Raw genomic sequence first — 70,622 nt, 5'->3', positions numbered from 1 at the left:
ATGCAGTCCTTGTTTTCCACCTTTATGTGGCATGAAGGACTCACCATCCTTGGCTCTGCAATTGATCAGGCGAAGGTGCTGTGGCCTGATGACTATAAACAATTTTGGTATGTACCATTTCACTGGCTCGTAAATAAAAAAAAAGTGCGATTTGTTACACTTCTCCTTTGCGTAGTCTTTTTTTTTGGTTTGAGATACAATGGTACTTTCCTTAGTCAAATCCATTTTCTACTTTCCTCATATAACCATCTTACTCGATCAGTAGTGCTCATCTGATTAATTAGTTGCTGACGAAAGAAGTTACGCTCATTATCCATGGTTAATATTATTTTCTGGTTGACCGGTTGGACGATTTCATGGCTTTCATTTGGTAAAAAAGAATTATAAGCATTTAACGAATTTAATTAGCGTATTAGAACATGTGACAGTGTGAACTAAGACCTTCTAAGATGGAGAAAAAGGCTGTAAAAAAAATTAATCTGGGCTGGTGGCGGTGTTGTGCTCAATGCTAATTTCATTTATTTATTTTAAATATATCACACTTATAATAATTTTTTAATTTGAAGGATAAAAATGGAAATTTTTGGTTATAATATGATTTGTAAGGTGAACAAAGAAAACTGTGAAGTGACAATAGTCGCATTCAAAGATAAATTAGACTCGAGTTCAAATAGATTAACATATATATGTTGTCATATCGAAAGTTAGTCGAAATAATTATCAAACAATTAAATTAGAATAATTATGTCCAAATTATGAAACATTCATCGTTAATACATTTGCTTTCACTTATTGAATTGCTGTAGTGAATTAATGAATTCACAAATTATTAACCTTTGACGTCGTGTTTGTAGTGACACAATAGATGATTACAAGAGTCAAATGACGGCATTAGCCGAGAAACTAATGCGCATCCTCTTCAAAGCCTTGAGCATTCCTGCGGAAGAATTCAACTGGTTTGACGATCCGAACAACAGCAGTGGCTGCAACTTGGCTTTACAGTTGAACTCTTACCCTCCATGCCCGGAACCGACCAGGACCTTGGGTCTAGCCCCGCACACAGACACCTCCATTGTAACCATACTCCGAGCTAAAACCAGCGGTCTGCAAGTCTTCAAAGACAGAGTTGGGTGGATTCAGGTGAAACCAGAACCCGATGCGCTCATCGTGAACCTTGGCGATTTCGTTCGTATTCTCTCCAATGATCGATTCATCAGTGTTCTTCATCGTGTGGTAGTGAAACCGATCCAACGTTACTCAATAGGATACTTCTTTAGGCCTCCGATGGACTTTGTTATGTCACCACTTATGTCTAAGGATTTGGGTCCAGGAAAAGCTCCTCGCTATCGTTCAATCATAGTAAAGGAGTATCTTGCTCTGAAGGCCAAGCATCTTGAGAAAACATTTTCTCTCATCGAAAACTAGATGACCCCGACTTATAGTATTATCTAAAATAAAGGCAATAAGTATATTGCATGCATGAACAAGAAGAAACCTTTTCATTTGTATTTCTCTCTCCATCTTTGACTGATGGAAAGAGTTTTAAATTTCGACATTTCGTAAACTTTATATTGTATTTCAATAAATCATCCCTTCTGTTAAGTTATTTGAAATCAGTTTTGTCAATCCGACTAGGGTTTCGTAGATAAAAGTTTTAATTTTATCCAACAAACTCTGTAAGGCATCGAATGCAATGTACCTGAATGGCTGAATGAAAACTAATATCTTTGGTCGATTGTCTGTATCAGACTATCAGAGTCGAATCAGTTGATGCATGTAAGTTGTCAATCCTCTTTGGACGAATAATTTATTTATTTTCCATAATATCCAAATTCTGCCCTGGACGACTCTCCGATCCATTCTCTTGTAAGTTGTCAATTGACTCAATTCTGGCCTAGCTATTTAATAAAATTTACTATGCCAATCTAAATCCAAAAAATCAAGCGTCTTATAATCAGGCTGAAGGTGCCAACAGATCAAGGTGTGTCTTAAGGACGCGTGCAAGACATGCGCAAGTAGGAACAACTGGGTCTTAAGTACGTCTTAACGACGACGCTGTTTCTAGGTCTTAATTTTCAAGGAAACTGATTCTCCCTTTATCTTTTTAATGTTTTTTCTCGTGCTGGGGAGCCTGCAGAATTCTACAAGCTAGTTAAAGGACATTTGCCAGTCATGCAAAGCCAGTATACAAAACTTACATTATCTGTGTAACATTTTCATCAAAATGCATATTTACATACATGCATGAAATCTGATTGAATGAGTTTCCTATGTGGGATAAGATTCCATATATATAAGAATCGTCTCCTCTCTGTCTATAGCTAGCCATTCTTTTGAGCAAGTGAAACCATTCGTTACTCTTTTTCATATTAAGACTTGGTTATGGCTACACGGCCTACACCACCAGATCAAGAAGCCTACATGCATGTTATCCCCCTCGACTTTGCCTCAGTCAAGACATTGCCAGACTCATTCGTGTGGCCTGAATCGTATGAGGTCTACTCCGGTATACACCAGCCGTCTATTCCGGTAATCGACCTCATGGATCCGAATGCCACAGAACTCATTATCCAGGCATGTGAGACATGGGGAGTTTTCCAGTTGACAGGTCATCGGATTCCTAAACAGCTCGTAGAGAATGTGGAGTCTGAGGCTTATATGTTGTTTGCTCTCCCAGCTGGGCAAAAGTTAAAGACATTGCGGACTCCCGGCGGGCCCAGTACTGGTTACGGTAACCCGCCGTCTCAGGCCTTGCTTCCCCGGAAACTTTGGCATGAAGGGTTTACCATCATGGGGTCTCCAGTTGAACGGGCTAAGGTGCTTTGGCCTCATGACTATCAAGGGTTTTGGTAAGTTACAAAAGATCAAGGGCTTCAACATCGTAAATTAGTAATAGTTAATTACTCTGAAGTTTTTGTGTTGCTACAAGAACTGACGTACATTACACGGAAATGTTGAAATATGTTTTTGTCGTTTCGGTTCAGACGTTTTGATGGATTTAGTGAATCTTATCATCTAATTTCTTCGTTATGCAAATTGGGTTGTTATGTTTTAGACGCCCGATCGATTATATTTGTCATTAGCAAACTCATAAATTAATTAAGAGTTCTCCTCGTCAGATAAATTTTAAGGTTATGTATTTTTGCAGTGATACAATGGATGATTACCAGAAGGAAGTAAAGACCTTAGTAGATCAACTAATCCGCATCATCTTCAAATTCTTGAGCATTTCAGAAGAAGAAGTGAATTGGTTTGATGATCCAACTACTATGTGCAATGCTGCTTTACAATTAAATTCTTATCCTCCTTGCCCTGACCCGACTCGAGCTGTAGGTCTAGCACCACACTCTGACAGTTCCTTATTTACCATACTCCACTCCCGGACCGAGGGTCTTCAGATCTTTAAAGAAGGAGTTGGGTGGATTATTGTGCAGCCAAATCCTGATGCCCTCATTGTGAATCTTGGTGATTTCCTCCACATTCTCTCCAACGGTAGATTCGTTAGTGTTCTTCATAGAGCGGCGGTGAACCAAAAGTACCATCGGATCTCTGTCGCCTACCTCTGTTGGCCTCCAATGGACTTCACAGTCACCCCAATCCTCTCTAAGGCCTTGGCTGACTCCGGACAAGCTCCTAAGTATCGTCCGGTCACATTGAAGGAGTACCGTGGTTTAAAGGCTAAGCATTTTCAAGAGGCTATTTCAATTGTTAAAACTTAGAACTTTACAATTCTAACAAATTTCATCGTTGTTGGGTTTCAACTTTCAAGGAGTGTCAGTTCTTTCTTTCGGAAATGTAAGGGTCCTGTGCCATTTCAAAAGGCAATAAACTGAATAAAGAGCTAATTTAGACTCTCGTATTTTCTAATTTGCTTAAGAAAAATGTAATGGTCATCTGTTCTTTGTTATCAATGATTCAACATCACTAGTTTGTTCTATCGTACTTATCCAGTATTGACTCTGTTTAATTATATACATCAGCACCTTGTTTCCATCCTAAAAGTTTCGTTCATCGATTTAATTTGTTTTAGTTTTAGCTAGGTCGAATACTTTGAACCAGATCTGCGTAGGTTGGTTTAGTTTAATAGTTGCGTACTAATACTTTGAACAAAAGCAGTCGCATGCGCATACATATGCATCACATAATTGACTAAATGTATAGTACAAACTAGCTCGATTGGCATTTGGGTAAGAGTTGAATTACTTTTGTCCATCCCTTATTTGAATAAGAAGAAATATCGATCTCGTCTATGACAATTACGGATTCATATTGCATAGATTATGTCCAGGCATTTTACTATGTTTATTCCATGACTAGTATTACTTGTCCTCTTCAAAATTTTATGGCCGTCAACTGGTGATCCAAAAAGAGGGTACAAGGTTTGATTAAGATAGCTGGAAACTTCGATCTGGACATGCTGTGTGAGAGAATAATATAAATTTTGTCGATCAGTTGTAGCATGATGAAAACATGACCGACAGATGATCGATAGAAACGAAAAATGTCATTGTTGCTACGTCGTCCTTGTGTTAATAAAAGAGATTAGTACAACTGACAATCAATCTTATTTGATCGATATTTGATTGAAAACATGGTTTCACTCTAACTTTTAGTGGAAGATATTGCAACGAATGAGACACAATCGGTCACGTCAATGTAGAACAATCGAAGAAGTTAAAAATGGGAGATCAAAGCTCGTTTTGCTACTTCATTGTTTCTTTGTATCTCAACCAGCAATAAATAATCGTTTACAGTTTACTACATTGACAAAAGTGACTCCACAAACAACAACGATATAGCATGCAACGATATCTAATGATCTAAAGAATAAGACAACAGTAATCAAGCAGTGGAATTACAGTCGGTTGGCCCTTGCTATCGCTAGTCAGAATGATGAAACAAAGAAGATAAGAAAATTACTTTTTATTCTAGTGGGCTATAAGAGAACTTTATAAATTATAAAAATTTACTTTTTATACTAGCTATACAATTCAATCTCAAGTTTACGAATACAGTTTTACCAGTCTGGTTATTTCCAAATTGCGTTACTCATGTAGGAAATACCAACAGCACCTGGAAATTGCACATCACTTTACTAATTTCATAGACGCACACAATGATTTCTGATCTACATAAATGATATCAGAATGCGAGAACTCAACAGGGAAAATTTTGGACACTAAGACTTGAATTCTGATCAACAACAATTTCTAGTTGCCGTACCAGTTTCATGAGTAACCAGTCTGCTGATGACAGTGATGAATGATGGCAAGGGCGGATTAGACACCTCCACTTCACATGCTCCAGAGATGTTCTAAATGGAACTTTTTCGGAGTAGTTCATTCTTTCCACATTCCTCCTGGATATTGAAAGATCTAATTTCAGAAGTCTATAATCAAACAATAAACTAGAGTTGCTTATAGATGATTTGGTGAAAATCAGGACAATCACAAGTTCACAACCAATTTCTGCAAAACTGCAAACCAACACTCAAACATTTTTGTTGTTGTAGTAGAGTGATGAAGAAACCATGCCACACAAGTATGAATATCAGATACTGCAATATTTGAACCACCCAGTAGAAAGACAGTCGGTTTAGTTATCTAACATGTAAGGAGTTTGCCAACAGGGAATTCTATTAAACTAGAAGCACCCATAAAATTGTTGTAATTAGTACCAAAAAATAACATGTATGAGATAGAAAATGACTTATTTACTGAGTAATGTTTGGTATTTTAATATACCTATTATTCCCAATGTCATGATTAAAGTGTTTACCTGAAAAGCTTTTAAGAGGGAATAACAGCGTCTTTGCTCTGCAGTTGCTGCAACATGCCTCTCTTTGAGAGCATCACCAACTTTTTGCTCTTCTTGAAGCCCTTGTTCTACTTTTTTTAACTTCTGTAAAATGGATTCCGCAATACAAACAGATTGAGCTAACTACAAGCACCCATCAAGGGAAGCACGTTGAAGCATGTAATGACAGGTATATGGATAGTTACTCTTTCCAAAACATGATCATATAAACAGAAAACCTTAATAGAACCAATGATGCTTGGTCGAGTAAACTTTGAGAAAAAGAGTATCACTCCTTTTGAATTTAAATCCTTTTATGACTGTTTGGGTGAATTTGTGCATGTATGTGAAGTAGACTTGGAAATGGATGTATAAGCACATTTAAGTTCCATTTGATCCTATATCGCCACACACATACTGGATTATGTTAGCTTTACCTTGTTTGTCTCTCTAATAGCTAATCATGGAGATGTCCTGATATAAGTCCTATAGCACTTGAGTTTTATCTTGGCTTTTCTTACTGTGATAGGTGCATCTGTTCGGTTCTAAGCTTCTTAAATGCTAGAAATGCACACGTGCGTGCACACACACACCCACACATCTCAAACAAACTAAGTTTTATCTCTACAAGAACTCCAGAATTCTTTTAAGACACATATTGGGTGGTCTTTGAATCTTCAAAAGAAAACATGCCACGAGCTGAGTATTGTGACATTACCTGTTGACTGCCCTTCAGTATTCCCTCCATCGAATTAATGAGTTTCATGCGACCATCCGTGCTAGTGATTGCATCTTGAAACTATACCAAAGTTTAAGGAACATCAATAAGTAACATTGAGGATAGAATTAACACTCAGGACTTAAAATAACCCTGCATAAGAGCAAAATATACAGAAGGAAACTTGAGGGAAAAAAACAACGTTCAAGGAATAAACTAACGAGGTTCTGACATCTACATCTACAGTGTAGCCAAGTTCTTTGATGTATACCTGTGAACTTATTGAATTCAGCAAAGATGCTTCCTTTAACATCATTTCTTTTATCTCCAAAAGTGCATTGTATGTGGCATAGTATTTACGAGTCTGTCCAAGTTTTCCTTGAATTTGACCATTCAATTCTGTCAGTTGGTGATCGTACCTTCAGAACACAGGTTAATTCAGTATATACTTTGAAACCAACGCTTTTCAACCTCACTCAATTCATCTAAATTCTTCGAGTTTCTAAATAGTCCGGAAACACCAATAACATAAATGCAAGATCCAATTCTGACAGGAGAAAAGTAAGACATACTGGATGAGTTCTGATTGGCATGGAACATCATCAATCTTGCGCTGTACTGCCAGAACTGCTCTCAACCTAGCTCCAAATTCCTATGCACATTCCCATTTACATCACTAAATTGATTAAAATGAATAAAGGAAAAACCATGTTCTAGCAACCAAATAGTCATTGTTATGTGAATTGTGAAGAAAAACAAACTACCTTTTTAGCTGAATCAATTTTCTCCTCTGATTCACTCATCAGCCGATTCAATCTATCAGAGAGTGATTGGCTATTACACCCATTTTCTATTTGCTCCTCTAATTCACGAACCCCATATTCCAGTTCAGAATAACTTACAGATTCAACTTCACCTTCTTCCCTCTTGAGCTCCTGTAAACAACCAGAAATTCAAAACCCAGTACCCAAAAAAGACCAAACTCAAAATGTAATCACATACATAAGGAAAAAACCAAACCTTCAATGACTTCTTAAGCGAAACCAACTTGTCCACCACAGCTTTAGCCCCTTCATCACCGACTCTCTCTCTTAAGCTTTGCAATTCATTCATAACAATAACCTTTCTCTCAATCTGGCATGTAATCACATCATTAGTAACAAAAGACTCTTAACCTTGCCAAAAAGAAAAATATACGAAACATCTTCTTTGCTACAAATTGTGATGCATCATGCATAGTTGGGGAGTAGTTTAACTAACCAGGTCATTCGGGTTGTCTTGTAGCATTGTTGATCTCACAACAGGTTCGGTTTCACTGTACGAATAGAAGAGATGCTGGAAACTACTAGGACGATTTGGTGTCGAACTGTGTTCCGATGATTCGGTCGTCGCCGCGGTTCTGTTTTACTTTTTGTCGAGTGTGGGTTGAGAATACAAGAAACAACGAGAACTGCTCTCTGGGCTCAGAAACTTGGGCTTTTTGTTTTTCTTCTTGTTCCGTTGTTTGGAAAGTAAATGACATTCAAGTGATTAAACACATCGGAAAATTCTTTTGTACATCCGCGGGGGCAAGTAATCCAGCACTCCTGAACTCCGGTAGTCCAACCTCTCTCAAACTGCCACACATGTACAGTACTGTGTGTTACCGGTATTATTAAATTATTATATCTATAAGGAAAATGAATTAAAATTCTTTGCTGCACTACAGTTTAGGTTCTTTCGAGTAATATAGCTAGTGCCATCAATGTGTGTATTTATCCTGAAATCCTGATTTTTATGTGCAGTAGTTTGCTGAGATGATCGATGTGAGTATGCTTTTATCATATATTTTGTTCTCTTTGTAAAACTAAGATGAATTGGCATATAATGATCCTCCCATCTAGCACATGAATCTTGTAAGAGAGGATATATGGGGAGGTAAGACGAGTTACAATATTTTTGGTCCATGTATAGGCCCTCCATGAGTCCTTAAAGCTGAAGTTAATATATGTACCATGAACGTACGTACACACTGTCTACTACATATGTTTCGGAATATGCAAGTTGCAAGGTGGACTACTAGTCTACTGCAATGATATGTAATCGATCAACTCATCATAATCTGTGGTAAATTTCAAACTAATATCATCATTGAATTTAGACTAAAGAAGAAAAAAAATGAAAGCCGGTGTTTGTGGAGGGAGACAAAGAAAAAACCATGATCGCTGTATATATTGACCTAGCGAACGGAAGCTTTGCATGAACAGGCAAAAGAATCACCGCGGTACCGAATTCGTTTGATCATAATCATGAGTAATGGAATGTGCAGAGCCAATGATAGAGTCAATGAAATTTGTCGTGTCACCACTCGATAATCGATCACCAATTCACCATGCCACAAGTGGTGCATGCATATATAAAAGAAAAACAAAGTGATCGATCATGAGTTGCATGGATGATTTCAGCATTGTAGCACTGATTTTCGAAGTACATATCATTATACCATTATAAAGCATATATTCATCTGATTAACGTACACATAAGATTAATAAGAAGAACGAAACTCAGACAAATAAATAAGAACACGCATGCATACAGTACTGATGTATGTTAATCAAACAGTAGCTTCACACTCCGGCATAGACTTCCAGTGCATCATCACGAATATTGGCCGTAAAGTAGGTAAAGTACTCGAAAAAGTTGAAGGGCCGGTACAGCAGAGGATGTTCTCGGTCGATAAGCTCATTCGGCACTTCGATGATGAACTCATCCTTCGGCCACCCAAACACCGCAAAAGAGTACCTCTCTTCCTTGATGCCCTGACTCATCATCACCCTGTGAGTTACTGCATGAAGCCTCCCGTTACTCCAAGCTTTGAGTGCATCCCCGACGAGGACCACAACGGTTCTTTCAGGGACCGGAACTTGAACCCATCGGCCTTCTTTGGTGAGGATCTCCAGACCCTGTACTTCGTTCTGGCATAGAACTGTTAGGGTACTCTTGTCTGTGTGAGGCAACAAACCAACGGCCGCAGACGATGAGTCGCTGCCGTTGCTCGGAGGAATATTGTACTTCATGAAACGCATGACGCCGGTGGTGTTCTCCACGTGCGAGGTGTAGTGCTTTCCCACGCCGAAGCTATCTAACAGCATTTCGAGGATGATGAAGATCAACTCCATCATCTTTGCGCTCATGGATTTCATTGTTTCACTATCATATTATATAAGAAAAAACTAATTAATTACTAAATCATTAAGGCAATCACGAAATCTCAAAGCTAGCTCTCATTTGAGTGAAAAATAAAATACCGCGCGGGCCTAGCTACAAATGAAAGCCATTTCAGATACTTAATTGATTTAGTTTATTTATCTTTCTTTCTTTCATACCTCTAATTAACTCAATACGTACACAGAAATATCATCACCGAGTTAATTAGATTAACAACGAATAAAATTTTAGTTAAGAGAGTTCAGAAAACATGGACAAGTTTCTACAGCCCGGGTACGTGGCAAGACCATCATTTACCATTTTACCTGATGCAAACATTTACGTTTTTTTTAAAGGAAAAACATTTACGTTTTACAAGAATATAGAATGATGTATAAAAATCGGTTGATTATTATTTTGCAAAGAATCGGTTGATTAATAATAATACATAAAACGATCGTTTGTGTTTCAACCTCCGAAAAAGGCTCAGAGAAATTATGTATGTGTAAACATTATTGTATATGGACCCTTGTGGTGGGTTTACATATGTGTTGAGTTAGATGGTATGGTATTGACTATCCTGCATAATAACTCTAGAAAAGGAGAGCAGCTAGCTGGTATAAATGAGACAGTTTGATTTCACTGAGAAACTGACAATCTTTTCCAATTCAGGAGTTCAACAAGGACATGTGCTAAGCATGATAGAGCTAGCAAGGATCAATCTATATACGCATAACAGTCACATAGAGCTGGCACTCTTTAAATTTTCAATCTGTTTCAAAGAGATAAGACTTATTAAATGAGGCATTTGAAGATAGTCAGGGTGTTGGGTAAGCAGCCGTTGTCATATCAAGATGCTAAGAAGGATTGAAGTTTTGGATATGTCAAGTCCATATTTTGCCATGCCCTTGAGGTTTTGAATGTGGCTGTGGGCACTAATTAAAGAAAAGATTCTCCTACTTCATATTCCCCCTCATCAGAACCTTAAACACAACTAGCATCCTATTTTCCAATATTAAAATCCAAACCTAGCTAATCTTACTTACTCAAATCACATAAAAGCTCCTTGATGTTTCTTTCTAAAAAGAAAAATAGAAGTTGAAATAGCTAGGTGATATGCATATATATATATATATATATATATATATATATATATATATATATGCATAATTAAGAAAGGTTTTGTTAGAACACACAAATCATTAAACTACTTCATGATCTTTGGTGAATCTAATTTTTTTAATTGTCATGTATGATCTAGATTTTCAATCAGAAGGTCAATCAAATCTCAGAACTCGCAAAACAGATATGAGTGTAATGGAGAAGCTAGCTAGCTTGGAAATGACAAAACAGATACAGTTAGAAATGGGGAAAACAACTACTTCAAATTGAGTGTAATTACCAGAAAGAAGAGTTCCCTTGAGGCCACATGAGGTTGGTAAAGGACACAGCCGCATCAGGTTGACACGCATTGTCGATTCCGAAGCTTTCATTCAGGGGAATGATGGGGCACTTGCCTTGGTAGCTCTGGTAAGCCCTGGGGCTTGTGTGCCTCAGCTTGGTCTCTTCAGGGAGACCAAACAATTCTTTCATGGCCGTCACCATGTCTTCACGTAAACGCATCGGCAACATCTCTTCCTGCACCAACAGCAGAAAGCAGCCGTGACTCTCACATGCCTCTCTCACCTTGGTGCTCATAGCTCTCCATTCCTCACTCCTCCCTTGCTTTGGGACCAAACACTCCTTCGAAAGTTCAAGAATCGGGAGCTGTAGTCCTTGACCAGGATCTGCCTCGGCGCCCATTCTCTCTCTCTCTCTCTCTCAAACACAGACACAGATAGCTCTTCTCAATGTTATGCGTGTGTATATATATATATATACACACACACACACACAAGCTACGTACGCAGTCTAGATCCATAAAATGATGTCCAAAAGTTTGTAACCCTAAACCAACAAGGAAAAGAATTAAAATAATTTCAAGATTTGAATGCGTTTAATCCTTTTACTTAGCTGGTTGTTTGGCTCTACTCGATCACTTTACATTGACAATAAGTAAAATGAATGGAAAACTAAATGTAAAGACTAATTAGTATATTACATGTTAATTAGAAATAACAATTTGATACAGTTTTCTGTTTAAGAAAAAATAGATTTGCATTGTTGTGTCGTGTTAGAGTGAGATTTCACTAAATCCTACGTACTTAATTCGAGTAGTTGATAAAGGATGAGTAGGTCTAATCAAGTACACTGAAATAGTTAATGTAGTAGGATAGTGATTTTTCGAAAGTAGTCTTTCACTACCTGTAAGAACAAATATACCAAAAGAATTAATGTGAAGTGCATTGATAGAATTCTGACATATATATACGATCGAGTAGTTGATGAGTATGTTCTTATAACAAAAATAATTCTTGAACATCAAAACAAGAAAGACTCGTAATTAAGCAATCGATCTCAAAAACAGCTCAGTGATCGAGTTCGATCACGTCCCTTTTATCGCCTTGAAGATATGAGGACTTGGGACTTACTCTGGCCACATGGGCACTGCATGCAAATGTGTATATATAGCTCGATTATTCTATTAGTAAGGGACCTATGCAATAAAGATGTGCCATACGCAAATTATAGGTGAAATAAAAACTGATTTACATATAGCTATCTACGCTAGTCGCTAGATATTACTCTTATTTGTTATGCCTCATAGATAAAGATAGATAGATTAGAAGACGTACTAGCTATCGCTTAATCAGGAATAAAATTAACTTTTAACTGTTTAAAATGAACAAATTTAGGTTCGTCTCGCTACTCTTCTCCGATCTATTTTCTTTGCATCTATATGTAACAATATTATATGTGTTAACAATTCTATATCTTATGATTCATGAATAAAGATGACAATGTGTGTAGTAAATCATCAAAACCGCGCCGTACCAATTAACATATTGACTCTAATTCCACAAAATTGATTCAGATGATGAGACTGCTTCGATCACCAAGAAGGCAGTAAGCCAATAACTATATATTTTGCTAAACTGAGTACTCGACAAGTCGGCAACCACCATGGTACGCTGTACTGCACAAAAATCTTAATCAAGGCTAATTGACATAATTAATTTGCTTGCAAGTCGGTTCCACCACCATGTGCTGTCTATTTTATCATATATAGACATATATGGTAGAAGGCATTAAACACTTCTTCGGAGTTCAGACCATCTAAATAAAACTTGTCGAAATATAGTTAGTGTAGTAGGACTCTCACATACCCGAAATTTTGAATGATTAAAATTTGAATTCGAAACCATGAAAACTCTAAAACAATCTCAAATATATTGAAATCATCTTATAATAACAGTGTATCGAAACTGAGTCCACATAATGACTCAGTCAACTTGAATAATACATAACCAGTTTATACCTCAGTATTAGAACCAATGAAAATATAAAATTCACTCAATCCTCACTACAAACAAAAGAAAGAAATCTTCAGAGTAAGCCCTCCGAATCTGCTAATCCCAACCTGCAGAACTATCCCCTGCACCATCGAATTGGTGCACCGAGATTGTAAATACAAACCCGGTAAGCTTTTCAGCCCGTACGAGTAAACCAACAGTAAACATACATCGCATACAAATGAAATATGTCAAATAACATTTAAAGACAAATGTACCAATGTGACACTGGACAACCCATATGTTACCCAATATCATTTAAAAATATGTGTAATCATGAGACACTGGGCAACCCATCTGTTACCCAAAATCATTTAAAAACATGGGTACTCATGAGACCTGGGTACCCATCTATTACCCTTCATGCAGTACACCGATAGACACTGGGCAACCCATCTGTTACCCAATATCACTAAAAAAAACATGGATACTCATGAGACCCAAGCAACTCATCCGTTACCCTTCATGCAGTACACCGACAGACACTAGGCAGCCCATCTGATTACCTAAAATCATGTAAAACATGGGTATTCATGAGACCCAGGTATTCATCTGTTACCCCTCATGCAGTACACCGACATACACTGGGCAACCCATATGTTACCAAATATCACTCAAAAATATTGGTACTCATGAGACCCAGGTAACCCATCTGTTACTCCTCATGCAGTACACCGGTAGACAAACTAGAGCTCTAACTGAATCGTAAACGACATTCGGCTAAGGCTCGGTTCCGATTACTGCCAACAACGTCCGAAGACCAGAAAACGTTTTAACAAGACTCAATGTTAAAACTGTGTATAATATAACAATCAACACATATTTATTGTACTACAACTAAGCGACTCTTGCTCAATAATATAAATATAGGTGCCACAGTACTAACTCATTTGGAAATAAAAACGTAACAGTATATAATATAGCAACCCATATATATGTATTGTATTTACCTGTTATACACATACACAACCCACTATATTATATATATGTCATAGTTCAATCTTTTTAAGAAATCGTAAATAAGAGTCACCATCAGGAGTTGACTCGTCATAGTGAGATTTACTCACATTTACCATAGTCCATAATCACTAAAACCTTTTTAAAATCATTTATTAAAATAGCGTTTCACTTACCCATGAACATTAGACGATCAAGTTCACGTAATTTAAAACAAAACATATTTTTAGAATAATTTTTATAAGCTAGTGATGCAACGACTATGTTAACAACTCAAACTAAATTCAATAATCATAACACTATTTCGATCATGATGATAATTGTGAGGTTTACTCACCTTATTGCCTGAGTGTAATTTCTACGACACCGAGAGAAATTTCCTCACTCGTTTTGTCGGTCACCTAATTACATAATAAACTGGTTAGAAACGATACGTAAAACCTCAGATGCCGAATCAGTACAACTGATCACTGTTCAACAAATTAAGATTTTTACGTAACTATTGTTCATGTAACTACTATTCATCAAATCACTGTTCGTTGTAATTACTATTCACCGATTTACTGTTCAGAAATTATTTTTACAATTTACTGCTCAGAAATTATTTTTATGATTTACAGTTCAGAAAATTACTTTTTACAAAACTATTGTTCAGAATTTACTGTTCACGCGCCGCCATGTGCGGCACGTGGGGTTCACGCGCCACCCTCCGGCAGCCACGCGTGGCACTCACGCGCCACCAGCAGTAGCCGACGTTAAAACCAAGCTCACCTCCGACATTAAAACCTCTGATTGAGCTCCAATTTCTTGCTAAACCCAGCCCAGAGGTCGATTGGAAGGATCTACAACTCAAAACTCATCGAAGACGAAGCTTGAATCGGTGGTGGGATTTTTGCAGAAAACGCTGCTCGTCGGCCAGGCTTCACGGCGGCGAGGGAAGGCGCGTCTCGTCCGGCGGTTGGAGCGGTCGAGCGTGCCGTGGTCTTGGGATAGGCGGTGAGGGTCACGGTCGCCGAAGTGGGGAAATCGTCGGTGGTGAAGTATGGGAAGGAGGTCGGGGTCGGGGTCGGGGTCGGAGAGAGAGAGAGAGAGAGAGAGAGAGAGAGAGAGAGAGAGAGAGAGAGAGAGAGAGAGGCTGTTTCCAAATTAGGAAACTAGGATTTCCAAAAAACATCATTTTTCAAATTCGTAAACAAACTTCCGTCGACAATAACTTTCACATACGACGTCTGATTAAGGTATGTGACGTGTCCACGAACTCGTATCGACGAGCTCTATAACTTTCTTGAAGAAAGTTTTCGAAGACGAGTAACAGAATAAACATCGACTCTCGAGTCACAGAAAATGTAACGTTTTTCAATTTAAATTTTCCGAAGTCGGTTTTGTTTCGTTCGACATCGACGAGGAAACGAAAAATGTGATTTTTATTCAGTATCCAAGTTTAATAATTTACATGAATTTATACAAATCCAACCTGAAAATTCGGGGTATTATCCATTTATTCTCATATGGAGTTCTCAGTCCAATTCACTATCTTAATTAAGATCAATTAACGTGTATACATATGAGGGGTTCTTCCCATTCAGGCGCAATTTGATTCCCCTTCTCCTTTTGCTTTCTTTGACCTTAAAGTCGCTATGTATACATGTATGATCGATGAAGGGGTTAGGAATTAGGATATATATGGTCCTCGACTTCTCATAGTTAGATATGGTATAGGGATTGATATCGATGATCAACTTAATTTGAGCACTCTTTTTGGCTTTGCCCCTCATATCGTGTACACGCCAATTCAGTCAAATATCACAGAAGCAAATAGTTGATATGATCAATCGAGTGCGAGAGACAAATTGGATTACGAAAGTGAAACATGCATAATGAAACTATATTGTTTGTTCTCTCTATGGATTGCAAAAGATTCATTTCTTCTTGTTGGTCGTCTCTCTTTTCTTCCTTATCTCTTCCTTTTTGAGCAATCTGATGTGGTTTCTGTGGACCGAGCTACTCATCAGAAGTCATGGAGACACTATAGAGGCATACTCTAGGCATTGAAAACACCAAACCCTTTCATATTCAACTCCATCTTTTGAGCCCTTTCTACACTAGCATACATTCCCCATTTGGAAAGCTTAGTGTGTGCCAAATTATAGCTGTTGAAACTTGTATATATATTTTTTTTCTGTCCATCACTTTGTTTGTTTCCTTGCATGTGATGTTAATTAGAGAGATTCAGGGTATCTGTTCAAAATGATCGAGGAGGTGATCGAGAGTTGTTGGATATACAATAGTCATTTTCATAACATAATAATTATGTGAGTCTATTAAAAATCAACAAGAACTTAATTCGAAACTTCCAAATTCATCTTATCTTTCAATATGTGAACAATGTTAAAGGTATTAATTAAGTTAAAAATAATATAAAATGTAATATCAGATATGTTGAACCACCGAGCTAGGTGAGAGTACGCTTTTTTTTTGATAAAAAAAAGAAACTTATAGGCAGAAGCCTCTACGGCATCTAGGGTTTACCGAATCAAACAGTAAGATTCTAGAAGCCTCAATTGGTACCATATCATTCCAACATAGATTCAAAGTGCTAGAAAGACCTAAATTAGCTAAAGCATTAGCCACAAAGATGGCTTCACGAAAAACATGAGTAAAGGTAATAGAATCAAAACTCGTAGCAATCCTTCGAATGTCTTCTACAAGCTTGATTATCCTCCAGAGTGGATCAATTTGGCCATTTATTGCATCAATTACAAGCTTCGAGTCTCCTTCAACTTCAAGCTTCATAAATCCCTTAGCCTTTGCATCAATAAGCTTGTCTCTCAGTGCAAGTGCCTCTACAATAGGAACCGAGGCTCTTCCAACTGAGCTGGATGCAGTAGAGAGTGGTATTCTATTTGCATCTCGGATAACAAATGTAATAACCCGAATTTTCGAGTGTAAATTCTTTTAATTTATTGCAAATTATTATGCTTGGTAATTCGAGTAAAATACATTTTACACATTTCCGTTGATGTCTCTACGAAATGAAAGTGATTTCAGAAAATTAAGGTTGAAAAACATTACGTTTTTAGTGGCTCAAGAGTTGACTTTTAATCCGTCACTCATCGTAGACACGTAGCACGCCTTAATCGAACATCATGTTTGAAAGTTGTTAGCAACTGAAGTTTGGTTTCCGATTTTGGAAGGTTATAAAATGACATTTTTAGAAACTTAAAATCAGAAAAGATAAAAAGAAACCGAGCCGGACCGACCCAGACCCGACTCCATCTTAGCCGATTTTTCCTCCTCCGGCGATCTCCGTCTTTCGGCCGCCGTGTTCGAGACCACCGGTGTCATTAGAACAGCATGGCCGAGCCGCTTCGATCTGTGGTGGTGGCACACTACCCCGCACAACGTTTCAACCGCGCCCGAGACTGCTCAAATTTGACACCATCGAATCTGTTGTCGCCGGCGAGAGTGGGGCACGAGGCCGCCGTCGCTAGTCTTCCTCCCTTCCTCCAGTCAAGTTTCCTTCAATGAAGAGGATTAAATTGAGCACGACCTCCGATTTGGGTTCTTACGGTGACGTTTCCGGCCGATTTGGTACTAGCTACAGGTATGAAAAATTTCCTACTCCACGTGATCTATGTTTTTGCTGTTGGAAGTTTTGTGTTTTGTGGAGGTTTTGGGTGGAGGAGTTTGTGGTGCGCATGGGAGGAAGTGGGGCGGCGGAGAGAAAGTATTAGACCGTAGGTTTGATGTAGGTGGAAAGATGGGTGGATTTAAGGGATGGGAGTGAGGTCACGCGCGGCTGCATTGGGCGGCGCATGAGCCCCACGTGCGGCTGTCTGTGTGGCGGCGCGTGAGCCCCACGCGCGGCCGTCTGTGGCGGCACGTGAACAGTGTTTTTCGTGAACAATGTTTTAACTGTAATTAATATTCACCTGTTGTTTTGCGGGTCGTTTTCTAAGCACGTTGTTATGCCACTAGGTGACCGAAGAAACGAGTGAGGGAATTTCACTTAGTGTTGTAGAAGTTGCACGCATGATTTAAGGTGAGTAAATCTCACTATGACAAGTCTACCCTTGGCGGTGACTTGTATTTATGATTTCTTTAAATGAATGAACTGTGACGTCGATATACTATAGTGAGTTGTGTATGTGTACAAAAAAGGTAAATAAAATACATATATATGGTTTGCTATATTATATAACGTTATGGTTTTATTTAAATTATGAAATTTTATTATTTTCGATTAACTGTGGTGGATGAGACCGGAAGGGAAGATAATATACCATATGATATAATGGATTATCTGTATGACTTGTTATATGTTGTTGTGTAAGAGTTGCTTGATTTTAGTACATGAACATGTGTGGATTGTTATATTGTATGTGGTTTTAACATTGAGTCTTGTTAAAACGTTTTCTGGTATTCAGACTTAGTGATGACATTTAAATCGGGAACCAAGCCTTTGGCCGAGTATTGGGTACAATCAGTTAGAGCTCTAGTCTGTTTGTCGTTGTACTGCATGAGGGGTAACCAGGTGGGTTGACCAGGTTTCATGAGTACACATGTTTAAAAAATGTTATTTATTACATTGTATGTGATGTATGTTTAAATGTTATTTACCAGGTTTGTGTTTACAATTCTAGTGCACTAAATCGATGGTGTACGAGATAGTTCTACATGTGTGGATTAGCAGGCTCGAAGAGCTTACTTGGAGGATTACTGAGGGTTCTCCTCTTCCGTTTTTGGTGAGGATCGAGTGAATATTACATTTTCAATTGTTTTAATACTTGAGTGTATAAATTGGTGATATATTATTCAAGTCGACTGAGTCGTACTTTGTATTCAGTTTCGATACACTGTTGCTGTAAGATTATTTCAATATATTTGGAATTATTATAGAGTTTTCATGACTTTAAATTCAAATTTTTACCGTTCGAAATTTCGGGGTTGTGACAACAAAGCCACTAGCTGCTGAATTTCTATTAACAAAACCATCCAAATTGATCTTACTACAAGAGCTAAAAGGTGCACGTCACCTAATAATGGCTGGAAATGTTTGAGATTGTGCACCACTAGAACTTCGGTTAAGATTAATGCAATTCATAAACATTAAATTAGCTGCCATGGTTGTTGCTAAAATTAGATGTAAGAGTACGCGTCGTTGGATGTACTCGTTTATAAAATTAGAGGGAGACATGAATGACAAAATTGCATGTAATTAACATTATTCAAATTTGCTCGGTAGTTTATTGATTTATTTATAGTAAGACGTGTATATATATATATATATATCAAATTATTAGGTAAAGAGCTGCTTAATTGTGAACCATTCTCTCAAGTCTCAAGTGCTAATTCCTGCAAATGCGAAAACTTGCTTTTCGGAGTCTATGATGCTTCCCTCCTGTGTAAAGGTGAAATTACTGAAGTCCTTATAGTCAAAATCTTTGAGAATTCGGGGATGTTCTTTATCCACTAGATCCTTTTCTGCCTTGATGATGGTACCTTCCAATGGACTTCCAAATGCTCCCAAAGAATATCGCTCTTTTTCTCCAGAAATCATCACCCTGTGCTTAAGGCGATGCATTCTTCCATTACTCCATGCCTGCATATCAATTTGACATTAATGTTCATGTTTAAGTTGTATTAATTATGGTTAAGAAGCTAGCTAACTACATATAATTAATTTGTACCATAAGTGGATCTCCAACAATAAAGAGGTAGGAGGTGGGAGACAGAGACAACTTGACCCATTGTCCATCCTTAGTTTCATATTCAAGCCCTGAAACTTGATCATCACACAGGATTGTGCTCACTAGTTTGTCAGTGTGAGGAGTGAGTCCATAGTGCCCATTTTCGTACAATCCCGATGGAGGTGCATCGTATTTCATCACACGCAACAACGTCTTACAAGGAATGATTGAGTTCAGTTTCTCTCCCAAACCATAACTATCAAGGATCATCATTTCAATCATTTCCTTCAGCTCGTCCAGCTTCTTCATCATAGTAACTACCGTGTCGCTGTAGGAACATACACAACCGAAATCAAAACAATACAAAAGAAGCCTACGTGATGGCATACAATTTTGACATGCATATTATGTTGCAAGGTGCGGAGGTCCGTACCTTAAGTTAAGGTACAAATTTTCATTTTTATCCACTTTTAGATCGAGTTTTCACATCTCCACCGTCCAATATCTAAGTTATAACGTATAGATCATCTCCACAAAATTTCAGCCAATTTCATGATAGTTAAGGTATTGAACTAATCAAAACCAATGGACGTATTGAATTTGCCGAACCTGAACCGTTCATATTTTGAGTAGAAAATCGAAGTTATGAGTACCTTAACGGTGATGGAATCGGCTGAAATGTTTTGGAGATGATCTATACATTATAAATTAGATATTGGACGGTGGAGATGTGAAAACTCGATCGAAAAGTTGGTCAAAAATGAAAATCCGTACCTTAAGCTAAGATAAGGACTTCCTTATCTGAAAAGCCCTGTGTGTGTGTCTATATATATATATATATAGTCCCCAAAACAGCGTATTGAAGTGTTACATGCAAAAGCAAAAACGAAAATACATATGGAAGTAAATGAGAATTAGTTTACCAAAAGTGGTTATGACCATTTGGCCACATCAAGTTAGTGAAGCTTTTAAAGGACTCAATGTTGGAGGAATCTTCAATGCCAAAACTCTCATACAAGGGAGTAGTGGGATACCGTCCGTAGTAACCATGGAAAGGCTTTGGATTAACATTCTTCTCCTTTGTCTCCACTGGAAGGTTGAAAAGTTGCCTTATCATAGCGAAGGTATCTCTCTTTAACTCGAGAGGTATCTTATCATACACTATTTCAAAGCAACCATGATTTTCACAAGCCTCTCTTACGTTCTTGCACAAACTGTACCACCCTTCAGTTCCTCGATCCAGTTCCGTTGAATTAATTGAGAAATCAATGGATGGAATCTGATAATGAGAATCAGAACCCATTTTCGAGTGATGTTGTGTGGAGAAAAGGAACGATATTCGTTAGGAGTATTTGCTTGTCTGTGAGCTAGCTAAGAGGCTAGGGTTAATCTATTTATATTGCTTGGCTCTTTCACTGATATTATTATATATAATTTATAAATACTTGTATATATCTAGGAAACACGAAAACGTGCATACACCCACGTTTCCCGCTTCCGAAGCGGAACCACTCCGGAACCACACCGGAAACGCCCGGAAACGTGCCGGAAACGCCCGGAAACGTGCCGGAAACGCCCGGAAACGCCCGGAAACGTTCGGAAACGTGTTTCCAGAAAAATGAGTTTTGGAAACGCGGTGGAAACGCGAGTTTCCAAAAAATAAAGGTTTTTTTATGTTTTTTTTATTTGAGATTTTGAGTTACTTAAATTAAAAATTTGTTATTATATTTATTTTTTTGTATAATTTATATATATTTATAATTTTTTTTTATTTTGACGTTTCCAAAACGTACCCGCTTCCTAAATTTTTTGAAAAACACGCTTCCGCGTTTCCAAACGTTTCGCTTCCACGTACCCGTATCCGATTCCGTGCAACCTAGGTATATATACAACCAAACACCTGCTTTCAAAGCTCTCTAGAATCAATATATGACGAATTGTCGACGATCGAACCTAGGAGTACCTAACCACTTAAACCTTCAAACAATATATGATTAAAAGGGATCAAACTTGGTTGCTCTATTACTTATTAGATTATCGTACTGTTGTAGTTTCAATTTCTGATATTGGATTTTGATGATTGGAGAGCTAACATTTTTTAGAATTGTGGCTGTTCGGAACATCCTAGAGTTACTACAAGTCTACAATCTTACATAAGCTTAGGGAAAACAAATCGGACTTTTTTCCGGACAAAGTGGAAGAATTAACATCACTGGTGTCATAAGATAGGCATGAAATATTTAAATATAGGAAAGCCTCAAATATGGTGGAGTGATTATTTAGTATATTAGGTCTCGGAGAAAATGAATCCCACCTCTACTTGGTCTTCACTCTTCACCTAAACAAACTATTGCATGATCCTTGTGGCTATTTGATTATTCTTTCTATTCAAAATCACATTTGATTCAAGTAATTCAACTCATATTTGGTGTCCCTTTTGTTGCTTTCCTTCCAAGTCAAGCTTCTATTACGCTTTTCATTTTTGGATTCTTATAAAAAAGTCCATTTAAACACCTTAATTTATAAAAAAACTCAAGCACTTTTTTAAAATTATAAAAAAGTCAGATGGTAAAAAAGCTTAAAGCATTGCCCATATATTTCTCACAAATTACAATTCGTGCCACTTAATTTGACCGGATAAGATCGCTATTCAATCTAGGCATTCACTGTAGCCTTCTCGTCAATGACTCGACGCTTCGAGGATTCACCAGCACGCCTCGCTGAGGCGGTTGTCAAAGGAGAAGGCAAGGTTGGAGACGCAGTAGTTGTGGCCTTAAAGGTCTGGGAAGGAGTGATGGTGGGGAAGAGTTGTCATCGGAGAAGGAGAGGGAGAGGCAAAGAGGGGCAAAGTGGAGGCAGAGCGTGTCGGTGTACGCCGCAATTCAAATCATGTCGACAGTGCAAAAGGGACGCATCAGTGGGAGCAAAAATGATGACAACGTCGGCTACTGTCGCATCAAAATTTCTAAACTAATGCAAGTTTATGCCTGTGTTTTATTGTTGTATTTGTGGTTGATTTGTTTTGAAATGGAGTAGAGGAATAGTAATTGGAGTTGGAATGTCGTAGGTGAATGTTCCCAAGATAAAGAAGACCTACTGCAAGAGCAAGGAGTGCAAGAAGTACACCTTACACAAGGTTACCCAGTACAAGACGAGTAAGGATAGTCTGGCTGCTCAGGGTAAGCGTCGTTATGATCACAAGTAATCTGGATAGTGGTTGTGACAGCAGGTGTGACAACAAATGTGACAGTGGTTGTGACAACAAATGTGACAGTGGTTGTGATAACATGTGTGACAGTGATTGTGATAGCATGTGTGACAGTGATTGTGATAGTATGTGTAACAATGGTTGTGACAACAAGTGTGACAATGGTTGTGACAGCCGGTGTGATAGGTAGTGTGACAGTGATTGTGACAACAAGTGTGACAGGAGGTGTGACATGTAGTGTGACATCAAGTGTGACAGGAGGTGTGACAGTGGTTGTGACATCGGTTGTGACAGGTAGTGTTACAATGGTTGTGACATGTAGTATTACAGTAGTTGCAACAGGTAGTATTACAGTGGTTGTGACATCGGTTGTGACAAGTAGTGTTACAACGATTGTGACATGTAGTATTATAGTAATTGTGACATGTAGTTTGACAGCGGGTGTGACATGCCGAGAGAAAATATCTAAATATGCGAAATGATGTTAAAATTCAAAGGAGATTGGTATGACTATACTCAGAATGAAGAGAAAAACTAGAATTTGGGAGCCTTAAGCTCTGATTGCGCCGGAATAGCTTGGAGCACCATTATGGACAACGACAGTCCCTTGCGAGGGTTCCTGCGCCTTTTACAATGGTCGGTTCGGAGTGGGTATGATATCAAATGAAAGAGGGGAGAAAGATCTTCTCAACCGTATGTCAAAGTTATGGCCATAATTCGAAGAAAAAAGAAAAAAGAGAAGATGAAGAAGAATAGTTAGAAAAATGGTAAAATTGTATGGAAAATATTTTAAAAGTGACTATTTTCTAATTTTGTTCCAACCTTATTAACTATTTTCTAATTTCTAATCACTTGAGATGACATTTTTAAAATTGAGAAATAAATTGTGACATTTTCTATTTTATAATTAAAAATGTACTTTTTTTTTTACCAAACGGAGATTCATGTCGACATTGTACCACTCAAACCCGTTCACAATTCATGTTCAACCACCATTGGATGTAAATTTAAGGGTTGAAAACAAAATAACTCTATTTTAAAAAGATTCTCCTCACCCTTAGATTTACATCTAATGGTGGTTGAGTATGAATTCATGATCAGCTACTGACCGTGTGAACGAGACTGTTGTACCACTAGATAAACGACATTGTCCTAGTTGAAACAAACAACCAATTTACAAACAAAACTTAATTAGATAAACTTGGGAGAAAAGCAAAACAATCCCAATTACAGTAGGAGCCCAGAAAGCTAGCAGCTGTTCCGGTGGCCGAAAGCCGCCACTCCTCTTTGGTGACACAAAATAATTGGATAAATCACAGAAAGACTAGGCCACCAGAATTTTTAACAACAGCCTGGTAAGAAACTAAATCACCCAATTGCAAGAATATTCAAGTTGATTCCATGCATCTTTTGGAATTGTTCAGAGAGTCTGCTCTACATTCTTTTCATCCTTACAAGAAGCATCACAAGATGTCTATTTTCTCTATTCTTGGTATCTCACAACTGTCTGCCAATGCTACCAGCTTCATCTCGTCTTTTGATTAAAGGTTTATTGGCTGAGGGTTTGCTATTTTCTAGGGGTTTTATATCTATGGTTTTGCATGTGTGGGTGTACACATGCCGGATTGAGCTTTTGTTTATCTTCTTTGTTGGAGTTTATCAGACGTAGGAGGTCAGGTTTTTTGCTCCCCTCATTTGTTAAAGAAATAAATAAATAAAAAATTATGACAAAAAAAAAAGTTGATCCCATGCATCAAGAAAATCTCAAACCCATTCAAAACACCAAATAACACATGCACCAACCGCATAACACCTCCTAATTATAGGGTTTTCGGGTGTTTATCACGCATCTTTATTTGTCGCAGATATATACAAAGTTGTGGAGAGAGCTAGATAGCAAGTCGATCAGCTACTGATTCCTGCAAAAGACCAAATATGCATAGCTGACTCCGCGGCAGCCATTGCTTCCTCTGAAGTGCTATACTTGGTGAAATCCATATACTCAAAGTCTTTAAAGAGTTGTGGATGTTCTTCATCCACTAGCTCCTTTGGTGCCTTGATGATGGTACCCTCTACTGGAATTGCAAATACTCCTAACGAATATCGTTCTTTTTCTCCACACATCATCACTCGATGCTTTGCAGAATGCATTCTTCCATTACTCCAGGCCTGCAAGTAAATAAGATCTAATTAGTCTTCACGGGTGTTTGTTTAAGCGCAAGTAGTGAAGTACATTTACAATTTTGCAGTAGACATACAGGGAGAAGCCTTAAATGAGTTAGAACTTAGAAACAAGTTATTTAGTACATGTACCATAAGAGAATCTCCAACAATGAAGACAAAGGAACTAGGAGGCAGAGATAACTTGATCCATTGTGATTTGTCTTTAGTTTCAAATTCAAGACCTGAAACTTGATCGTCACAAAGTATTGCAGTTAATTGTTTGTCAGTGTGAGCATTGAGGCCATTCACATACTCCCCTGATGGAGGTAAACCGTATCTCGATACTCTCAGCTTCGTCTCGCATGCCATGATTGAATCTTGATTTTCTCCCAAACCATAGCTATCAAGAATCATCATTTCAATCATCTCATGCAGCTCATCCAGCTTGTTCACCATTCCAATCACAGTGTTACTGTCGTAATGAAACAAAATCAGAAAAGCATGAGTACCCTGAAGTTTAAACCACAAAATAAGAACAAACATATATAAAACTAACAATTTGCTTATGCATAAAGTAAAGAGAAAATACAAGAAAACTTCTTACAGGAACTGATCATGACCATCAGGCCACATTTTTTCTGTGAAGCTTGTAAGGGATTCATAGTTGGAGGCATCTTCAATAGCAAAGCTCTCGTACAAGGGAGCAACGGGGTGCTGTCCATAATAGCCATGGAACGACTTTGGATTGACATCTTGTTTCTTTGTCTCAAGTGGAAGGCTGAAAAATTCCCTTGTCACAGAGAAAGACTCTGCTGATAACTCCAGTGGTATTTTATCATATACTAATTCAAAAAATCCATAATTTTCACAAGCCTCCCGAACCCTCTTGCACAAACTGAACCACTTTTCAGTTCCACGGGCCAGTTTAGCTGAACTGGTTGAGAGGTCTATGGTCGGAATTTGGTAATGAGAATCTGAACCCATTTTTTTTATGAATGATTGCTTCTTTGTTAGAGATAATTATTTATAGTACATAGTTCTTGAAGTGACAATGAGTTAAAACAAACAGCCCATTTTCAAATTGTCCAACACATCCCAAAACTGGAATCAATGATCATCTCAGACAGGACTCCATCAGATTAAAAGAAAAAAAAACACAGAGGAGGGGGACCAAAATGGCAAAAACAAAAACCTCCCAATCCAAAAGGACATAAGATCTAATGTTTAACTAAAAACTAATGGGGAGAGCTGAAAGCTTAGATCATAGATGATAGATCTACTATGATCTTGTGTTTTGATGACCATTTGGAGATTAGACCTCATATAATACGGTATTTCCTTTCAATTATTGTACGGGAAAGAAGGGACCATTCTCCTGGTCCCAAATACCTACTTGGTGACATAAAATTTAACTTTGCACCACCGACTTATATTTGCATCAGCTAACACAAGCATGTAACCAGAAATATATTAGAATAGAATAAAAAAGATGATTTGCTATCTGGTATTTCAAATATGCTAACATCAGTAGTGACATATATGTGCTAGGCCTGCACATAATTATATTGTGAAATCATTTAGTAAACCACAAAGATGTAGACTTTTATTATATTAGACAAAAGTACAGAAATATATGCAATTAACAGGATTGCTAATTCATACCAGATGGTATTAAGGAATCATATGCTTAAATATCCAGAGAAGTTTGCATTTAATATTAATTGGAAAACAACCTGAATTATAAACATACAAAAAATCTGAAAATGATTGCAGTTGCCTTGGGAATGAGGAGCAGTGAAGTATATAGGAGTTTACCGACACTAAAGCTTAAGTCAATTCCAAGTGATGAGGTTGTAAATTTACTACGATCTAGGATACACAATAAGGATTCAGATGATGTGTAGAGGAGCTTCAAAGTTTAGCACTATCAGTACTAGATACTAAGATACAATAGATATTTAAATACTGGAATAACTGGATGGTTACTTCAATACAAATTAACAGCCGATAATATTGATATTTTGCTCTTTCTTTGTGTCACATTGTTGTGTAACTTGCATGTTAAGCTAAAGATGAAGATACGGGTAGAGCATTTAACCTAATAATTGCTCTAGACATATAGTGGTAGAGAGCGGAGCAAACATAGAAGGTGGTTCAACATCATTTAGTAAACATCTGCTTCATCAAATTCAAAGAATCCTGGAACCTGAAGATCTTTTATTCACCAGAAAGGAAATTGCAAATACACAACTTTTAGCAGCAAGAATAAGGGTAAGCTCATCCTTCATAAGATAAAAAGTAGCTTGTGAACTTCTGCTGTCAGGTGCTGATTCCAGCAAATGCAAAAACTTGTGTTTCTAAGTCTATGGCCCTTGTTTTGGGTGAGTGGGAGAACTTGGAAAATTCCATATAGTCAAAGTCCTTAAGAATTCGAGGATGTTCTTCATCTACTAATTCCTTTGGTGCCTTGATGATAGTACCCTCTAATGCAATTGCAATTGCTCCTAAAGAAGACAGTTCTTTTTCTCCATGCATCATCACTCGATGCTTCACTGAATGCATTCTTCCATTGCTCCATGCCTGCAAGTGAGGGTCCATGACACATCATTAGTCGATGTTTAATTTGTATCAGATATGTTCTAACTGATTATATTAACGTACTAAAGTGAGAGGTTCTATTTGTAATCACTGCCATAAGAGGATCTCCAACAATAACCTTGGCATAGATCGAACTCACGAGCCCCTTATAATGATCCAATGAATCCTTGGTCTGAAATTCGAGTCCTGAAACTTGATCATCACAAAGGATTGTGCTTAATAGTTTGTCAGTGTGAGCTTGGAGCCCCTGCATGTACTCCTCAGAGGGAGGTGAGCTGTATTTCATGATTCGAAACAATGTCTTACATTCCATGATTGAATTTAATTTTTCTTTCAAACCATAACTATCAAAGAATCATCAGTTCAATCATAGCCTTCAGTTCATCCAGATGCTTCATCATATCAACTACAGTCTGGCTGCATCAACAAGAAGAGAAAAAAAACCGCATGTCACGTAACCATACATTGAAGGACACATTCAAGTTTACAAATGTTGAAATAGGCAATATAATGGAAACAGTGCTCAATTACCTAAAATGGTCATGACCATTAGTCCACATTAGTTCTGTGAAACTTCTAACAGAATCATAGTTGGAGGCATATTCAAGTACACAGCTCTCATACAAAGGAATGCTTGCATACTGTCCATAGTAACAATGGTAAGGCTTTGGATTCACATTCTTTTGCTTTGTCTCAACAGAAAGGCTGAAAAGATGCCTTATCATAGAGAAGGTCTCAGCTTTTAACTGCAGAGGTATCTTGTCATATACTATTTCAAAACAACCATAGCTTTCACATGCCTCTCGAACCCTCTTGCACAATTGGTTCCACTTGTCAGTTCCTGGGTCTATCATTAATTAATTGAGTGGGAACTCTATGCTGAGAATTTGGTTTTGAAATTCTGAACCCATTTTGTACTATTTCTCTTGGAGGGTGTATATTGACAATAGTGTATCTCAAATGTAGCACTTCCTTTGTGTTTCTGGTGAAGACCTTATTGTTGGTGTTATATTTAATTATTTATAAGTTGCACAGCTCTAGCACTGACAATGATATACATCCAAATACCTATTTTCTGATATCAATTGCCGGAGCATGCAGATGTTATTTAGTCTGTAATTTTGAACTTGAAAGGGATATCTGGAAGCTTTAATAGATTATCAGCCATTGTATAAGGATCTTAGGCTTCGAGGATAAGTCCATTATACTTGAAGCCTGTTTAGAAAGTCCAAGAACAGTATAAGCTCAAACATATACCAATCATATAACACAAGGATATTAAGAAGTAGAGGTTAGACATAAGCTACCTAGCAACAATCATAGAGTTTTCCAAAGAATAAAGTTTTGACATAAGCTAAAATAAAAATATGACATATCGTTGGTAGGTGCATAGTTAATAGTAGAAATCATTCAAACAATTGCAAAACCAGGATGAATAGTTCTTGAGGAAACTACACTTCTTTTCCATAACTTGCCCCTTTCTACTTGTTCAGATTCAGATGTCTTCAGTGAGTGTCAAACATAGCTTAAGGCTGATACAAGACTTTAAAGCAGAGTTTGCACTGAAAAAGCACGGAAATGCTATAAAAAAGTTCTTAAACACAAATGTAAAGCAGATAGTGTTGTAAACTAGTATTTCTCATCTGTGGAGGAGCTAGTCAATTATTGGTTTAGGCCAGCAAACTTGCGTTCAATTTTAGTGCTAACTAATCCCAGCAAAGGCAAAAATTTGCATTTGTGTGTCGATAAACCTTCCTTCATCTGAGTAAAAAAACTTGCTAAAGTTTGTATAGTCAATGTCCTTGAGGATGCGGGGATGTTCTTCATCTACTAGCTCCTTAGGTGCCTTGATGATGGTACCTTCTACTGGATCCACAAATTGTCCCAAAGAGTACCGTTCCTTCTCTCCACTCATCATCACTCGATGCTTTGCAGCATGCATTCTACCATTACTCCATGCCTACCAGTGATCATGGTTAACTATACTTTGGTTTATAAGTCATCAAATGTTAAACATTGGGTGTTAGTCACATTTTAAGGCATAACCAGTTGCATATATAGGTGTTGCCACTTACCATAAGGAGATCTCCAACGATGAAAACCAAGGAGGTAGGAGAGAAAGAAAGCTTGACCCATTTTCCATCCTTTGTTTCGATTTCCAGCCCTGAAACTTGATCATCACAAAGGATTGTGCTAAGTGCTTTGTCAGTGTGAGCATGGAGGCCCTGCATGTACTCCCCCAAGGGAGGAGAGCTGTATTTCATTATCCTTAGCAGTGTCGCAGATGTCAAGATCGATTTTGAGTTATCTCCCAAACCATAACTATCAAGAATCATCACTTCAATCATATGTTTGAGCTCATCTAACTTCTTCACCATAGAAATTACAGTGTTGCTAAGAGAACAATAACAAACAAATAAAAAAAATTAACAAAACCATAAAAAAGACTAAACTTTGACATAGGCTAAGACTGATGAGATTTTATTACCAAAACTGGTCATGACCATTAGGCCACATTAGTTGTGTGAAGCTTCTGAGGGATTCATAGTTGGAGGAATCTTCAAGGCCAAAGCTCTCAAACAAGGGTAGTTTTGAATTCTGTCCAAGGTAACCGCCATAAGGCCTTGGATTACAATACTTCTTCTTTGTCTCCAGAGGAAGGCCAAAGACTTGCCTAATCATAGAGAAGGTCTCTGCTCTTAACTGCAGAGGTATCTTGTCATACACTATTTCAAAGAAACCATTGTTTTCACAAGCCTCTCGAACTCTCTTGCACAAACTGTACCACTCTTCTGTTCCTCGGTCCACTTCCGATGAATGGTTTGAGAAATCTATGGTAGGAATCTGGTATTGACACTCGGAACCCATTTTCTATTAATTCTCCACTTTTGCTTTCTTTCTTTTTCAGTGTTTCTGATGAACTGCTTTTCTTTGTTTGAGTCTTTGAGAGGGTTTTGTTTGAGTGCACATCTTGATAGCTAAGAGACAATAATAAAATAATTATCAGACTCGAGGCTGTTAGGTTAATCTAAGAATTACTACTAGTCTACAAGAAATTATATTATAAAATGTCAATTATACAACCTACTATCCTAAATTAAGAAATTCTCAGAATCTGGTGTACAGTCAGAACCCATTTTCTACTATCTGTCCTAGATTTCTTTATGTTTGAGTCTTTTAGGAGGGTTTTGATATAAAACCAGATACCCAACTTCAAGTTATATGCTTGATAATGAATGTTTAGTTATATGCATACCAACTACTATATAAGGTATGACAACCCAAGATCTCTATCAGCTCAAACAATATGATGCTAGCTATAAAACAACATATCTAATGCATTATTAAGTGGAAAAAATGCAATTGTATCGGTCCGCGTAGGTAGAGCTTTGACATAAAATCAAGCATCCATAGAGCTTTGACATGTCCTTTCGTGGGGGGGGGGAAATATGATGCTAGCTATAAAACAACATATCTAATGCATTATTAAGTGGAAAAAATGCAATTGTATCGGTCCGCGTAGGTAGAGCTTTGACATAAAATCAAGCATCCATAGAGCTTTGACATGTCCTTTCGTGGGGGGGGGGGGGGGGGGGGGGGTGTGAATAGGTCTTGAAAACTTGTGTAATGACCCGATTTTTCGGAGTCAAATTAATTAAGTTCTTAGAAATTAATAGAGTTTGTAAAATTTAATAAACCGCATTTGTTCGCTTCGCGACGTTGTTAGTCGAAAACGGAACCGTTATCGGAAATTTTAATTAGGAAAACGTTACGTTTTCGCGACGCGAGAATCGACTTTTACTCCGTCGCTCGTTTGTTAAAACTTCCTTCACGAAAGTTGTAGAGCTCGTCGATACAAGTTCGTGGAAACATTACGCGTTCTAATCAGACATCGTACGTGAAAGTTATTAACGACAGAAGTTAATTTCCGATTTTGGAAGTGGGTATAAAAAGGAGATTTTGAGAATTAGGGTTTCCATTTTCGGAAACCCTTTCTCTCACCCACCTCCCTCTCCTTTTCTCTCGCTCTCTCGAATCGCCATCGGCGATCCACCACCTCCGGCCTCCGTGGCTCTCACCGCCACTCCCACAACCTCCGCAAGCACGACCACAGCAAACCCTGAGCAGGACGTGTCCTCCCTCGCCGCCGTTCACCATGCCAAAGCTCCTCCGTCAATCTGCAACTCAACGCCGTCCAGTTCCCACCTCCAGCGACGCAAGGGCTCGAAGGATAGCTCATCTCCACCTCTCCTTACCCCCGGAGCCACCTACGACGAGATTGGAGCTCGATTCGCCCCTCGCCGCTGCTCGATTTCACCGCCACGGAGTATCAAGCACCTCTGGCGATCTTCTCAGTGGTTCTAAGCCTTATCGAGGTAAGGGTTTGCTTGATTGATTGTTTGGTGTGTTTGTTGTTGAATTGGTGGCGATTTGGTGGAGGATCGGAGGAAGAGGAGCGGAGAGAATACCGCCGCCTTAGGCGGCGCGTGAGGGAAGGTGAGTGGTGCAGGAAGAGGAGGAAGAAAGAAAGAGATTTGGGCGGTAGTGGGCAAGCCACAAGCGCCGGTTTGCGTGGCGCGTGAGCTCCACGCGCTGCCACGGTGGAGAGGTGCGTGAACAGTGATTTTCAAACAGTAATTTTTGGTATAATTATTTTACGTATAGTGAATGTAAAAAAATAATTTATGTACAGTAAATGTAAATTTATTTTACGTACGGTGAATGTAAAATTATTTTACACAGTAATTGTAAAAATAATTTCTGAAGGATAAATCGATAATTATTATTTACTGAAAGAGTATATACGATGGAATAGTACATGGATATACAGGAATACATAAATAGTATTACACGTACATAAATACATAAATAGTATGTACTTGTACAGTAATACGTGAATAGTAATTGTGTGAACAGTAATTTCGTACAAACCAGAAATTGCTGAACAGTAAAACATTATTACTGTTTCGGCATTTAAGGTTTTACGTAACGCTTCTAAATTCACTTCTTATCTATTCTAGGTGATCGACACAACAAGTAAAGGATTCGAGTTCGGAATTGTGAAATTATGCTCATAAATATAAGGTGAGTAAAATCCCATAGTGACGAATATACCCTTACAGAGATTCATAATTACGCTAAATTAAGAAGAATGAACTATGATACGTATATGATTTAGTGGATTGTGTATGTGTATAATTGGTAAAATAGGTACATATATATGGTTTGCTATATTATATACTGTCGAAATTTCCGGTTGCGAATAAGTTCATTATAGCGTTAATATTTATTTATTTGAGTATGTCACTTTGATTTGTACAATATCATGTGATGATTGTTTGTACGTGATTTTAACTTGAGTTATGTTAAAACGTTTTGTGGTATGTGGACCTATCTTCGGACGTGTTGGCATGTCGGAACCTAGCATTGGCCGGGCGACAGTTACGATACAGTTAGAGTTCTAGTCTGTCTGTTGGGGTACTAACATGAGGGGTAACAGAGGTGTACCAGCGCTTATGAGTACTCATATTTTGGATATTGGGTGGCAAGTGGTTGCCCAATATCGGGCGGCGTACTACATAATGGGTAACAGAGGTGTACCAGCGCTTATGAGTACCCATATTATAAATGTATTTGGGTAAACAGAGGGGTTGCCCGATTTCTCATGAGCACGTATATTTTCATATATTATTAGACAACCAGATGGGTCGTCCAATAACTCATGAGAGCATTTATGATTGATGCTTTATGTAATTTCTTATGCATTTATATGCAAGTTATATTGTTGTTTTACTCATACGAGCTGCAAAGCTTACCGGGTTTGTATTTATAATCCCGGTGCACCTATTTGATGGTGTAGGGATAGTTTCGCATGTGTGGATTTGCAGAATCGACGGACAACTCTGAAGACTTTGAAGTTGTTTCATTTTATCTTGTGGTGAGGATTGAGAGGATTTTACATTTCAATTTGATATAATGCTTGAATTATAAATTTGGGTTGTAATAATCAATTTAACTGAGTCGTACCATGAACTCAGTAATGATCCGCTGTGACATTAAAATAATTTCGATTTATTGAGATTGTTTTAGAGTTTTTCATGGCTTTGAATTCGAGTTTCATACTTAAAATTTCGGGGTCGTGACAACTTTTTCGTTAAAATCCGCTTTTAGGGATAGCAAGAGTTAGTGTTATCTTGTGTGGCAGAAGTACGAAAATAAAAAGTGCAGAAATAAACAAATAACACCAAGATGTTTTTTACTCGCAAAAACCCTGTAACAGGGAGAAAAACTACATGCCCCTTACTCCTGAGGGACAAACATTTCAACTATGTGAAACAACACTTCTTACAAGACTAATAGCAACCTAGATAGGTGACCGCAGTACTATCATGTCTAGACTCTATCTAGTCTACAACATGTTCTATCTCTCATAACACTAAGTTTATGTTTACATATGAAAAAGTCACTCAAAATTCAGCTCTGAACACAGCCAACACTTATCTAGTTCACAATAAGCATTGCAACACATCTCACAAGATAACAACTCCTTAGGGATAGCCAACCACGTTACTATCTTGTCTCTACTCACCTAGTCTAAGAACTCAGCTATTTTGTCTCTCTTGTCTCAAAGTGTTTACTCACACATATATATCAGAAGCTTCAATCTTGAATTCAGCTACAACTCAGCTGATTCAGTTGTTAACACTTCCGTGGTTGCTTGCACTACCTACACCACACAAAGTATGCATGTGCAAATGATATGAGTTTACAAAGAATGTTTTGTGTCCAGCTCCAAGATTTATAATCACAAGAAAAACTTGGAGCAACAATGGACAGAGCAAGGGAACTTAATCCTAACAAAAGAAAAATGCAATACTACATTTTTAACAACCTAGACAACCTAACCAAAACAAACGTATAAAGTGACTCCAACTAAATTGACAAAAGTCATGGTTGAAAACCAAATGGCTTTTATCATATACTAGAAAGATATGATTCAGCATGAAACATGGACATTGAATGCTAAAGATTACAAGGACAATGACCAAGATAATATTAGATTTACAAGGACAAGAAAATATGAAGAACAAGAGATCACAAATATCTCTAGAAATCTAAGATAATTTATGTCAAAGACAAGAGTATGGCAAGAACACAACTCCTTAAAACAAGCATGATTTTAGGGAGAAGATTGTAAGAGATGCATATGCAGATATGCTTGCTGGCACAATACGTAACCAAAAGAGAAAAAATCTTGTCATAGACAAGATTCCATATAATAAGGAAATGTCATCTCGTCTGAGAAGTTACGAATCAAAAGGTATTTGGACATTTTTAGAAAATAGTATAAATGGGGGAATTAAAGAGAAATTTAGGAGAAAAATCAGAAATTCGGATTGTGCATTGTTCACCCGAAAACCCAGATTTTTTTCTCCCGAGCGGCCGACTTTGGGCCGCCGGATCTCCGCCGTCCGGCCACCAAAGACTGGCGCACCGGTCCCATTTGAAAGGTTGTTGCGTCCCCTGTCGATTGGTGGCAGCGACACCCGCCATCTCGCCGTCGTTTGGGAGCGGTGAAGCCTGGAAGTTCTTCCGAAAGTGCACAGTTCGCCGGATCTCCTTCCTCCGGCCACCAATTGGTAAGATTCTTATCCCATTTTGAAGGTCTCCTTCCATACTACAAACTCTCCAAAAGATTTACCCAAATCGTTTTGTGCTAGGAGAATTGAAGAAAATAAATCCTAGAGTTTAAATTGGGGCTTTTCGGTTTTTTGTTAAATTGAAGTGTTTAGGCTCGGATTTGGACTTTGTGGTGAATTAGAAATTTGTTAGGAATGTCATTTAAATTGTGGTGGTGAAATTTAGTGGTCATTGGTGGTGGTCAGAAAACGGTGGCGGCGCATGAACAGTGATTTGTGAACAACGTTTTATGAACAGTGTTCAGCTATAATGAATCGTCACCTGAAATTTTACGTATCGTTTTCTAAGTACTTTATCGTGCTATTAGGTGACCGATGAAACGAGTACGCGAATTGCTCTCGGTGTCGTGAAAGTTGCACGCAGGAAATAAAGTGAATAAACCTCACAATGATCATTATGATCGAAGTAGTGTTATAGTTATTGAATTTTTTTTGAGTTGTAAACATAGTCATTGTATCACTAGCTTATAAAATTTGTTCTAAAAATATGTTTTGGCTTAAATTACGTGAACTTGATCATCTACGGTTCATGGGTAAGTGAAACACTATTTTAATAAATGATTTTAAAATGTTTTAGTGATTATGGACTATGGTGAATGTGAGTAAATCTCACTATGACAAGTCTACCCTTGTTGGTGACTCATATTTACGATTTCTTAAAAAGAGTGAACTGTGACATCTATATAATATAGTGGGTTGTGTATGTGTACAAAAATGGTAAATATGATACATATATATGGGTTGCTATATTATATAATGTTACGGTTCTTATTTCAAAATGAGATTATATTGTGGTGACGATATTTATATTGTTGTACAAGAGTCGCTTGGTTGTAGTATATAAACATGTGTTGATTGTTATATTGTACGTGGTTTTAACATTAAGTCTTGTTAAAACGTTTTCTGGTCTACGGACGTTGTTGGCAGTAACCAGAACTAAGCCTTGGCCGGGTGTCGATTACGATTCAGTTAGAATTCTAGTCTGTATGTCGGTGTACTGCATGAGGGGTAACAGATGGGTACCTGGGTCTCATCAGTACCCATGTTTCAAATGATTTTTGGTAACCAGATGGGTTGCCCAGTATTTTTCGGTGTACTGCATGAGGGGTAACAAATGGGTTGTTTGGGTCTCATGAGTACTCATGTTTTTTAGTGATATTGGGTAACATATGGGTTGCCCAGTGTCACATGAGTACGTTTGTCTTTAAATGTTATCTGTCATATTTCCTTTGTATGTGATGTATGTTATACTGTTGGTCTACTCATACGGGCTGAAAATCTTACCAGGTTTGTGTCACAATTCCGGTGCACCAATTCGATGGTGTAGGGGGATAGTTCTGCATGTTGGGATTAGAAGATTCGGAGGGCTTACTCTGAAGATTTTTTTCTTCTGTTTGTTGGTGAGGATTGAGTGGATTTTACATTTCCATTGGTTATAATACTGAGGTATAAACTGATTATGTATTATTTAAGTCGACTGAGTCATGCTAGGGACTCAGTTTCGATACACTGTTATTATAAGATGATTTCAATATATTTGAGATTGTTTTAGAGTTTTCATGGCTTCGAATTCGAATTTTTATCATTCTAAATGTCGGGGCTGTGACAGTTTGAGAAAAAAAGAAGAAAATATATTGACATTAACTTAGGAACAAATATCCACAAATTGGAAAAGTTGTGGCACACATGTAATGTTATTATTTAACAAACAATAAGTTAGAAATAATGAACCAACTTATGGGTAAATGAGTTGTGCTAAATATGAAAAAGAGAGTATGAATTCAGCAGAGTAACCCAAACAATCAACTTGTGGCACACAACTCAATACATTAAGTTGAATTCGAAATACCCAAAAACAGCCGGGATGGAAATCAAGTTTGTCATCCTATACGAGAAAACATGATATGCATATGTATGCTTTTACTTTGGGCCATGATACTTCAATGAAAGTTGTGTTTTGTCCTTAAGAATGATTGCCAATAAACTTGTACTTAGATATTTCTCACGTGGAATCATTCAAATGGTTAATACACAAAGATATAGACTTCTTTTTGGAATGAAACATACAGCTCCATATATGTTTATATATAATTTAGTATTTCACAGGTTAATTTGACAGAAATGGCATGATTATCCATTTCAAATGACATAAACTGTAACACCAAACATCTGCTGAAAAACAAGCAAAGAATCAAATGAAAATTTCAGCCTTTCAGATGAAAGCAAACCTCATCTGCCAGCATCTGCTAGTTTCAACTTTCATGTTGAAGATTACATTTTGTATTCCACAATGGTAATCATGAACTCATCAACCCCGTTTTCATTCCAACCAACTTAGACCTCCCTAGTGATAGTTGTACAACTTTGAACCCGGCCTCAGACGAGTATGCTGGTGACAATTTTGGCTTCAACACTCCTGTTCTCAGCTATATAAGTGATATTCTTCTTGAAGAGGACATTGAGTATAAGCCCTGTATCTTGCATGACTGTTTCGCCCTCCAAGCTGCTGAGAAGTCTTTCTATGATGTCCTTAATTAAACTTAATACTTGGCCATATGATCTATTTATATGTGATTAGCATCTGCGGTGGTAAATAAAAGAAAATGGACTCGGAGGCCGTTTGGATTATCCTAGAACACTAGGAGCTTAGATAATACGACATCTACTATATAACAAATGGAAACATCAGGTTACACAGATATGCGACTTTCTATTTCCCCACTACAGCTCAACTTACACTTTAAGTAATGTACAAGAAAGTAGGTAGATACCATAAGGAAATGGTTGTACAGCAGTAAAAATTGAAATCCCCTATACTTTTTTGCTCTGGCTGTTGAAATGTTGTATCATCAAGAAAAGGAAATTAGCAGCTACAGAGTTTGTAGCAACAAAGAAAATACATTGACATCACCTTCATCCAAGAATTAAAGCTAACAACTAGCTTGTTAACTTATGCTGCCACCAAGGGCGTAGAGCAGATATAAAACTTGCTTTTTTCCGAGTCCATGGCCCTCTTTCAGGTGAGTAAGGGAAAATAGTAAACTTCTTGAAAGACAAATCCTTCTTAATTGGGGGATTTCTTCATCTCCTAACAACTTTGGTGCCTTGATGTTGGTGTACTCTACAAGAAATGCAAATGTTCCTAAAGAATATTGCATCACTCAGTGCTTCACTGCATGCATTCTACATTTCTACCATTGCTCCATGCCTCCGAGGACCAAAACACATCATTGCTAAATGCTATTTTTTATTCATAAATAAAGCAGTTAATCATAATATGTACCATAAGAGCATCTCCAACGATAAAGATATAGGAAACGGGAGATACATACAAGTATCACATTGTCCATCCTTGGTTTGAGCCAGGAGCCAGATAACTAGGCTCATCATAGAGAAGGTCTGCAAACTGGTAGAAAATGTGGCATTTTATATTGGAACTCTTCTTTATTTCCAAGCAATATGCAGATACAACTTTTTTAAAAAGAGCTGATCAGCAATTTACAACTAAAGTGCTATTCCAGCAAATGCAAGAACTTGGATTTCTGTGTCATTGTAAACTTCCAATCATCAGCTAAAGTTAAAATAGTACGTTATTAAAGGGATGATACCCCTTGGCCAACGGATATCAGATCAAACCGAGCAAATCTTTAATTGATCTTCTATCATTAGCTTCAAGTATTTAACTTGTTTGTTAAAGATTATATTTTCTGGTTGCATATTTCTTTAGTAGTTGTCTTCTATCACCTTCGTTTTAGGCAGCATTAGAAGGCAACCAGAGCGTCAAACTTGGAACAAATCAATGATCAAAGATTTGCACATAGAAGGAAGTCCAACCCTCTAGACTGCCAAACTATGATACAACATATAACATATGAAAGTTGAGAGGAATTAAAACACTGAAATTATGTTACTCTTCCTTTTCCAATTATTTTATTGGTTGAAAAGTACCTTCGGAGAGTATTAGAGGAGGTAATTACAACAACCTTTATTTTCAATAGTTTTCATGTTGTTATCCTGCATAAGATCTGCAGACTGTAAATGAAACATTGTAAGCGTTTCGGTAATCAACATATGAAGTGCTAAATTCCAGCATATGCATAAATTTGCTTGTCTCCATCCATGGCCCTTCCTTTTTCTGAAGAGAAGAACTTGCTATAATCTGTATAATCAAAATCTCTAAGAATTTGAGGATGTTCTTCATCTATTAGCTCCTTTTGCACCTTTATGATGGAACTAGGGGTGGGCATAAAAAACGGAAATCCCGATCCCGTCCCGAAATTCATAGGGACGGGACGGGACGGAGGTCTAAAAACGTTCGTCCCGTCCCGATTCCGTCCCGCTGCATAATAGTGGGATGGGACGTGGGACGAATAATTTCTATCCCGCTTCGTCCCGTCCCGTCCCACCTTTAATAAAAACTTAAAAATTCTTATATATTTGTATCAAAATGAAACTAATTTATGTTCTTAATAACTCTAAAATTATATCAACTCAAATAATAATGGTAAATTATAATATTTTGAACATAATATGCATTTTTTTGTTAAAATTTCATTATTGAATGTTATTTTGTTATGAAAAAAATAAAAATATAGGTTTTTATTTAACTTCATAAGAATGTGGGATTTGTCTCGTCCCGTCCTGTCACAACCGGGATTAATCCCGAGTGAGATGCATTCTTAAAAACCCTCGTCCCGATTCAAAAGAGTGGGACGAGACGTAGGATGAGCTCCGTCCCGTGCCCACCCCTAGATGGAACCCTCCAATGGAACGGCAAATACTCCTAAAGAATATCGTTCTTTTTCTCCACGCAGCATCACTCGATGCTTCACAGAATGCATTCTCCCATTGCTCCATGCCTGCATGTCATCACGAGTTTGTTAACATATATATCTAACTTCTACATCATCAAATTGAATGATTGTCACATCAAGGCAAACAACTTGGCTGCATAGATCTTTTTCTGAATGTAGTCAGATATGTTTACGTTATGTATATAGTAGTCACAAAAGTCTATACCATGAGGGAATCTGCAACAAGAAAGACAAAGGAACGAGGAGATAGAGACAACTTGACCCATTGTCCATCCTTGGTTTCAACTGCCAGGCCTGCAACTTGATCATCACAAAGAATTGTGCCCAATCCCTTGTCAGTGTGAACTGGGAGCGTCATAGCTAGTGTAGTCTCCTGAAGGAGGTGCCTTGTATTTCATTATCCTTAGCAGTAACTTAGACTGCAAAGTCGAAGTTGATTTCTCTCCCAACCCATAGCTATCAAGAATCATCAAGTTGATCATATTTTTCAGCTCATCCAGCTGCTTCATCATAGAAATGACAGTGATGCAGTTGCAAATCAACAACATGAACAAGTAAAAACTCACGAGTACATGATATAACGATGATGACATTACACGAATAAGACAAAAAGGGCGAAAAAGAGGATTTGATACCATGTTAGACAATTAGTATCCCAAAAACATAGTTGATACAAATATTGCTTATATTTGTATCAAGTGTATATGAAGCTTATATGTTGAAAGTAGTCTCAAGTCTAACATGGACGAGTGATTTACCAAAACTGATCATGACCACTGGGAGATAATTCTTCAGTAGGGATTCATAGTTGGAGGCTTCCTCTAGGCCAAAGCTCTCATAGAAGGGAGCACCAGGACTTGGTTCAAGGTAACCCTGGTAAGGCTTTGGATTAAGATTCTTCTTTTTCTCAAGTGGAAGGCTAAAAAGTTGCCTCGACACAGAGAATGTCTCAGCTCTTAACTGGGAAGGTATCTTATCATACACTATTTCAAAGCAACCTTAATTCTCACAAGCCTCTCTAACCATCTTGCACAGATGGTACCACTCATCAGTTCCTCGGTCCACCTCCCTCGAGTTGATCGTGAACGCTATGGCTGGAATCTGGTACTGAGAATCTGAACCCATTTCTCCCACTTATCAAGCACATCCGAACTTCCTCTTATCTGTGGTGCTGTTTTTCTAGTGAAGAATCTGTGTTGCACAGGGTTCTATTTATATAGCAGGGTTCTTGAAGTGACAATGATATAAAACCAGATACTATTTTCCTTGCGTTTAAGATAAAACTAGAAACTAGAAAGCGATGAGGATGGAATAGAAAGGTAGGAAAATCCAAGAAATTTATGGGGCTACATATTGCGATGTCTACTGTACAAGAATACTAAACGATACAAACTAAAACACGAAGAATATCCAAGTCGGCCACAGCATACCTTCCAAATTAATCAATCCGTGCCGGCTAGTTTATCTGCACCAGAATCAGTGTTCAACATTATTTTTAAGTCATTCATTCACGGAAAGGCAATCACTATATTTATCAAGACTTCTGATGCAGCTCAGAGTAATTTGAAGAAGAAAAAAAATCTAAATTTCTGCATTCAAGCTTGTCTTGAACCTCAATGGAACCCAGAGAGAACACCTCAGTGCAACCCAGAGAGAACGGAAGCTTGAGATTTACGTAAAATAGTTTGGTATGTTACAAGGGGTCCATGAAGGATGACCAGAATCTCCACGTTTTTCACTAATACAGAAATAACATACAACAATAATAATAGTACAAAGTCAGTTTCAGGGGTCAGGTGAGATTGTTCAAGATCCAACAAGGCAGAGGATGGAGATTAACCCAAGCAACAGTCAGACACAAACTACAAGCATTGGATCATGATCAGTAGAAAACTAAACCTACATTGCAAAATGCAGTTAATCAGGTGTATCGACATTTCCTTAGTCAAAAAGACCAGTACTGATCATTTCACTTCCAGAGCTTAACCCACTTATCATGACTAGCTGAAGCAACCAAACCTGTTACGGTTGACACAGCCAATGAAGCAATAAGACCTTCATGTGCTGATAGAGTCATTGTCTTGTTCTCTGTCATGTTCCATAGCTCCAAAGACTGCAGTCCACACATAAAAAAGAACATATTTATGTGTTTCTGACTTCAAATGTAAAAGATAAATACAAAGGGAATCTTGGAACAATGAAAAATTGACTTGCCTGGTAACAACCAATGACCAGCAGAGAAGCGTATGTTGGATGGAAAACACAGGAATGAAATTTATTGCCATTACAGCTCAATTCATGAACACATTCCCCTTCATTTCCCGATCCGAAAGTCCAAACTCTGACCGAGTCCTCACTCAGGGAAGCAAGGAACTCACCAGAAGGATCCCAGCTCACAGAATTAATAGGCTTTGTATGTCCCTACATTACAAACCCACATTTTAACTGAAGAAAATAACTGAAGTGTAGAGGAACATCAGATCACCATTATCTTACACAACAGATGCATGAGCTAGCAGAAAGTTACTTGAGTATCTAAAATTGCAGTAGGGGCAGGTCAACATGTGGAATAATATCATTATTGCATACAAAGCTCAAGAAAGAATTCAAGTTAATATCATGAAATTTATTTTATGTTTGACTGACCTGTAATGAATGCCGACAAGCCTGTGTCTCCACATCCAGTATAGACACAACATTCTCTGCTGCTGCAGCAAGATATCTTCCAACACGAGGTTGGAATCTCACCTGAGTCGTCCCACCCTAATACATCCAAACAAATTAGAAATTACTGAACTGCTAATATCTGAGAACCATCAATCTAAATCGTTAAACTACTGCACCCTCAATATGATGCACACAATATTCAACCTTGGAGACTCTTGCACAGCTGCCATTGTTGATGCTCCAGTACCGTATCTCACCATCTCCATCACAAGAACAGATAAGATCGTCCTTGTTCGGGTGGAAATCTACTGACATCACTGGCGCATTATGTCCCATGAAGGTGCGGAGTGAATAACCAGTCTGCAGATTAAGACAAACAGAACTGTCTTCATTACATGTGAACTGAAATGATCAGTAAGATTACTCACAAAAATACGGCTATCAAGTTAAAAAGTGAAATGGTTAACCAGCTGGTATAAGCTCATAACGGAAAGATTTCTAAACATTAGGGTAAGAAACAAATCTAGCAGTATAACTATGATCACTCTAGATCGAGAGATATAACTATTGATTACTCTGGATATGTTCAATAACAAAGCACAATAAGACAATATAATGAAGATCAAAATATTGCACTCACATTATCAGCGTCCCAGACTCTGACAGTTTTATCAAATGAAGATGTTGCAAGCCGTGGCATGCTTGGACTGAACCGAACATCAGTTATCAAAGCTGAATGTTCTTCAAGTGTAGACTTTGGCTTCAAAGTATCAGCGTACCATAATACTGCCTGTACCATATATTAACAAGCAATCATATAAATAATAGCACCACCAGAAAGAAGTTGTTTGCATTTATGTTTCCAAAGAACCAATTAGTCAAAACGGAGCAGAATTGAATTCTCTCCAGAACTCTTCTTTGTGATCTACAAATGCACTCACCTTTTTATCATGGCCGCCACTAGTAAGAAGCTTTCCATCTGATGAGAAGTGACAACTAGTAACTTTGCTTGGGCTTGCTCTAACAGAGTTTACTTCCGTGAATGTGAACCCTGGTCAAATTCAAAAAAAAAAAAAGGTGAGACAGAACAATTGGATCAATTCATGAAAATTTTGCGGCACATAATATGTTTAAGATCTAAAGCAAGTATTCATCTAATACTGCACCTTTGCTGACAATACCTCGACCAACAGGATCTCTAGGGTCCGCATCATCATGAGATAAAAAAGACTCCACATTATCATCAAGAGACCCGTCCTCCACAAATCGATCCATATCAGCCTGCAATTCAAGATCTTTATCATCCCACTGCCAAAATGGAATGCCAATGAGAATACATGCAAGGATTGCCAGTTCCTTCTACTATAAGAAGCTGAGGAGGCCGCTCACCAGTGGATTTGAGGGGGAGGTAAGCGTACCAGTACCATCAGCACCAAACATCATTAGAGGCTTAGAAGATCCACCACTATGGGGTAAGGCAGGCATTGATATTACATCACCAGGAGTGTGGGTTGAAGGAGTGGAAGGGGCTGAACTTGGGGAAGGTCCAGTTGTGTTTGCTGTTCCCGTGCTATTAGCAGGGCCTGAAGATGACACCGGCTGCTTTCTCTTTCTCCCAGGCTGATTTTTTGAAACCTTAAATCCAATGACAAGACTGGGTTAGGAACCTTCCCGAAAAATTAATGGACATATACTCCATCTATAATAAGAAAAGGACAGACCTGATCATTTCCTCGAAAAGAGTTTGACATGCTAGCATCCATTGTGATGCTGCCAGCACCCCCCATTTTATCTTGTAGATGAGGATTATTATTTGAACTTTGCAACTGCTGAGCAGAAAGAGCGTGCTGCTGAAGCTGTTGTGGATTACTATTCTGCTGTTGCTGTAGTTGAGCCATTTTTAACTACAAGTAAACATGCATTTCAGAAGCCAAGTAGCAAAAACTATCTGAGGGCACGTGGAACACTTCCACCATATAGCCCAACATGCATAAAGAAATTGAAATTAAAAATAATAAATAAAAGCACCTTAATCAGCATATCTGTATCTCCACGAGGCATCATAGATGCAGCTTGAAGAGGTGATCCTACATTTGGCACTACATCGCCAACAGAATTAGAAAGGCTATCCTTCCCAATCCCCATACTTCGATTATTCAATAGCATTCTTAGTCTTCTACTATCATCACTGGCAGATGGCGATGTCATATTTTGCTGGGCAAGCATAAGTTGTTGCTGGTGTTGTGGCGTCAGCATCTGAAGCTGATGAAAAGGTTGAGGAGCTTGTATAAAAGGTTTTTGTGGCTGAAGAAGTCCAGAACGAAGCTGATCCAGACCCTAAAAGAAGGAAAGAGATTAATGCTTTTAGGAAAGGATTATCAGTATCAGAGAAACATGTAAAACAAACACTAATGAATGAATAAATATAGCCAAGAATATTAACTCGAGATTCTCTACCTCAGAGAAGAATATCAAACAGAAATTACATCTATTCTAGCAAAGACTAAGAAATTTATTAACAGACATCAAAAACTTACAGTGAGTGGCCATCCTTTTAATGTTAGGTTGTTACCACCCTGATTAGACCCTGAAATAAAATAGCCAGATGTGTAAGCTGCGACTATCAATATTCAAATTATCACAAAATTCCAAACTATCAATACACTCTTTTAATTACGATTCCCAGATTTTAAACATCATTAGAACATACAAAGAAGTATAATTGATACCTCTACCGAATTTTTAGAAGTCATCATAGTGATATATAAAAATGAGTTCAACAATATTACCAGGAATGCCAATCAATGATCCCTCAGGAGCTCTTGGATTCAGTATAGGATTAATTTCTGTCTTTATATCCTGAAACATGAAATTGTCATTAGACCAAGAGAAATACAGGATGCATATAATAACAAGGAGTTATGAGACGATATCAATAATAAGGAACCTACTGGCGTAGCTCCTGGCAGTTGCTGATTTCGAGATTGGACTTGTTGAGTCATCCCACCAGCTGTGCCATGCAAAACTTGCCTGAAATAGAGTGCTAGCATGGTTAACATATGAATTAACATTTATAGTTTTCAAAGACATATGCAGACCCACAATTACAAGAGCAGGTCCAAAATTTATCATAAATTTATCAAATGTTTCTGTAAACCATAAAGTTTTTGTGCTGATATATATGCCAAGTATAAACAAGAATTTGTCATTTGAACCAAGAGACTTATACAGATCCATAGAGAGAAATAAATCAAAATTTACAGAAGATTACCCTGAAGACTGACCAGCTCCAGCTGACTTTAATAATGAAGCATGGTTTTGATCCAAAAGATGGCCCACATTTTCACCAAATCTTTGCTGTAGATAGTTTCTATTATGGTCAGAGAACAGTTGAACAGTCATTTTCAAAAAATAAAGGATAATTCACCCACCTTGAGAGACGCATCATCCAAAGAATCTCTCTGAGGAAGTTTTAGTCTTTCCTCATACATCTTAGTAGCCATAGCATTTGCTGTTCCAGGATTTTGTCGCATGAGAGGATCGTTTCCAACAAGCCCATTTGTATTTCCATTTAAGAGATGGGCCCCATCTCTTCTCTGTTGTGGCTGTTGTTGTTGCTGTGGTTGCTGTTGTTGTGTCTGCTGTTGTTGTTGCTGCTGCTGCTGCTGCTGTTGTTGTTGTTGCTGCTGCTGCTGCTGATGTCTTTGCATCATAATCTGCTGCATTTGCATGTGTTGCTGTTGCTGTTGCTGCTGCTGCTGCTGCTGCTGTTGTTGTGCATGTTGCGGTTGCTGGGATTGCTGCTGTTGTTGCTGCTGCTGCTGCTGCTCCCTTGCTTTAATAAACTGTGTCTGCAGTTGCAATATGCCATGAGATTCAAAAATGGAGGACATTAGTTAATGTGTAAAACTCAATATAACTACCCTTGTAAGGCTTCTGAATACGATTCCACAATTCATATCAAAGGTGCCAAAAGGACATCTATAGTTTACTGACCATAAAAACAAAAGACTATAAAAGTTTACACTTTGACAAGATATGATATGACAACTTAACCCAAGGGAGAAATGATATACAGACAAAATTTGGGAGAAATGATATACAGACAAAATTTGGGAAAAATCAATACAACTGTGTGCACGATAGACGTAATAGATGAAGAGTAAATCAGCGATTACAAAGGATATTGGAGAAAGAAACAAAGCAAATAAAATACAATAAAACTCAAATTCCAACTCTAGTTCAATTTAGTTCCAAGAATTTGACAAGTATGTGACTCCCATGACAGCAGCAAAGCATTCCAAGTATACAAATCATTAAACATGGAAAAAGTACACACAGAAAGATCTTTATATCCCTCTCTCAATAACTTTCCTTGTAAACAATAAATGGCCTGTGTAAAAATTTAACACTCTCAAACTAACCTCAATGTAAGATGCAGCAACCTCTGAATGCTTCTCATTGGTCCTAGCAATAAAAATATCCCAGAAAACTGACCACCATTCAAATAGAAAACCTCCCGGTGCATCAATAGCTGTAAAAAAAATTCAGGCAAATCTTCAGAGAATAAAACAGGAAACTACATAATATCATATCCTTGCACAACAACAAATTTATACACCCTTATATTACAATTTCTGAATATTCTTACCAACGGGATCAGAAGACACCTTCCCTTCAGCTTGGAAAGCTTGAGCAGAAGCCTTTAAGTCTCTTTTCACTAGATAATCATGGATATAGACATCTAACCTGTGTTTTCAGGATGCAGAAACACCAATTATATCTTAATCACTGCCATTTCGAATGAAAAAATCGAAACCTCCCAGAGAATAAAAAAAACCCAAGTGCTAATGTCCATAAGAAAATAACCGATGTAATAGACATATACTACATACCAATTGTACAGTAAGAATCAAAATCAACAATTGCCTAAACTCAGAATAATCAGAAGAAACAAACCCTAGTACACACTGGTAAAAGCAACCCAAGTACAATAAAACAGTATAAAAAGACCAAAACTTTAATCCAACAAGCTTCAACAGCAGCAAACCCAAATCGAACTGAAAACAACAAGATGTCACTAAACAGAAGAAAACCAAAAACCCAGATGGGGAACTGAAACTGAAAGATAGACAAAGTAAAAAAGATAGAAACTTACATTTTATCAGCTTCCCAGTTAGTCTGAGACATGCTGATGAATACAGAGGAGACCTGCAATCACCTCACCCAATAGTGAACACTGAAGGAATCAAACCCAGAAGAGAAAAGTTGCAGACTTTAGATTCGAGGTATTAAAGTCCATGCCTACAAAAGGAATGTGCAGTAAGAGCAAAGTGGGGAAGAGAGAATAGATGTGGAGGAACAGAAGCAGAACAAAGAAGCAGAGAACCTCTGATTTTTACCAAAACCAAAAATACAGAGCAAAATTTTAAGTGCATATATCCATTATAAAGTAATAAATGAATAAAGAAAGGGTGAGATTGAGAGAAAGATACCTTCAACCCCAAAAATGATTTATTTGTTTTTGAGCTTTGTTATAGAAGTTGTAATTCTTTTTGGGTTTTCTTCTTTTTTGGACTCTGAATTATTCTGTGAAGTGTTGGATTCTTTGTGGATTGAGAGCTGCTGTGCTGTTGCAGATATCATTATGGCTTTGTCAATTGAAGTTACTAGATCACCCCTGCAATCCTGTTAAATTTTCGGCCTAAGACCACTTAGATGAGTTAGATCTTGATTAAACTGAGTTTCAGTGACCGAAATACCCTCCCGTTTTGCCCTATTTTCTATTCTTTCTCGACTGTACTTTGTGTTGCATTTGTAATTAAGCGTAGGTTTAGGGTGCAGCTTGCAAATTTCTCACATTTTTGGATGTTTTTTCTCGTCGTTTGTTATTTACTTATTTCGGCCTTGAATTTTTTTATCAATTATTTTAGTTTTGAATATTTTAATTTTTTATGAACATGTTGCCTTCCTTGCAACTCCGCCTAGGCCTTCAACTTGACGATGGTTTTGCGGTGAGAGATCGTAGAAATGATGAGTGCTAAATGTTGCTCGCTAGTAGATGATTTAAATAAAAATTGAGATAAGGTAATAGTTCACAATAAAAATGAATGATACGTAACAAGTTAAATGAATATTGATGTTTCAAAACAGTTTGTAGTTTGAGTTAATGGAGTAAGGTTATTATACAACATCAAGATAAGATAAGATTGACAACTACGGTATACAACAACAAACAAAGGTGAAAATTCAACATGATTAATTAACGAATATGAAGGAGTTGGTTCCTTAATAGCGAAGTTTAAATTTACTTTTTATAATGTAAAAGCATTCCTTAACGTGACGCTGAACATATTGATTTGTCTAATTATTACGAACTACAGCTGCAATTTTATCCACTTCCCCCTTAAATCTTGATGAATGGCAGCTGCATATATCTTACCTTGTTTTTCATTATGAGTTTTGCGTAGGGCCAGGAAATATCTCTTCAAGTTTATATAGGAGCACACGTTTAGACTTATTTTTCTAATAGTGCGTATGATGTGTTTTGGAAAACATAGCAATTTAGCTTTTTCACAAAGTGTAGGGCAAAACAGTGTAGAGATAACTTTTCAGTTGGATTCTGAATACTTGGGTCATTCAGCGTAGTTTATTCCCTCCACAACCGTGGAACCTTCACGGCAGTAATTCTCAGCGTGTGTTTCTCACGCTTTGGTTGGTAAGGAAAGACACACAACGCGCGGAGCTTATTCCATCCACGTCCGTGAAACCTCCACGGACCCATTTTACGGCGCGTGTGTTGCACGGGTAATATAATTATTAATTACACGACACGCCTCACAAGAGGGGTGAATTTCTGTCGTTCCCTCTCTCATCTAGTTAGGTTTATGTTCTCCCATAATCCAAATATTTCAGTTATCCTTCTTCCAAATCTGAGTCGTTGGTAGGGGTATGGGTTTGGGTTGTTGCCGGTGCGTCTGCCAGGTCGTTAGGATGAAGAGTAGGGTGAGGGAGTTTTATGAGGAGGAGAGCGTCTACGGTGGTGGGAGTGGGAGGAAGAGGAGGGAAGGGTTTTATGGTTACGGTGGGTACACCGGTATAGTGGTGGCCGGGGTGTAGATCAACAGAGAGGGTGAGGGTGTAGGCGACTCGACGGAGTCGCGAAGGCGATTGTAGAGGTCGAAGTGGGACTTGAGAGAGAGAAGGGCAACGACGTGGGAGAGGGTCGGGACTCGGGGTAGGCGGCGGTGGTGAGGATATGGAGAAAAAGGTAAGAAATTAGTTCTGGGTTTACAGTTGTTGATGGTGGCCATGGATGAGGAGGGTGGCGGATGGCTTGTAAACAGAACTATTAATTATGTGAATAAAGTTAGGTTTAGAAGGTTTAGACTTTAGAATGTTTACTTGTTTAGAGTTAGGAATAAACTCTTTGAAGATTCAAAATTGTGCCACGTGCAATAGACTAGGACATATCTACAACCTATTATATATGTATTTAGTTTATTTATTAAAACACTTATTTAGGGATGTACTCTATTTGTTCATATTAAACTAGTGTTTTTTTTCAAAAAAAAAATTAAACGAGTTTTTTTTACAAGGTACATAAATATATATATCGAAAACATCGGATGATACACTAGATGTATAGACGTCGCTACAATATAGTTGGTTCATAATGTGACATCTTTATATCTAACTATTTTTAAATGTTATGATACTTTAGTGGATAACTCGGTGATCAATAACATAAGTTTCTGATATGATCAATTGAATTGCGATCGGTTCATATTTTTAGACATTATGTAATTTTTTTATCCAATTTGGATTTATTATGACCATCTGCACATTGTAAATACTGAAAACACCATAAATACGGGCTCAAGCCTTACTTAAAAAGAGAAAAGGCTCTGTGTTATCTTTAAAGTTTGAAAACTAAAACCCAAACTGAAATCTATTTTCAAAAAAAACATTTTAGAAACAAGTAAAAACTTTAAAATTTTATAAAAACAAAATCGAGCGTTGGAAAAATATTCTGAAGATATTTATGAGCCTGTGGTGACATGTAGTTTAATATCGACATACTAAACTACGTTTTCGACATTTAGAGTAACTGTCAATTAATTAGTCATAAGTATCGGTAATTGAGATTTAAAAATCTCAAGTATTAGATTTGGCAATAGCCAATGTGATCAGTATTTATATTTAGACACCCTATAAAAATTTGATCCACTTTTCACCTCGTATAACCTTTATGCTAGGTTTAAAATAAAATTGTAGCATTATGATGCAACTATATGAAATACAATTTTCGGGATTAATCGATACAAGATGATGCTATCGATATATAAATTTAGGGATCATGTAAAAATTTCATCCAATTCGGACCTCGTTTAACCGTCGGAATTTCTAATAAACCAAGAACACCACTAATATGCCTTAAGGAAGGACCCATTATCTAGATGCAAACGCCAAAAGCCGTTTATATATATGACATGATCTAATTTTTGTCACCGACCATGCGCGGTCGAATCGAGAAAACTCATTTGGCAAAGTCTTGGTCAATGGGGTTTTAATATGTCAACAAAGCCTATTTTTATGTAAATCGTAGGTAGGATGGTCAAATCATATCAAAAACGAACAAAATTTTTACGGGGTCTCTAAATATATATATAGATCACATCTGCTGGTGTCGATCGACCATATTTTAAAATGGAGTTATAAATCACCGAAGAGTCCACTAATGTATAATAATCTTTATATTAGATTTATAATAAAATTATTGCACTAGGAAGCGACTATGTGAAGAAAACGTCTCATATCGATCAACATCAGCTGATGTTATCGGTATATATATTTAGTGACCCTGTAAAAATTTCATCAAATTCAGACTTTATTTGATCGTTGGAATTTATGTTAAACTGAAAATACCACTAATATGTCCTGAGGGAGGAGTCATTACTTAGATACAAACGCCAAAAGTCGTTTGCACATCTGAAATCACCTAATTTTTGTCACCGACTGTGCGCGGTCGAATCGAGAAAACTCATTTGGCAAAACCCCTGTCAATGAGGTTTTAATATGTCAAAAACCCCTATTTTTTGTTAACTGTAGGTACGAACGGTCAAACCATATCCAAAACGGACGAAATTGTTACCGGGAACCAAAATATATATAAAATTACATATGCTGGTGTCGATCTACCATATTTCAAACTGGAGTTGTCAATCACCGAAGTGTCTTCTAATGTATAATAACATTTTATATTAGATTTATAATAAAACTATTGCATTATGAAGCGACTGTATAAAGGAAAATTCTCGGGATCGATCAACACTAGCCGATGTGATCAGAATATATATTTATTGACCTCTAAAAATTTCATCCAATTCGGATCTAGTTTGACCGTTGAATTTCCGGTAAACCGAAAATACCACTAATATGTTTTACCACTTTTACGTTATGACCCATTACCTAGATGCGAACGACAAAAGCTGTTTATTTATTTGAAATTATCTAATTTTTCTCACCAAACGTGCGCGGTCGCATCGAGGAAACCTATTTGGTAAAACCCCGATAAAAGGGATTTTAATATGTTAAAATGTCTCTTTTTAGGTTGACTGTAGGTATAGACGGTTAGATGATGCTCAAATTGGACGAAATTTTTACAAAATCATTAAATATATATACCCATCACATTGACTAGTGTCGATCTTTCCCGAGAAGTTCCTCCATAAAGTTGCTTCATAACTCGACAAGTTTACTTTGAACCGAATGTAAAGGTTATAATACATTAACTGACATTTCGGTGATCGACCACTCTAGTTTGGAATATAGTCATCAATATTAAACTATACGTTTTTACGAGTTCAGAAATGTCTTCGGAATAATTTTCCGACCCTTGGTTTTATTTTTATAAATTTCTTAAACAAATTCTTATTTTAAAAATGTTTTCTGAAAATAGAATTTTCAGATTGAGTATTGTTTTTACTTTTTAGGCTAAACAAAGCCCAAACCCCTTTTCTTGAAACCCAAAAACGTCGGCCCAATTTCTTGGCCCAAGACCCTTTGTATTTAACCACAAACACTCCTTTATCCCCTCTCTCCTCTCCTCGACCTCAACACCCTCCGCACCCCCTCATTGACCAGCATCACCACTACCGCCAGCCACCGCCGCAAAAGCTACGCCGCCCACTGATATTCTCTTCTGTTTCTCCCTCACATTACGCGATACCCTAGAACTCCAGAATCTTTGCGTCAGATCCCATGCCATTGATTCGATAACTACCCACCCCGTCGATATTGAATTTCACCTCCGCCAAAATCAGAGCCCGGAGTTGAATTAAAAGCTAGGGTTTGAGAATTAGGATATCAAGCCGAATCACATCTCGTCTTGGGCTGCTTGATTTTAAGGTTGAGTTGGATCGATTGGTGGGGAGGCTGCGGCGACGCTGGAGAGGAAGATAGCTAAGACTTGGGAGGACTTGAACTCTGGAAGGGTTTGAGAACACCGACGATCTCCAATTACATCGTAGTTTTAGAGTACTCTAAAATTGAATGTCAGGTGAATTTGTGATGTTAGACAACTCGGACCGGTGAACCATGGAATAGAAAGGGAGATTTTGTAAATTGATATCCCACGCGCAGGTGGTTTGTATTTAACTTTTACTAATTTTACTGGACCAATCACTGATTACCACGTTTTCACCTATCTGCCGTGATCCTCCACAACCGTGGAGGGAATAAGTTTCGCACAACGCGCGCCCCAAAATCTACCCCTCTTTTATTGTAGGCATATTATCTTCCTTTATCCCAAAATCCAAACATAATTCTTTGCCTACATCCCAAAACTTTGTTGCCCATAATCCTTCCACTGGATTCTCATCGAACTCCTCCATCCTCTAATTTCCGGCAACATCTTCATTTTTTTTATCAATTTCAGAATCACCTCCTCGATGGAGAGCAACTCTGCCACGAATTCAAGGTTGTTGATGGTGTTCTTGTCGGGCTACCGGGATTGATGAATTTATGGATGGAGGAGTTCAGAGGATGTGGAAGATTTGACGGGGTTTGGAAAATCAAGTTGTTGCAATGACCATGGCTTTGTTGCCGGACCAGAGCGGCGATTTTGGCAACAAGCGACACCAAGGCGTCCTTGATCATCCTCTCTCTCCTCATCGTCGCCTCCACCAAGGTCTTCTTTGAAGAGAAAGGTATGTATTCCTTTTTTCTTTTATTTCTTCATGTTCATTTTTTCTTTCCATAATTAGCAAAATCTTGAAACACTGCTACCATGTTTTCTATTCTCACTAATGCATATACCTCTGTTGTGATTGGATCCAAAGCATGTGACCAACTAATTCTTTATCAGGAAAACAAAGTCTAAGTTTTATGATTTTGTATTACTCAAGTTGTGAATTCTATGTATCGGTACCGTAGGGGATAATACGTTGCTTGTTCGGTGAAAGTTATGTTTGGCTTACTTGGGTTGTTATAGTCTTTCTCGAACTTGTGAATATGGTTTTTCATGTGTCATACTGTTAGGGAAATGTTCTAAGTCTCCTAGTTGTTGTAGGTTAAGTTCGTGTTAAGTGAGTCACGTGCAGGGCACGAGCAAGTTAGCCGTTAAAAGTGATTAATTAGAAGTAAACTATGGTTTAGTTTGTTTAGCCATAAGCCAGTATTAGAGCACCACGTATCATGTGTGGTTAGGCCAAATATATGTAGTTGTATTGCAGCCTTCTCGAATTATGAATGAAATTATCTAGCATTTGATTTCCTTCCCTTCTTTCTCAGATTCTCCTTCCTTTCATTTCCAGTTAGGGGTTTTACTCTAAAAAATGGTATCGAGAACCTAGCCGATCAGGGTGAAGCTTAAGGGCCAGTCTAAACCACCATCACCACCGCGCCGGGATCTGGATGCTCCAGAGGTCTCGGGTCAATTGGCTCATCTCGAGATTGAGCTACAAGCTCATCGCGATGAAACAAGCACTCGCTTGGATAAGATGGAATCATCTCTGCAGGCTTATTTACAAGCTTCGTTGCAATCTTCGTTGGAGGCTTCTCTGGCCAAGTTTCAGTCAATGCTCTTCTCGGAATTGAAACAGCAACGTCCTATATTACCTCCGGCGAGTGACATCGATCATCCCTTACCTCCTCCTCCAACTAGTGGGGTCAACAAATCGTCGAGTCGCTCAATTCCATTCAGATCTATACCATAATCACAGTTGGGCATTTTTCTAACACCTTCCCATTTCGTTGGGTCTGCTTCATCATCTACCAAAGCTCAATCGAAAGGTAACATCACTAGACCTTGTTCTTCTGTTAATGATGATGAACATATGCATGTTGCTAATTCTAGGGTTGGTAAAGCTATTTTGATTGAAATACCTGATGATTATGATGTGGGTGGTCACACTGTGATTCGTGCTGCTAAAAAATATACTAGAACTGTATCATTTGAGCCTCAGTTGGGTAGTTTGGGTATACCAGCTAATCATCTTCATGGGGGTGAAGTTAATCATGGATGTCCACGGGTTGAAATTGAGTCTCACTTGTTCACTAACAAGGCGGATACTCCCTTGGAAGGTATGGGTAATGAAGCAATGTTACATGGTTATGGTGGAAGTATGTTTAGGTGTGACAACAACCCATTATGAATCTATTAATCCTCCAGGATTGTTGCAGCCTAACGTCATACCTCATAGGGCTTGGTCCAACATTTCCATGGATTTCATTGAGGGATTGCCTACATCAGCCGGTAAGAATGTGACTCTGGTGGTAGTTGATCGTTTAACTAAGTATGGACATTTCTTACCACTCTAAGACCCATACACTGCATCTCAAGTTGTGGATATTTTTGTTAATGGAGTGTTCAAACTTCATAGGTTGCCTGAGTCCATAATTACCGATAAAGATCCTGTATTTTTGAGTGCGTTTTAGGAAACTTTCTTTAAGTTGCAAGGGACGAGATTGAACAAGAGCACATCCTACCATCCTCAGACTGATGGTCAAATTGAGAACCTTAACAGAACATTGGAACAATTTTTTAGATGTGTTGTGGGGGAGAAACCCAAGACTTTGAGTGAAGCATTACCTTGGGCTGAATACTGGTACAATGCGGTTCACTATTCAGTTATTGGATGACACTATTCCAAGCATTGTATGGTTATGAACCACCTGCAATTAGACCTTATACACATGGTTCAACTAATGTGGAGAGAGTAGATCAGCAACTCAAGAGTATAGATGAATTGTTGGCTATTTTGAAGAGAAACCTAGAAGTGGCACAGTCAAGGATGATGCTGAAGTATGACAGAAAGCATGTAGAGAGGGTTTTCCAAGTTGGAGATTGGGTATGCTTAAAATTACAGCCCTACAAGCAACAGAGTGTGGCCAAGAGGAAGTACCACAAGCTATCTCCTAGGTATTATGGTCCATATTTGATTGAAGAAAAAATTGGAAGTGTTGCTTACAAACTGAAATTACCCGCTACTGCTAGAATTCATCTAGTCTTCCATGTAACGCTTTTGAAGAAGAAGATTGGGAATCATGCGATCATTGAAGAACAATGATATCTAAACTATTTACTAAAATTATTGAATCTGTGAGTATCTGAGATAAGTTTTTTGGTTTCAGCAAAGCTTCTAGTACCACCATGCAGAATGAGGATATGCGATGTTGACATACTAGATCCCAGAAGGGCCTTGCATGCTTCGGACTAATGCTTCACATCTCGGAATTCCTTTGTATCTACTTTTGATGTTCAGGTAGATATGGCTTTTATTATTTTTAATGTTGGCTTTGGAGGATGGGAAATTTTCCCGTGTATCATTTTTGAATGCTTCTTCTAATACTATGAATTGAAATACTTATTATTTATTAATGAGATTTAATGTCAATTTCTATACAAATGATCACTGTTCATCAGGTAAAAAAATGTAGCATCATAATTAATGTGCAAAATTTAGGCAATGAAAAAAAGATCACACAACATAATTCATAGTGCAAGTCCGAAAATTACCCTAGATCCAATCGACTGTCAGACAAACCCGAAATTTGATAAATTTTTTACCATATGCATAATTATATGTAACGATCACATCGCAATGTCGATTAAGCACGAAACGCTTTGACCATATAGTAGCCTCATAATGTTACTAGTGTTACTCAAATGTAGCTCAAAGGTTATGCTAGTGATCACTTTGGTGATTGACAACCTAAGTAAATATTATGGTCGATCGACAGTGGCCAATGTGATTTCATATTTATTAAGGTACCCTGTAAAAATTTCGTCAATTTTCGACATCATTTGACTGTAAAATATGCAAGTCAACATACAAACGCGAGTTTTTACTAAATGAAAACCCTTTGATCGGAGCCGTATGAATATTTTTTTTAATTCAACCGCGCACCCTCACCTGGTAATATTACATGGTTGAGAACATGTAAGCCCCATTCGGCCATGAGCCCCCAGTGATAGGTCTACCCATAGGGCATATTAATAGTGTTTTCCGTTGACCGGACAAACCGACGGTCAAACGAGATCTGAATCGGATGAAATTTTTACAGGGTCCCTAAATATATATATACTGATCATATCTACTCGTGTCGATCGACCGTATTTCGAACTAGAGTTGTCGATCGCTGAAGTGTCCACTAATGTATCATAACCTTTATATTAGGTTTATAATAAAATTATTGCATTATGAAGCGATTATATGAAGGAAACTTCTCGGGATCGATTGACACCATCCAATGTGATCGATATATATATTTAGCGACCCTATAAAAAATTCATACAATTCGGACCTCGTCTGACCGTCGGAATTTCTGGTATACCGAAAACACTACTAATATGCCCTAAAGGAGGACCCATTACCAAGATGCGAACGCCAAAAACCGTTTACATATCTGAAATCACCTAATTTGTGTCACTGATTGTGCACGGTGGCATCGAGAAAACCCATTTAAAAACCCCGGTCAATGAGATTTTAATATGTCAAAAAGCCTTTTTTTGTTGACCGTATGTACGGATGGTCAAACCAGGTCCAAAACTGACGAAATTTTTACGGAGTCACAAAAAAAAACTGATTACATCTGCTGGTTTCGATCGACCGTATTTCTGAACTAGAGTTTTCAATCAGCACAGTGTCCACTAATGTATCATAACTTTTATATTAGGTTTAAAACGACTATATGAAGGAAGCTTCTCGGGACTGATCGACACCAATTGATGTGATTGGTACAGATATTTAGTGACCCTTTTAAAATTTCATCCAATTTGGACCTCGTCTAACCGTTTAAATTTCCAGTAAACCGAAAACACCACTCATATGCCCTAAGGGATGACCCATTATCAGTAAGCAAACACTGAAAACCTTTTGCATATCTAAAATTACATAATTTTTGTCACCGAGCGTGTGTGGTTGAATCGAGGAAACCAATTTGGCAAGATCCCGGTCAATGTGGTTTTAGTATGTAAAACGTCTCTTTTTGGGTTTATCAGAAATTCCGATCGTCAAACAATTATTAAAGCGTATGAAATTTTTACTGGGTTCTTAAATATATATAACAATCACATCAGCTGGTGTCGACCGACCGTATCCAAGCAAGAGTTGTCGATCATTAAAGTGCCTATTAATACCGGATTTACTTATTTTTAAAAGGCATAATAGCCAATTTGCTACCCTAGCTTTCCAAAACTTGCCAATTTGCTACCCTGAGTATTTTTATTAGTCATTTTTCTAACCTTAAGTTGAATTACTACTCTAGGGTTTTCAAAATTAAGTAATTTGGTTAACTGAATTTTCAAATTTAATTGTTTTCTACGGAAAATTGAAAATTGATGTCATATTAGAGTATCAAATAGACTACTTTAGAAGATAAGAGGGTAGCAAATTTGCTAGGGTAGCAAATTTGATGGGCAACCGGTGGCGCAATATTTCACCAAACTAAAAAATATTTGGGCTGAGATTGATGTGAAACGTCTTTGCATGATCAAACATTAGGAGGATATTGTTTGGTACCAGCGTGAGAAGGAGCTTGAGCGAGTTCACCATTTTCTGAAAGGTCTTGATGCCAAGCATAGCAGTGCGAAAGGAGAATTACTCCGACAGATCGAACCCCCTAGCCTACTTACATCTTTAACATATATCCATAAGGATGTATCTCACCAGGAGAGCCTTCATTAGACACAAGTTGAAGTTTCCAGCGTCAGTGGTCGTGCTAGATCTTCAGCAGACTACTTCCGCTTCACTTCATCAGCGAGGACCACCACTAGGTTTCGGGAATCAGCCCCGCCCTCCTTGCTCTTACTTGTGCGACCTGTTGGAAGCTGTATCCACACCTTCGGCCTAAGCGGCCTAATTATCGTCTCAAGGCGAAAGCAGCTATCCAATTCGTCAAAGAACCCGATATCTATGGTGTGGTTGGATATGATCATCATACAACCAGTGGCGCAATACCTACCGCATCCATCGCTGGTCGTGGCAAAATTGGTATGGCTTTACATATTTCTCACTTCGTTGGTTTTGATACATGGATTATTGATTCGGGTGCGTCTTATCATATGACTTATGACAAATCTTATTTTACTGTATTGTCTCCTCCACCAGTACCCTATGTTACTAATGCTAATGGTAAGGCATTCCCCGTATTAGGGAAAGGGCCAGTTCGTATTACTCCCACAATAGAGCTTCACAATGTGCTCTATGTACCTGTTTTATCTCATCATTTGATATATGTCCCCCAATTGAATACATACGCTAAGTGCTCTCTGACATTTTTTTTCCTATGTATGTGATATTTCATGATCTTCTCACCGGGGAGTTAATTGGTCGGGGGTATCTGAGGGGCCGGTTGTTTCATCTGGATCAGACATATGCGGGGAAGAAACCAGGGGCACAATCTCAGACTACTTTAATCTCCACTTCTGACAAGCTAAGTGAAGTTTGGTTATGGCATCGTCGCTTAGGGCATCCATCTCTTAGTGTTATGAAAACATCTATGCCTACTTTGTTTCTTAGTATGGATGAGTCACTTTTACGTTGTGAGACATATGTTTTAGGCAAGAGTCATCGTTCTACTTATTCCCCTAGTACTTCTAATAAAAGTATTCTTCATTTTGAATTAATTCATTCTGATGTTTGGGGACCTTTAAATAATCTACTGTGTCAGGGATGCGGTATTATGTGTCATTCATTGATGATTGCACCCGTCTTTCATGGATTGTTCTCCTCCGAACTAAAGATGAGGTTTTTTCCGCTTTTCAAGCCTTCTATACCACTGTCTAAACACAATATAATGCCACATTTAGAGTTCTTCGTTCTGATAATGGGGGGAGGGGGAATATGTGAATCATGTCTTTCAGGAGTTCCTTAGCACACACGAAATTTTTCATCAAACCGCATGTCCTTATACACCTGAGCAGAATGGAGTTTCTTAAAGGAAAAATCGTCATTTACTTGACATGGCTCGGTGTATTCTTTTTAGTGCCCATATGCCCAAATACCTTTGGGGTGATGCTGTCATAACTTCTGTCTATCTCATAAAGGCCTTCCCTCTCGTGTCCTTTAGGGAAAAGTTCCATATGAGGTGCTTGCATCTCATGTCTACTTACCCTCTTTTCATAATCTTCCTGCCCGTGTTTTCGGTTGTGTTACTTTTATCCATCTTCCCAAACACCAGAGATTTAAGTTAAATGCTCAGGCCGTTAAATGTGTGTTTGTTGGGTATGGTGGACATCAGAAAAGGTATCGGTGCTATCTTCTGATACTACTCTTCAGGGGGAGAATTCATACTTTGAAGAGCTGTATCATGAAGAGGTGGAGAAAAGTAAGCTAGTAGATGTGGTGACATGATCAATTGAGATTACCAATGTGTCCGTTATACATGCACCACCGGATAATTCCGGAGTAGTCACTCCAGAGATTCAGGTACCAGAAGATGATAATACAACTGCCTCTTATGTCTCTCGTACTACTGTTTATACACCTGACCAATGCTCTCCTGGTACGGAAGATCACTCATATGAGGGTAGTCATTGTATTGAGACTAATACTAGTGAAGCTAATAGTAGACAATATGTCTTGCCAAATAGGTCTACTCGGGGTCAGCCAACAAAAAAATATGAACCTACCCTTCAGGCTGAAACTAAGTATCATGTGGCAAATTTTATGTCTACCAAAAGATTGTCTAATTCATATGAATTATTTGTGAATCAAATATCTACTGTATCAGTACCTAACAAAGTGCAAGATGCATTGAGAGATCCAAAATGGAGGAAAGCAATGGAGGAAGAGATGGAAGCATTACAAAAGAACAATACTTGGGAGGTTGTATCTCCACCACATGGTAAGAAGACTGTGGGATGTCGTTGGGTGTTTACAGTGAAGCATAATCCAGATGGGTCAGTGAGTCGGTATAAAGCACGCCTAGTAGCAAAAGGGTTCACCCAGACATATGACATAGACTATGATGAGACATTTGCACCTGTTGCAAAAATAAGCACTATTCAGGTATTGTTCTCTTGTGCTGCTAACTTAAACTGGCCAATTAGACAGTTTGATGTTAAAAATGCATTCCTTCATGAAGAACTTACAGAAGAAGTGTACATAGATCTTCCGCCGGGATATGCGGCTGCCTCTCCAAGTAACATTGTATGCAGATTGAGGAAATCTTTGTATAATCTTAAACAGTCACCTCGTGCTTGGTTTGAAAGATTCTCACAATTCATGAGGAGAATTGGCTACAGACAGAGTAATTCAGACCACACATTATTTCTCAAACACCAACAAGGGAAGGTAACAGCCCTAATTATATATGTTGATGATATGGTAGTTACTGGGAATGATACTGCTGACGTGGATAGATTACAGAAACAGCTAGCCACAAAATTTGAGATGAAAGACCTAGGAACACTCAAGTACTTCTTGGGCATTGAGGTAGCCCGAGGAAGTGATGGTATCTATCTATGTTAGAGAAAGTACATCATTGATCTACTAACAGAGACATGTATGCTGGATTGCACTCCCATTGATACTCCCATTGAGTAGAACCATCGGTTAGCAGAATATCCAGATCAAGTGCCTACTGAAAAATCTCGTTATCAGAGGCTAGTTGGATGTCTGATTTATTTATCACATACCAGACCAGATGTTGCGTATGCAATGAGTGTAGTGAGTCAGTTCATGCCTAATCCCAGTGTGGACCACATGGATGTTGTTATAAGGATTTTGAGGTACTTAAAGTCAGCTCCAGGGAGAGGAGTAATGTTCTCTAATCACAATAATATCCTTGAGGTTTGTGGCTTCACGGATGCAGACTGGGCTGGAAATATAACATATCGCCGATCTACATCAGGCTAATTTACCTTTGTTGGGGTAATCTTGTTACATGGAAGAGTAAGAAACAAAAGGTGGTAGCTCGATCTAGTGCTGAAGCAGAATACAGAGGTATGGCTTAGGGAGTGTGCGAATTATTATGGCTTAGAAATTTGCTACAAGATTTGGGTATTAAGCCTGAGTGTGTTATGCAGTTGTACTATGACAACAAGGCAGCCATTGATATTTCCCAGAATCATGTGCAACATGATCGTACAAAATATGTGGAAGTTGATCGTCACTTTATAAAGGAGAAGCTAGACGCAAAAATCATCAGTTTTCCTTTGGTTCATACAGAAGAGAAACTTGCCGATATGCTCACAAAATGAGTGTCTAAAAATGTCTTTTATGATTCACTTAGCAAATTGGGCATAGTCGATATGTTTGCACCAACTTAAGGGGGAGTGTTGGCGTGAATCACGGAGTGAATCACAGAGGAAATTAAGGGAAAGTGTTTATTCAATTGATTATATATAGTGTAATACAGTGTATAGATTCATTAAGGGATTAATATAGTTTTCCTCTGCTACCTCTCTCAGCCTTTTCTTGGTGTCAGCTCCCCTAAAGCAATTGAGGCAAAGGCTTTATTTGTGGGTCTCGTTTATTCACATCAACATGGTTTCACCCACCTGCAGGTGGAAGGAGTTGTCTTAACCTTAATTAACTCTATCAATAACCCTTCAGAGGATTTTAGTCCCGAAGGTCATTTGATTGAGGAGATTAAATCTCTAGCTCGCCCATTTAGTTCCTGCGATTGGTCTTTTATTAATTAAACGTTAAGGCAATCAAGCTGCTTATGCTTTGGCCCGAGGAACCCTTTCTGTCTCGTCCCCTTTAGATTTTGACTCAGCGCCTGTTTGGTTGGTTCCTACAGTTGAATTGGACTTCCCTCGTGAAGTCTGGTAGGTCTGTTTTTCACTCTTCCAGGTTCTGTTAGGGGACAATTTTCAGATCTGTTTCTCTTTGTATCTGTTCGTTTATCAATGAACCTTTGCTTTGATATTTAAAAAAAGAGGCTATCGATCTCCATGCGTAGGGATAAAAGGGAAACTAAGTAAATAATTTGTACTGAACCAATTAGTGACTGCCACGTCACAAATTACATGTCATGACCCTCCATAGCCGTGGAGGGAATAAGTTTCGGTCATATTCATAGATAAAGTACGATTACAAGCTTCATAGAATACTTAAGGCAAGGAAGATCAGCACTTGTGTGGAGTTATAGACTTTGCTAATATGAGCACAACACCACAAAGTAACCATCCGATCACGTCATCCCCACCATTACCCTTTGTTATGAAATACAAACATATTTTTCTCGCTGATTTTGTAGATTATGTGAAGACATACTCTGGATTTCACATACAAATCAAGTAACAATATTTATTGGCAAAATATGGTTGAAGAGAGCGATCTAAACTAGCTGAGCTATAGTTACAATTGACCACCGAAATTATCGGAATTTTTCATACTAATAATAATAGTTTAGTTGTGCTTTCGAGAAAAAAAAAACTCTTGTAGTTTAAAAATCTCAATTTTGTGGAGTTGGCTACCCTCTATTTGTTTTTGATATGAGCACTTTATGCGACGTTCTTAACATCTTTTTACCTCCATTTGTAATTTGCTTAGCTCTTATTGTTGTACTATTGAGTCATTTAGTTATTGAGTCGTAGTAAGAGTTTTGGGCGGTATTGGATGCATTTTTGTGCTTACATGAGTTAAAAACGCATATTTGGTCTAGAGTCCTAGTTTGAGTAGGAATCCTTGTAAGACTAGGAAACCTAGTTGGATTAGGAGTCTTCATCTTTCTACGTTTTGGTCGCATTTGCGATATTTTGGGAGTCCTTCTTGCACTAGGAATCCTTGTTAGACTAGAAAACGTATCATTTGGGAGAGTCCTACTTGATCTGAAACTCTTTTTGCGAAACTTTCCTAAATGAACTTTCATGTTCTAGTAACTTTCTTGTTCCAGTAAGTTTCCTTTTCGTAAATTAGAAACTTTCAAAATCTAACTGAGCTCATATATTACATGTGTCTTTTTTAAACAACATTTGTCTAGATTATAACATAATTTTTTTTAACTAATTATCTCTTACTTAAGATTTTATTTTCTTATTTTCATATTGGATTTAAGAGATAATACTAGAGAAAATAAAGGAGAATCTTGCCTACAAGGAGAATTACTCACGGCTTGGGAAATAGAGTGTAACAAGGAGAAGCCATGCACATGGAGTCCTATCATCAACAAGTCATGCAACAATTAAAATGAAGAGATAATTAAAGAAAAGAGATGGAGCCAAGTCATGCAACAATTAAATAGAAGATGATTATTAAAGGAATAAAGCATGACATGATTTAAGGGATTAAAACATAAGTCCTTACCGTGGGAAGAAGAGAAGAAGAAGGAAGAAATAAATATGAAAATTAATTAAGTGAAAAGAAGAGAGATGGAGCTAGTCATGCAACAATTAAATAGAAGATGATCATTAATGGAATAAAGCATGACATTATAAGAGGAAGGAGGAGGCAACATCAAAGGGAGAAACCAAACCATGCATCTTATATATACACGGCTTTAACTCATCTCAATATCAATTCTCCTTTGCATTCAAGAGCCAAAAATATACTAAGATACTATCTCAAACATCTTTCACCAAAACAGCAAGCCGTTCTCCCCCATATACCAATTCCATCTCCACTGAAAATCATCATTGAAGACACACCTCCAAGGTACCTATAACGTGTGATTTTCGCAACTCATCTCCATGGGTTTGTTCGTTTTTGATTTTCTACAATATTTTGTATATGAAGATTGTAGTATGATGTTTGTGTGGAATTATTATTTTGTATTAAGAATTGAAATTTTCATATTGTTTTATTGGATTTTTGGATCTTTGTCGAATTGATGGTTTCCTATAATTATTGAGTTTGTATTTCTATTGTTGTGTTATAATCATCGTTCTCATACTTTTAGTTAATTTTCAGATATGTGCATATGAATTTAGTGCTTGGATGCAGTCCCTAAGATTGTGTTTGAGTGCTAGATTCATCAATCATATTGACACAAATCGAATCATGCCCTGAGTAGGTTCGGTTTGTGTTGATTAAAAGTGGTAAAAAATTCTGGAAATTTGCATGTGAAACCATGGTGGGTGACGCCAATATGAAACATGTCTCCAACAAAGATTTAGTGCTTAAATGTAATCTTGTTTGATTTCTACTCTAAGTGTTATTGAATTCGATTGCATGTAAATTTAGATTAGGCCATAAGTCAATCTAATTGTTAATTGAAATCTTGCATGATTAGATGATCCCCTAAGGCTCTAATTGTATTGGTGTCTAAAAAATATGTAATTGGTCGAATTAAAATGCATGATAGGTTCGTAATTGTAATTATGTGGTGTAATGGTAAATTTGGTTTAAGTTTGTTAAAGAGAAGTCTATCATGTAAATAGTAATTTAGGTTTTATTTTAGTAGTTAATAATCAATCTCAAACCCCCCATTATTTGTTAAAACTAAAAGTTAAGAGTTCTCTTCAATTCCCCGGACTGAACGATTTCTTCTTATTTTATACTAACGATGACATTTTGCAAGGTTTGTTATAGACGTCTTAGAACGCTCTATCATTTTGGTGTCGTTGCCGGGGAGTTGACAAAATCTCAATTCTTTGAAGTATTAATTCTGTACTATATTATATATTTGTAAAAATAAATTCCTGTGAACAATACGATGATCAGTAATATTATGTTAAAAAAAATTACAATTGTTTTTACATCTTTACAAAAAGAAAAATAAAGTTAATCTATGTAAATCTTTTTTACTTTTTTTTTTGTTTTTTTGTAAAGTGTAAAAATGTAAAAATACTTGTAAATTGTAAAAAAAATTATTTTGTTTTTGTAAAGTGTAAAATAAAAATAATAAATATATGTGAACAATAATCGGTAACTGTAAAGTACTCACAATAAATAAAAAACCGTGAACAGTAACTTTGTAAAAAGTAATATTTTATTCTATATTTTTGTGATAAATGTTTTAATTTTATTGTAGTATACATATAAGATATTTGTTACACTTAGATAAATTTTTAAGGAAGCTAAAATGTTTATTTATGCTTAGTTTATTGTAAGTTATAAAATGAACGGAATATGTAAAGTTCATTTTGTTGATATTAGCTTTAACGCTCTATTTGTACCTTGCTAAGGTCACTTGGGGTTGATGACGGCTTTTATTAACACTTTGGGGTTAGTCTAACACACAAAGTCATTCCGAGCTGAGTAAGGGACATGCTATTTTCATTACCCTATTTCAATGTTTACAAAGTTGGATCTCAGAGGCCTATAGACTGACATACATCTTAGTGATGGAGTCAATTGGGAAAACATCCTTTTGAGGATGTGGCCCTCGTGGTGTCCAACAAATGAGTCATGCCTTATAACTATCTCGATTCTAGCTATCCAGCCTTCTTAAACAAATGAATGAGTTTGTGTATAGACGACGTACTTAGGCCGCACATCCACCTCGGTTTATAACTTAGAAAATAATTTTGTATAAATAGATGTATATAGTTTTAAAAGAAAATGATATTCTAACTTTTAAGGTATATCGGATAAAGGAAGCCTTACCTGGGGCTGTTTCAGTCCATTGCACAGTTAGCTCTTATGCTCCACGTACCTTAAATGTTAAGATTGTGTGTGAATAAAATCAATTAGACTTAGTAATACTTTACACTTATAGATTTCGTAACAATAAAAAAAATAATTAAAAAAATAATGAAGAATAAAAGAAAATATAAAAAAATGATTAGAGGAAATAAGTTTCAAGTGGGCCAGAAAGTTTTGTTATTCCATTCGAGGCTTATGTTGTTTCCAGGGAAACTTCGTTCACGTTGGGTTGACATATTTGTTATTACTAACGTGTTTGCTCATGGTGCAGTTGAGATTCAAAGTGATACAACAAGGAAGGCATTCAAGGTGAATGAGCATCGACTTAAGCTCTACTATGAGTCATTTGAGGAGCACACGTATGATGAGACAATTGTGAGAGATGCGCCTAAAGGATAATGAACATGAGAGAATCTAAGCTAAGAGACTATAACACCCAAACACTGCGTGGGAGACAACCCATTTCAACCGTATTTGTGGAGGAGTCGTCTACGGGAGTTTGAATTTTCTAATCCCTTCACTTTTATGGTTGAATTGTATATGTGTTGATATGTGATCTTATTCTATGCTTGTGAATTACATTCTTACTATTGAGCTTACATTGAGGACAATGTAATTTTCTAAGTGTGAGGTAGGTTTAGAAGTCTGCTTTGTGTTTGTTTGTTTCTGCTTAAAAAAAGTTAAAAAAATGTGTTTGCTTTATTTGAGTCAATTGAGTCTTAGGATACTCCTAAAGTCTAGGATGATTATGTCTCTAAATATATAGATGATGGTTTTGGATTCCATAAGAATTGAATTGTAAGTTTCATTGATAATGTGGATTTGGTATGAACATGTGAGATTTGAATTGATTGATTATGACATACATTTTTTGTCAGTTTAAAATCGATAACAACCTGTGAGTTTTTAAGCCTATATGTACTTTCTTCATGAGATGTAATATGAAATTTTGTGGTTGTTCATGAACCTCACTATTCTTTGCATATTCAATAGCTATGTGCCATAGTTTTTAGGCAAAATTGCTAAAATACACCCTGAACTTGTAAATGCGAAAATTTACGTCCTCAACTTGGAAAAAACATTCAATTTGCACCATCACCGCTAAATTTAACATTTTTCATCCATTTGTGCACTTAGTTGTTAACTGAGGTTTTCCTCTGTTATTCACAAATTGCTTTCATTTGTTGAAATATGCAAGTTATTTGATGCCTTAATATCATTTCTCTTCCATATACTTGTGTGTGAATGATAACCATGAATTTGAGTGAAAAGAAGAGAGTATGCCTTGTGAAGATGATTAGATTAACTAAACATGTTAAATGCTTATTGTCTCGTATCTGAATTATTCATACTATGAAGCATGTTTATGAAACTTGGAATTTATGGGCTTACATTCAAATGCTTAAACTTGAAAGCTATGTATTTTGAGATTATGATGCAATCATTTAGGGGCAATAATATCTTATTTAGTTTTGTTTTTCTAAGGGACTAGCAAAAACCAAATGTGGGGTAGTTGATAGGAGCACTTTGTGCGACGTTCTTAACATGTTTTTACCTCCATTTGTACTTTGCTTAGCCCTTATTGTTGTACTATTGAGTCATTGAGTCGTAGTAAGAGTCTTAAGCAGTATTTAATACATTTTTTTGCTTACATGAATTAAAAATGCATAATTGTTCTAGAGTCCTAGTTTTAGTAGGAATCCTTGTAGGACTAGGAAATTTAGTTGGATTAGGAGTTTTCATCTTTCTAAATTTTGGTCGCATTGGCGATATTTTGAGAGTCCTTCTTGCACTAGGAATTCTTGTTAGACTATGAAACGTATCATTTGGGAAAGTCGTACTTGATCTGAAACTTTTTTTGCGAAACTTTCCTGAATGAACTTTCATCTTCTAGTAACTTTCTTGTTCTAGTAAGTTTTCTTTTTGTAAATTAGAAACTTCCCTAACCTAGCTGAGCTCATATATTACATGTGTCTTTTTAAGACAACAATTGTCTATATTAGGACATAATTTTTTAAACTAATTATCTCTTACTTATGATTTTATTTTCAAATTGGATTTAAGAGATAATAGTAGAGAAAATAAAGGAGATCTTGCCTACATGGAGAATTACTCACAGCTTGGGAAATAGAGTGTAACAAGGAGAAGTCATGCACATGGAGTCCTATCATCAACAAGTCATGCAACAATTAAATAGAAGAGATAATTAAAGAAAAAGAGATGGAGACAAGTCATGTAACAATTAAATAAAAGAGATAATTAAAGAAAAAGAGATGAAGCTAAGTCATGCAACAATTAAATATAAGATAATAATTAGGAGAATAAAGCATGACATGATTTAATGGATTAAAACATAAGTCCTTGCCAAGGGAATAAGAGAAGAAGAATGAAAAAATAAATATGAAGATTAATTAAGTGAAAAGAAGAGAGATGAAGCCAAGTCATGCAACAATTAAATAAAATATGATCATTAAGGGAATAAAACATGACATTATAATAAGAATGAAGAGACAACATCAAAGGGAGAAACCAAACCGTGCATCCTATATATACACTGCTTCAACTCATCTCCATATCACTTCTCATTTGCATTCAAGAACCAAAACTCTACTAAAATATTACCTCAAACATCATTCACCAAAACAACAAGTCGTTCTCCCCCATATACCAATTCCATCTCCACCGAAATCACCATTGAAGACACACATCCAAGGTTCCTACAGCGTGTGATTTTCGCAACTCATCTCCATGTGTTTGTTCGTTTTTGATTTTCTACAATACTTTGTCTATGGAGATTGTAATATGATGTTTATGTGAGATTATTGTTTTGTATTAAGAATCGAAATTTTCAAATTGTTTTATTTGATTTTTGGATATTTGCCGAATTTGATGTCCAGGTCATTTTAAATTTTTAACTATCATATCCTTCGGGCTCGTCAACGGGCCCGGCCCATGAGTGGCGGGCCCAGATCGAGTTTTAGTATATTTAATTAAGTGACTGGTCATGCTGGGTCCCGTATTTTCACAAATATGAAGATCCAAACCCGCCCACTTAAAGCAGGCCTTACGGGATTTTGCTCGCTATGTTGGACTGGGTCTTGCGGGCTTGTTTTAGAAAAAAAAAATAATACTCTTATTTAAGGGTTTGAAACAGTAAAAAATTATTATAAAACATTCTTAAAAGAAAGTCACAAATAAATTCTAGTTTCGAAATATTGTCGATCGACACTAATAAATGTGATCGATATATATATTTTTAGGGATCTGTAAAAATTTCGTCCGTTTTCAACATGGTTTGACTGTCCGTACCTAAGGTCAACAAAAAATAGGCGTTTTGACATCATAAAACCCTATTGACCGGGGTTTTGCAAATGAGTTTTCTCGTTGTGACCACGCACGATTGGTGACAAAAAATTAGGTGAGTTGAAATGTGTAAACATCTCTCGGCATTCATATCTTGGTAATGGGTCCTCCCTTAGGGCACATTAGTGGTGTTTTAGGTTTACTGGAAATTCCGACTATCAAACGAAGTTTGAATTGGATGAAATTTTAAAATGGTTGCAAAATATATGTACTTATCACATCGGATGGTATTAATCGATTCCGAGAAGTTGCATTCATATAGTTTTTCA

General features: G+C 37.4%; 7 protein-coding genes and 2 pseudogenes across 10 annotated transcripts in view; 1 reads left to right on the top strand and 8 right to left on the bottom strand.

The window, feature by feature from the left end:
- LOC126784231 (uncharacterized) overlaps positions 1–3,842 on the top strand; it is a 4,184-nt gene extending 342 nt beyond the window's left edge. Inside the window, exons 1-4 of the mRNA XM_050509712.1 lie at positions 1–107; positions 855–1,420; positions 2,375–2,849; positions 3,149–3,842. The exon at positions 1–107 is cut by the window's left edge and continues 342 nt beyond it. Of these exons, the coding sequence (XP_050365669.1) occupies positions 1–107; positions 855–1,420; positions 2,375–2,849; positions 3,149–3,719 (1,719 nt within the window). The 3' untranslated portion in view covers positions 3,720–3,842. The remainder of the gene's footprint in view (positions 108–854; positions 1,421–2,374; positions 2,850–3,148) is intronic.
- A 1,268-nt stretch (positions 3,843–5,110) lies between these two features.
- LOC126783458 (uncharacterized) lies at positions 5,111–8,039 on the bottom strand. The gene is made up of 8 exons (XM_050508932.1): positions 7,775–8,039; positions 7,535–7,648; positions 7,279–7,449; positions 7,087–7,166; positions 6,786–6,933; positions 6,515–6,595; positions 5,779–5,901; positions 5,111–5,359 (listed from the first exon to the last, which is right to left on the bottom strand). The coding sequence occupies exons 1-8, from the start codon at positions 7,799–7,801 to the stop codon at positions 5,315–5,317; spliced, it is 789 nt and encodes a 262-aa protein (XP_050364889.1). The 5' UTR covers positions 7,802–8,039; the 3' UTR covers positions 5,111–5,314.
- A 1,038-nt stretch (positions 8,040–9,077) lies between these two features.
- Positions 9,078–11,503, bottom strand: LOC126784685 (probable 2-oxoglutarate-dependent dioxygenase AOP1). Its single transcript, XM_050510167.1, has 2 exons — positions 11,103–11,503; positions 9,078–9,703 (listed from the first exon to the last, which is right to left on the bottom strand). Exons 1-2 carry the CDS (start codon positions 11,501–11,503, stop codon positions 9,121–9,123), a joined length of 984 nt encoding a protein of 327 aa, XP_050366124.1. The 3' UTR covers positions 9,078–9,120.
- Positions 11,504–19,450: 7,947 nt separating this feature from the next.
- On the bottom strand, positions 19,451–21,102 carry LOC126784832 (probable 2-oxoglutarate-dependent dioxygenase AOP1). The gene is made up of 3 exons (XM_050510342.1): positions 20,723–21,102; positions 19,800–20,127; positions 19,451–19,711 (listed from the first exon to the last, which is right to left on the bottom strand). Exons 1-3 carry the CDS (start codon positions 21,100–21,102, stop codon positions 19,451–19,453), a joined length of 969 nt encoding a protein of 322 aa, XP_050366299.1.
- Positions 21,103–24,802: 3,700 nt separating this feature from the next.
- Positions 24,803–26,277, bottom strand: LOC126784456 (probable 2-oxoglutarate-dependent dioxygenase AOP1). The gene is made up of 3 exons (XM_050509919.1): positions 25,775–26,277; positions 25,321–25,642; positions 24,803–25,176 (listed from the first exon to the last, which is right to left on the bottom strand). Exons 1-3 carry the CDS (start codon positions 26,152–26,154, stop codon positions 24,913–24,915), a joined length of 966 nt encoding a protein of 321 aa, XP_050365876.1. The 5' UTR covers positions 26,155–26,277; the 3' UTR covers positions 24,803–24,912.
- Positions 26,278–27,489: 1,212 nt separating this feature from the next.
- LOC126784702 (probable 2-oxoglutarate-dependent dioxygenase AOP1) lies at positions 27,490–28,679 on the bottom strand (annotated as a pseudogene).
- Positions 28,680–29,111: 432 nt separating this feature from the next.
- On the bottom strand, positions 29,112–30,694 carry LOC126783780 (probable 2-oxoglutarate-dependent dioxygenase AOP1). Its single transcript, XM_050509311.1, has 3 exons — positions 30,257–30,694; positions 29,844–30,162; positions 29,112–29,728 (listed from the first exon to the last, which is right to left on the bottom strand). The coding sequence occupies exons 1-3, from the start codon at positions 30,634–30,636 to the stop codon at positions 29,471–29,473; spliced, it is 957 nt and encodes a 318-aa protein (XP_050365268.1). The 5' UTR covers positions 30,637–30,694; the 3' UTR covers positions 29,112–29,470.
- Positions 30,695–39,286: 8,592 nt separating this feature from the next.
- Positions 39,287–41,428, bottom strand: LOC126784399 (probable 2-oxoglutarate-dependent dioxygenase AOP1; annotated as a pseudogene).
- Positions 41,429–41,923: 495 nt separating this feature from the next.
- On the bottom strand, positions 41,924–48,362 carry LOC126782358 (transcriptional corepressor LEUNIG). Of its 4 annotated transcripts, none has more exons than XM_050507584.1 (18): positions 48,108–48,362; positions 47,601–47,698; positions 47,374–47,483; positions 46,381–46,800; positions 46,221–46,306; positions 45,901–45,979; positions 45,739–45,808; positions 45,487–45,536; positions 44,978–45,286; positions 44,671–44,853; positions 44,339–44,584; positions 44,116–44,257; positions 43,891–44,000; positions 43,590–43,739; positions 43,154–43,309; positions 42,929–43,045; positions 42,497–42,703; positions 41,924–42,395 (listed from the first exon to the last, which is right to left on the bottom strand). In XM_050507584.1, exons 1-18 carry the CDS (start codon positions 48,137–48,139, stop codon positions 42,252–42,254), a joined length of 2,709 nt encoding a protein of 902 aa, XP_050363541.1. In that variant the 5' UTR covers positions 48,140–48,362; the 3' UTR covers positions 41,924–42,251. The 4 variants fall into 4 exon arrangements, with proteins under 4 accessions (XP_050363541.1, XP_050363542.1, XP_050363543.1 ...); XM_050507585.1 differs by having other exon boundaries at positions 44,131–44,257; XM_050507586.1 differs by having other exon boundaries at positions 44,116–44,230; positions 48,108–48,361.
- Between the last annotated feature and the right edge of the window lie 22,260 nt (positions 48,363–70,622).

This window comes from Argentina anserina, chromosome 2 (genome assembly GCF_933775445.1).
Source record: "Argentina anserina chromosome 2, drPotAnse1.1, whole genome shotgun sequence".
NCBI lineage: Eukaryota > Viridiplantae > Streptophyta > Magnoliopsida > Rosales > Rosaceae > Argentina > Argentina anserina.
The sequence above is the reverse complement of the archived record's forward strand: the minus strand, read 5'-3'. Positions and strand labels throughout refer to the sequence as shown.

What these genes read in the sequence shown, in the direction of transcription:
- LOC126784685 (XM_050510167.1), bottom strand. Translation starts at nt 11,503, where the DNA reads ATGGGCGCCGAGGCAGATCCTGGTCAAGGACTACAGCTCCCGATTCTT. An exon ending in CAAGGGAACTCTTCTTTCTG is followed by an intron (nt 9,704 to 11,102) that starts GTAATTACACTC and finishes ATAATATGATAG; the next exon opens with TGAAACAATGAAATCCATGA.
- LOC126784456 (XM_050509919.1), bottom strand. Translation starts at nt 26,154, where the DNA reads ATGGGTTCAGATTCTCATTACCAAATTCCGACCATAGACCTCTCAACC. An exon ending in GATGGTCATGATCAGTTCCT is followed by an intron (nt 25,643 to 25,774) that starts GTAAGAAGTTTT and finishes TCATTACGACAG; the next exon opens with TAACACTGTGATTGGAATGG. An exon ending in TTGTTGGAGATTCTCTTATG is followed by an intron (nt 25,177 to 25,320) that starts GTACATGTACTA and finishes ATTTACTTGCAG; the next exon opens with GCCTGGAGTAATGGAAGAAT.
- LOC126784832 (XM_050510342.1), bottom strand. Translation starts at nt 21,102, where the DNA reads ATGGGTTCTGATTCTCATTATCAGATTCCATCCATTGATTTCTCAATT. An exon ending in AATGGTCATAACCACTTTTG is followed by an intron (nt 20,128 to 20,722) that starts GTAAACTAATTC and finishes ATGTTCCTACAG; the next exon opens with CGACACGGTAGTTACTATGA. An exon ending in TTGTTGGAGATCCACTTATG is followed by an intron (nt 19,712 to 19,799) that starts GTACAAATTAAT and finishes ATTGATATGCAG; the next exon opens with GCATGGAGTAATGGAAGAAT.
- LOC126783458 (XM_050508932.1), bottom strand. Translation starts at nt 7,801, where the DNA reads ATGCTACAAGACAACCCGAATGACCTG. An exon ending in TACTGAAGGGCAGTCAACAG is followed by an intron (nt 5,902 to 6,514) that starts GTAATGTCACAA and finishes TCCATTTTACAG; the next exon opens with AAGTTAAAAAAAGTAGAACA. An exon ending in CCCTCTTAAAAGCTTTTCAG is followed by an intron (nt 5,360 to 5,778) that starts GTAAACACTTTA and finishes TTCAATATCCAG; the next exon opens with GAGGAATGTGGAAAGAATGA.
- LOC126783780 (XM_050509311.1), bottom strand. Translation starts at nt 30,636, where the DNA reads ATGGGTTCCGAGTGTCAATACCAGATTCCTACCATAGATTTCTCAAAC. An exon ending in AATGGTCATGACCAGTTTTG is followed by an intron (nt 30,163 to 30,256) that starts GTAATAAAATCT and finishes TTGTTCTCTTAG; the next exon opens with CAACACTGTAATTTCTATGG. An exon ending in TCGTTGGAGATCTCCTTATG is followed by an intron (nt 29,729 to 29,843) that starts GTAAGTGGCAAC and finishes GATCACTGGTAG; the next exon opens with GCATGGAGTAATGGTAGAAT.
- LOC126782358 (XM_050507584.1), bottom strand. Translation starts at nt 48,139, where the DNA reads ATGTCTCAGACTAACTGGGAAGCTGATAAAAT. An exon ending in AACTGCCAGGAGCTACGCCA is followed by an intron (nt 45,809 to 45,900) that starts GTAGGTTCCTTA and finishes TTCATGTTTCAG; the next exon opens with GATATAAAGACAGAAATTAA. An exon ending in GCTGTGCAAGAGTCTCCAAG is followed by an intron (nt 43,046 to 43,153) that starts GTTGAATATTGT and finishes TGGATGTATTAG; the next exon opens with GGTGGGACGACTCAGGTGAG.